We start from the raw sequence: 72089 nt of genomic DNA, 5'->3' as shown, positions 1-72089 counted from the left end.
AAAACAATAAAGTGTGATTTTCTTAATAAGCTTGCACACACGCATTAGGATCACACTATGATTCTTTTCTCAAGGGTGTCTGTCTCTCTGAATTCCTGTCCTTAAATTTAGAGTGTATAATAGCATTTACCTCTGCTCAGTACATTTACTGTTTTCTCTATTCTAACGCACACTGAAGCCCTTTCCTATGTTTTGCTTTAAGACAGGTCCTCAAGGAGTTGGTGGGTGGTGGGGCTGAAGTTGATCAAAATATATATAATTGTATGAAATTCTCAAAAATTGATAAAGATATTTTTCAAAGGAAGAGTCTCACTAAATTACTGTTTTAGTTAGTGGTCTATTGATATGAAGAGCACCATGCCTACAGCAATTTTTATAAAAGAAAGCTTTCAATTGACTCTTGCTTACAGTTTCCAAGGTTTATTCTAATATCATCATGGTGGGGAACATGGTGGCAGAAAGGCAGGCATGGTGCTAGAGAAGGAGCTGAGAGTTCTACATCTTGACCTATAGACATTAGGAAAAGAAAATGACACTGGGCCTGGTTTGGGCTTTCAAAACTGCAAAGCCCACTCCCAGTGACACACTTCCTCCAACAAGGCCACACCCACTCCAAAAAGGTCATCCTTCTCAAGCAGTGCCACTCGCTAATGACTAAGCCTTCAAATATATGAGTCTATGGAGGTCATTCTTAGTCAAAGTACCACAATGGCCCAGTCTGACCTTCACCTTGCAACCTTGCCTCAGCATTCAGAATAGGTGGGATTACAGGTTTATGTCACCAGACCCAGCCAAGAATCTTGCTTTGCTTGACCAGAAGTCTGAAGTTTGGAGGCCTGAAGGGGCTCTACAGATTACAGGAGTCAGTGTTGGGCTATCTCTCCTCATGGTCACTGCATTCTGATCATCCTATATTTGGGTAGAAGATTAGTAGCCAAAAGAGGCATAAGCCATGGATTGCTGAGAACCATAAACACGTTTCATTTTACTTAAATCTTTCCTTTCCCATGAAGCGTTCAGATCAATCTGAATATTGACACATGAAGTAAAAAAAGTTACAAAACTACATCAAGGGAAGCCATAGTTAGATGCAGTGTAACAAGACATGATTCTAAGACATTAATGTTATACTTTCCACATTCTACTAGTACTTTCCTCGGATCCAAGCAACATTTATCTTTTAAGTAATTTCTCCAAATTTATCAGAACTCCTCAACTCTTTTCCAACCATGTTACAATTGTAAATTGGTCTTCAGATAAAATCAGTCACTTTGCCCAACTGAATTTCTTTTTAACACTTAATTTTAAAAGATTACACAAGAAGTCAATGTACCAACCCTCCCATACCCCAGAATTACAAAATCTCACCCATCTCTGGAAGAGACAGAGCACACGCTTGCCATTCTGATATCCCTTCTTGTCTCCTGGCCATGAGCCAGTATCTACTGCTAAAGTCAGCTCAAGAAGCCTTTTGTTTGTTTGTTTGTTTGTTTGTTTGTTTGTATCTGCTAGAGGCAGGACCAGAGGGCCTCAATATATAAAAGTATCCCACACTCAGAAGGAGGCCCTCAGGCTTTTTTGTGCCCATAGATATATCCAAAGAAGCTTAAATGTCGTGGGAAAAGAACAACTGGAGATCTGAATTTGCCATAAGGCAAGACCTAACACAGATTTTCCTGGTTTGCCAAAGACAGATGGAATAGCAGCTTAGCTAAAGGGTCTTTTGGGCTATTCTCTCCATTGTATGCACACCACTGAGACAGTAAAAACACAAAGAGGTGGTGCTCAGGGAAGAAGTGTCTCCTTAAGAGCCAAGCCCTCGGCTGCTCATTATTCTCATCAAAAAACGGTAGAGTGAGGGGATTGATGTAAAATATTTCTAGGGGTCACACATGCTCTGTGGCTACCAGTCTTCACCCTCTGTGCAAAAACAGGCAGCTGGATAAAGGACAGCCAAGACTTTTTTAAAAGCACCACCTAAAAACACAGCTCTCTCTCTTATCCTTTGGAAAATTGCTGGCAGCAACTCACTGGATATAGCTAAGGCAGAAGCAATGAAAGGACAGAGCTGTGGGAATGGTTTCCGTGTGAATAAATCAGCACCACTGTCTTCTACAGAGCAAGCAGTTTCTGTTACTCCACATGAATGTAAACATGGAGGAGAAAACCATTTTTTTAATACTCTGACTCAGCAAGAAAACGTTTATAATCATTGAATCGTGGCCATGGGTGTGAAAGAGAATGCTCAATGGGCCAGTGCTTGCTGTAAAAGCCCTATAATCTGAGTTTAAATTCCAACCACAATGTAGAGGCTGGACATTGAAGGTGTGTACCTGTAAGGCCAGGGTAGCAGAGATGGGGAGGTCCCAGATGGCTTTTGACCTGCCAACCCAGCTGAAATAGGTTCAATGGGAGATAGAGGAAATCTCTAACCTGCACATAGACATTCAAGGGTGGACACACATGTACACTCATGTGCATGTGCCACACACACATGCATCACACGTGCACACCAAAGTTATAATATTAGAACACATGAATGATGGTAAGCAGAGAAGAGCATTCTCTCAAAATGACTTCCATGCAAGAAATAAGCTGAGTTGTGACTTCACTGCTGTTAGTGGGAGGAGATGAATGCACAGGACCCTACTGCTTTTCCACTCTATTTATAAAATACTCTGGAAACAAACACTTTGGTTATATTTTTTTTTCATTTTCCTTTAAGACACATGGCATTGCTTTAAATGACATATCAACAATGTGAATTTATGCCTTTTATCTAACCTCTGAAATATATCTCAAGGCACGCTGTGTTGGGGGTAGTGCACAGCTCTAATCTGTTGAGGTTGGAGTTGAGGCAGGAGCATGAAGAGGGAGCGGCTGCAGGAAGACAAAGAGAGGGTGGGAAGTGATGGAGGAGCTATGAAGGCAGAAGACAGAAGGAAAACAATCTGATTAAAACAGGAACCTATTCCTACGTGGTTATTGTCATAAACCAGTTCTCGGCATCTAAGGGGTAATGGTCTCTTTCAGGGAAGTTTGCAAAAGAATGTAGGAAGGCTTTGTGTAACAAAATCTTGAGTATTTTTAGAAATATGAATTTGAGTCATGTTTTTTGCTGTGGAAGAACTGAGATTCACTACCTTCCTATTCACTGTTGTCAAAGGCAAACATTCCCAAGAGTCAGCCCCTTCTTTTGGTGGTCCACTGTTGTAAACTGAGAGCAAATGCATTTCAGTCTGTTACTAGCATATGTTTAATTATAAGAAAAACTTCCCACCTTTCCCTGTCGCTTCCAGCCCATGTATATGCACGTACACACTGTAAATGTAACAGGTGATTTTCCCGCCAGTCAGTACCATTCTGGTGAAAGTCATTAATTCTGAAGTCTTTTTCAAGCTAGTTCCATTCATGCCACTCAATTGAAGAAGTTTTCACAATTTAATGATATAAAATACAATACTATCTTTTAATCCAACATCCAAAATAATGTGGCTTTGTAGGCAGTAAATGATACAAAATTCAAAATTAACTCTAAAAGTAAATATTTGGAAAGAAATATATATATTTAAGAGAAATAGCTGCAGTGATTTCACCTTACACATTAAAGTAATAAAGTGAAAAAAAAAACTTTTCAAAATCAGACTGGGGCAATCCTCAGTACAGCAACTCATAGCATAATGAAGAAAGTTGGAGAGATGATACGTCATTAATAGTCCACACTGCTCTGGCAGAGGACTCAGGTTCAATTTCCAGCACCCATGTTAAGAAGCACACAACTGTCTAGCTCCAGGAAATCTTATGTCTCCGATTTCATTGGGCACACACATGTACATATTCACGACACATAATTAAAATAAAGAGTTGGTGGTCCGTGCTTTTAATCCCAGCACTGGGGAGGCAGCAGCAGGTGGATCACTGAATTTAAGACTAGCCCATTCTACAGAGTGAGTTCCAGGACAGCCAGACTACACAGAGAAACTCTGTCTTGAAAAACCAAAAAATAAGGTAAATATAATACCCAATTTTTAAAAAGATGAAAAAAAGGGAGAAAAGGAGAAAAAAAGAAAAAAAGAAAGACAAAAAAGAAAAATAGGAGATTTAATAACACAAAGGGAAGGATTTAGAAATTTAGGAGACAATTTATGTTAATGGAAACAGCATCATAGAAACTGGAAAATCACACCCTCATAGAAGCACAAGGAGGGGGGATGGGATAAGGGGTTCCTGGGTGATGGGGGGAGTGGGATAAGGGGATAAAATCTGAAATGTAAATATTACAACCAATTTTTAAAAGGGGGAAAAAAGAAAAGGTGTTAGAACCAACATCTTTTAAAAAAATGTCAGCCCTCTAAGAAAAAAATTTTTTTTTTTCTTGATACTAAAACTTGTTCTGAGAATTGTATATTGCAGAATACACAGCCTTGGTGTATCTACTCATCAAGCATACTGAGCAGATCTGCCCAAACCTCCGATGTCCTGGAATTCCATCTGGATGCAGTGAAGACACAGCATCAGAGGATTATCAACTTACTCTTCCCCCCACCCCTCTTCTAATATCTCAACGCCCATAATCAGCTTGAAGAAGTTAAAGAAGAGTCAGCGCCCCTATTCCCTGGGCTTGGGGACTAAGGTGGTTAATATTGGTCTGTCTTTCTAGGGAAAAGTAGTGGTTTTGTTGGAACAGGATTAGCTATGACTTATTGCATAGCCATAACCTATTGGAAGAAATCTGTATAATTAATATCAAGATGAAGTTATCATTTCTTAAATGGTACAAAATTTACTTTGATTTCAAATTTAAGGTTTTCATTGGTATGAGCTCTTTATAGATATAAAAGTGAGATGAATATTGATACTCTCATGGGCATTGTGCCTGTATAACACATTTAGGAATACAAGGCCTAGACCCAGTCCTTCTTTAACTTTTTTAACTGATTTGGGACGATTAGCCTATGAGTTAAGGGACTATAGCAAATTCAGGGCTTTGAGTTTATTGTTAGGGTGTTTTCCAGACTTTATTTAGAAATAGCTGAGAGGAGTGAACAGACAACAGTCCAGGTTACCTTACATGGATAGTTGGTTTTCAAAACGTCAGAAGTCCATAGAATTGACGTTACAAATATTTCTATATTAATGTTCATTTTGATTAGAGACCTGTCTGCTCCTGACAGCTTTCTGTTGTGAATTCTAAGAAGAAATTGAGCATCCTTGGAGTTACTCCAGTTGTGCGGTGATAGCCACTAGGCAAGAATTGCCTCTTTCCATCTACAGAAAAATTACTGTCCAGAAAAGGACACACTTGCAGAATAGTCGACTGATTACATCTGCCTAGACAGAGTAATCAGCCCTTAATAATTCTGCATCACTAAGGTCTGTCAGATGATTCTGGGCCAGAAGGCTGAAGATTTGATGCTCCAACGTTCAGTAGTAAAGGGGCTTTCCAGGTGCTCAGCGGTCTCTATAAATTGGCTAAGTTTTAGAAGCTATGCTTAGTGCTTCCCATAATTTCAGTTAACTCAGTCATTCTGGATTTCTGACGGGGTTGAAGACCTATAGTCTCATAGCCAATCCTGGCTATTTACTCTGAGAGAAAAGATCTGAGTGGACGGTTTTCAGCTGACATTCATTCTAAAGCCAAGGAAAAAGCCGGGTTCAAAACTAAGTGTTTTAGTTAGGAGAGATGACAGAGGTTCTGGTTAGTCAACAAAATGATGGACTGGGTATTAGGACTATCTTGTACCTCACTGGTACAATTAGGAATAATTATGCTCTAATTGCATTTTGAGAGAAAAAAAATTTATTTTGACAGGAAGGGTGAAGCTAGGTGATGAGAGAGAGAAAGAGAGAGAAAGAGAGGGGGGCATGGAGGCAGATGTTCACGTGTCTCCACCAGTCAAAGATAGTTTATATATCTAGGTTGGGTATTGGGTTACACTCCTGATTTATCATTACCAAACTTATAAAGCCTTTGATTAACGTTTTTAAAAATGTATAAAAGCAAAAAGAAAAAGGGGGCATGGAATAGGGGTTTTCTAGGGAGGGGAAATGGGGAAAGGGGATGGCATCTGAAATGTAAATAAAATATAAAAATAAATTTAAAAAAAGAAAAATAAATCTTTCACAATTGCAAAAAAAAGAAAAACCAAAAAATAAATAAATAAAATATAAAATAAAATTAAGCAGGCTGGAGAGATGGCTCAGCAATTAAGAGTACTGGCTACTGTTCCAGAGGACTCAGGTTTGATTCCCAACACTGACATGGTGGCTCCCAACAATCTGTAACTCAAGCTCCAATAGATCCCAAGCCCTTTCTAACTTCTACAGGTACCAGACATATACATGATGCACAGATAGTCATGCAGGCAAAGTATTCATATACATACAAAATAAATATTTTTAATTAAAAAACATTCATCTACCCAACTGGCCAATTAAGAAAAAGGCAAAATAAAGCAAGGCTTTCAAAAAACATAATGTATATGAAAGCATATTACATGTATACGTGAAAATGACAAAATGAAATCTATTATTTTTGTACAATTGATATGTGACGGCATTTTTTTGGTTAGGCATGGTAGCACATCCCTACAAACAGAGCACTGAGGAAAGAGAAGGAAGATTTCTAAGCCAGATCCTGTGAGTTGGCCCAGCATGTTCATCCAGCCTCTCCCTTTCTCCAAGGTTTGGTCCTAGTTGTACAGCCTGTGTGTCGACCCAACTCATGAGCTCACCTGCTGTACATTACTCTGTCCCCAGTCCTGTTCTGAGTTGCACTTCGAGGGCATTGGGCCACTCTGGATGGTCTTTGCCAAGTACTGTTGTCACTGCACATCTTCAGTGTTTGCCCAGTCTGACCTTCATCTTCCCTACACCAGTACTAGCCTTGGTTTCATGTCCTGTGATTTGCAATACCAGGTGCAATACTCAGTTGCTATACCTGTGTGGATCCCAACATCCAGACTTGACCCTGGTTGTATATCCTGCATAGACTGCTGGTCCAGTCTAGTGAGTCACCTGGATTCTAGCCCGCCTGCACCATACCCAATAGACAGTAACCCAGCACCTACATCTGGGGGCAGACTCAGCCTGCTGAATTTTTGGACCCTTACTTGCCTGCACCATACCCAACCCTCAGTCCTTGTTTAGGCACCACTGTAACACAAGTTACAGGGGAACCAATGCTTTCTTCTAGGCTTCTCATGTATATACATGGTAAAAAAAAAAATCCATACATATAAAATAATTCATTTTTAAAAAGAAGACTTGTGCAAACAGCTCAATAAACTTAAAAAGAATAGCTATAAATGCCTGAATGTTGACCAAGAAAATATAAATATAAAAAAAAGACAATCCAGAAAAAGATAGAAATATTAAAGAGAACTAACTCAAACTGAAATAAAGAAAGAATTAGATTCAAAACTCATTAGAGAACTCAGGAGAAGCCAGGCAGAGGTGGTGCATACCCTTAATCCCAGCACTCAGCGGGACAGAGGCCGGTGGATCTCTAGAAGCTGGAGGCCAGCCTGGTCTACAGAGAAAGTTCCGGGACAGCAAGGGCTACACAGAAAAACCCTGTCTCAAAAAAAAAAAAAAAAAAAAAAAAAAAAAAAAAAAAAAAAAAAAAAAAAAAAAAAAAAAAAAGAAGCAAAACAAAAAAGAAAGAGAGAAAGAGAAAAAATAAACAAGCAATCAATGAGAAGATTCTTATGAGTAGACTGGGTCAGATAAAAGATAAACTATCAAGAATTAAGTGTAAATTCAAGGAACTAGACCAAACAAGCAACAAATATGAAACATTTTTACCAATGCAAACATAAAGGAAAAACATTTAGAAATTTGGAGACATCATGAAAAGACAGAAGATTCTGTTAGAATAATAGTAGATTTAGCAATAGAAACATCAAAAGCCAGAAGACTCTGGAGCAATGCATGCCACATTTAAAGGACATTACCATGCCTCCTAGCTTGTGTATTAACTTGACATGAGACAAAGGAAAAGGGAAATCCAGTTGAGAACATATCCTCTCCACAAGACTGGCATATGGTACGTTCTCTTGATTGATGCTTACTGTGGGAAAGTTCAGCTCATCCCTGCGCTCATGGTCCTGAGAGATATAAGAAAGCAGGCTGAGTCGTGAAGATCAATCTAATAAGCTGCATTCTTCCATGGCCTCTCCAAAAACTCCTGCCTCCAGGTTTCTGTTTGAGTCCCTGCTCTGATTTCCCTCAGTGGTAAACCATGCTGTAGAACTGTACTGATATAAAGTCTTTTCTCCCCAAGTTGATTTTGGTCATTGTGTTTTCTCACAGTGGTAGAAAACCCCAAGAGAGATGCCAACCTATATTATTGTGCCCAGCAAAACTGTCTGCTATGTTTGAATGAGAAGGAAAAACTTTCCACGGTACACAGGACCAAAGAATTCACATTCATTAAATTATCCCTGTTGAGAATACTAGAAGCAATACTTCAAACTGAAGGGGGAATAAACATAGACAAGAGACTCTACATAGAAAACAAAAGAAGTTCTAATCACTGAAACACAAAATAAGACTGAGTATACAAATAGCAAAAAAAAATCATAAAAATGATTAAAAATAACACACTTTCAATAACTTTAAGTATTAATCGGTTTAACTGCCAAATTAAAAGACACAGACTAGGAAAATGGATTAAAAAACAAAATCCATCTATCTGTTTACTACAAGAAATCCATCTTAACTTTGAAGTTAAGCACCACCCTAAAGTGGAAGGATGGAAATACGCTATTCTAAGCAAATGAGACCAGGAAGCAAACAGATACTACTATCCTAATAGCAGCAAATAGACTAACAAAATAGACTTCAGACTAAAGCTAATAAGAAGAAACAAAGAAGGACATTTCATTCCAGTCAAAGAAAGAATTAACCAAGAAGACATTATAATCCTAAACAAATATGCAGCAAACTCTGAAGCCCCTAATTTCATAAAAAAGCATACTACTAGAATTTAAGACACATATTAAATCCAAATCAATAATAATAGGTAATTTTAATACCTACATTCACTAATACACAGGTCATTAAACAAAAACTTAAGAAAGATCATAATAAAATGTCATCATACGACTTGATGTGCCAGGGTAGGAGGATACCCGGTGTGGGGGGGGGGGGGGAAGCTCCACTCTCTCAGAGGAGGGCGGGGATGGAGGCATTGTTATTGTTTGCCATACTGAGCTTTTTTATTTTTACACCTGAACTTGAACATAATGATTTATCATGCCACTTCCCCATGAAGACATCTGGTCTTGGCAAGTAGTTTACTCAAACACAACTAACTGCATTCTGGTAAATGTGGTCCTCGATCACCACCATTGAGGATGAAGCAGGATGCATGATAGGAAGCTAACCCAAGGGCACTAGTCCGTGTGCTAGAAATAGTCTGACTCAGCCTTTCAACTAAAGTTATTTGGAGGCACAAAATTGTGCCAAAAGATGGGAGAGCGAAAGCCAAAGTTCTCTGTTGTCTGGAGTGAATAGATCTGGTATAATTGGTAGGTGAGTCTTGATAAATGAAACTAAGGCCAAAGCAAAAGAGCAAATCGAAGTGCTGGCTTACTGTCATTAAGACAGCAGATTCTTAAAGATTAACCATTAAAGCTCAGCTTTACTGCTCTTTAAAGAAATAGTTCAGCTGCAGAGATGGCTCAGCAGTTAAGAGCACTGACTGCTCTGCCAGTGGTCCTGAGTTCAATCCCTTACAACCACATGGTGGCTCACAACATTCTGTAATGGGATCCTATGCCCTCTTCTGGGGTCCTAAGACAGCTACAGTGTACTCATATAAATAAAATAAATAAACCTTTAAAAGAAAAAATAGTCTAGCCAGGCAATGGTGGCATATATCTTTAGTTCTAGCACTCTGGAGACAGAGCAAGTGGATCTCTGAGTTGAGGCCTGCATGGTGTGTGCAGTGTGCAGAGAGAGTTCCAGGACAGCCAGAGCAACTCAGAGAGAGAGAGAGAGAGAGAGAGAGAGAGAGAGAGAGAGAGAGAGAGACACAGACGCTAAGCTGAAGTAGGTGTAGTTAGATTACTAGTCTTTGTTATCCAGTTGGAGATGTCCCTGAAACAAATGACCTCTGAGTCAAAAAAATAAATAAATAAACAGTAAAAAATACTGGTACTCTACCTTCCTCTTGGTAAGTACTTTTGAGTTAAGAACAGTGATTAACTATGTTTAATTGTTTGGTCACAACTTGACCACAGAAACATTTTGCACGTGATCTCCATCCTGGTCCATCTGGACTTGTCTAACAAAGTGCATAGACCATTTGGCTTATGATCAATAGGGATACTTCTCACAGGACTGAAGGATGAGAGGTTAAAAGTGTCCAGTCAGCCGGTTCTGAAGACCCTTTCCATCCTGCAGACTGTAGACTTCTCACTTCATCTCATGTTGTTGGGAAGAGGATGGAGAAGCCCTCAAAGATCCCTTGTAAAATTAGAGCTCCCCAGGCCATGATGGATCCCACCTTTAACCTCAGCACTTGGGTAGCAAAAGCAAATGAATTTCTGTGAGTCTGAGGCCAGTCCCATCTACAGTGTGTGTCTGAGGACCACATAGTGAAACCCTGTCTTAAGAAAGAAAAACAAAAACCTACCCCTCTTTTTCCTAAATTAGTTCCCCAAACTCCTTTCTAAATGCTGGAAGTCAGGATTTCAGCATATGGATTCGGAAGTAATACAAACATCAAGTTTACTCCAGCATCTTTTAAACATCTCACGAAATCATGGACAATTTGAGCTAATTCAATTTCTATCCCTCTGGCAAATTACATAGGCTTCTCATGTCACCCAAAGTAAGTGTGTAAAGCACAGTTCAAGCAAGGCACTATGTACTGTGTGTTTGGGGCCAGGAAAAGATTACAAGTTTAAAGGAGCTGCAGAGATGGCTTAGTGGTTAAGAGCACTGACTGTTCTTCCAAAGATCCTGAGTTCAATTCCCGACAACCACATGGTGGCTCAAAGCCATCTGTAATGGGATCCGGTGCACTCTTCTGGTGTGTGTCTGAAAACAGCTACAATGTACTCATATAAATAATAATAATTTTTTAAAAAAAGATCATGAGTTTACCTCAAAACTTATGTACTTGACTTACATACTCACAGAAATTAACTTAGCTACTGGTCAGGCCAATGACAATTCCATGTCCAAGTCAGAGAAGTAGAGGCAATCTAGAATCTACATGTGATACAAAAGAACTAGAAATACCTGATACCTCCATTGACTCTTCTTTCACAAAGGACTCCAGTAATCCAAGGGAAACTTCCAAGTCTAAAGGATCAGTGGTTTCTAGAGGACATGGAAATGTATAAGGTTCTTGTTATCAAGCTATAGTTAAGGACTGAATTACATGCCTGCAAGAGAAACCATACCACACGTTTGAAAACCTGACCGAACTCCAAATAGAAAAGAACTTCACCTAAGAAGCAATACTGGTACTTAAATGTATCTAGGACACCAAGTTTATGGAAAGATAAGCAAAAGCTGACTCTGTAACAACGATGTTCAGCAAAATAGCTGCTGTGTCCAAATCCAGAAAAAGTAGCCTTATTCTAATGTGCACAGGTTTGCATAGCATCCTTCTCTCCTCACGAGTGGACTCAGGTGGTGAAGAGTCACCATAACAGTGAGTGGCATCAGTGGCTCTAACTATGGCCACATTAAATGCAGAAAGACAACAAAATATCTACTAACATTTTGAAATTGCTACTTATTTCTTACAAAGAAATGGGGGAGGGGCTGTTGTTACGCCTCAGTAATTCTTTTGAAAGATTCATAGCTATTCTTCCCTTCTTTCTAAGCCTTGTTAACTCAGTCTCTTCTGTCCCATTCAGCTCTCGGAAGACAATGGAGGGCTGTGGAAATAGCCCAGTAGAAAAAGTAACTACTACTCAAGCATGAGGAACTGAGTTCAGATCTCCTGCACCTTGTAAAAAGCCAAGCATAGGATGCATTCCTATAAACAATCCTGAGGAGGCCAAGGGTTCACTGCAAGATCCTTGGGAAGGGAGGCTCCCTGAAGCTCACTAGCCATCTAGGCTTTCCAAATCAGTGAACTCCATGTTCAATGAGAGATCCTATCACCTTGTGGTGACCTTGCCAAGGAAGTGGGAGGGGCTCTTGCAACAGCACCTCTCCCTGAGGGTTTGTACAATTAACACTCAATAATGGAGGGAGAGATATTTTCTTTAGTGCCACACTGGTAAGGGACCCAAGTTCCTGTAAGTAAAGTTTTACCCACACTTAAGTAAACAACTCTAGTGAAACTCATTTAGTTGCAGAAGGAAGAGAAAGAAAACCTAAAGGTAGAAATGGGACTAGTTGGGAAGAAGACAATAGGAGTAAGAGAAGAGAGAGAAGGTAAAGTGGGTGTCACCGAACATATTATGTACTTGTATCAAAATAGCATAGTAAAAGTTATTACATACAATTAATATATGCTGACAAATCATTTCAAATTAAATAAGTAATGCAGAATACTATAAAGAAAGACACTAATATCAACCTCTGGTTTCTATGCACAGGCACCCATAGACACATGCATATAAATGTACATCACTAACATTTTGGGATTGAGAGAGGGAAACGGGATAGAGGGAGGAAGAGAGGGAAGGAAAGAGGAAGAGAGATATGGAGAGAGATAGAGAGAGAATGCAAAATAGAACAGAAGCATGAAACTCACCAGCATTTTTTATACAAGGGAATAGACCAATGTAAAAGCATCTGGCATATATTCACCTGGCTGAAAACCCTGCTCTGTGGAATCACTGACATGTAACACTGTTCAAGTCACCTCTATCCATTGTCCTTCTGTTTATTAATCACCTATAGCCTGCTCGATACAGGCAAATATCAAAACATTAACATTGCGAGGGTTGATATAAAAAGACTAAAGCAACTGTATGGTCTAGAAAACTTAGAGTGTAATTTAGATAGGCAAGAAGTTACAGAATACACTGAGTAATAAACAATCTAATCATCACTAACTCCAAAAGGTGAAGAGGTTCTTCTTGAAAAGTAAATACAGAAACCATGAAAATTACAATAGAGAGCTCTCTTGGATCACCCCTTCACAGTGTAAGCTTGGCGTGTGAGTCGGATGTAGACCAGGCCTACCCTGCTCTGTACTACTAGTTGGTTTTCCTGTCAAGATGCCTAAGGAAGTGCACCCTGGAGAGGGAGAGGAGTTCACATCTTCTGCACCTTGTAAAAAGCCAAGCATAGGATGCATCCTATGCAGTCCTGAGGAGGCCAAGGGTTCACTGGAAGATCCCTGGAGCTCACTAGCTCACCTTTGCCTTTCAGACAGAAATTTATCAGCTCATGTCCCTCATCATCAATTCTTTCTATTCAAACAATAAAAAATTTCCTTTGGGAGTTGGTCTCTAATGCTTCTGATGCCTTGGACAAGATTCGCTACAAGAGCAGAAGCACACACTGACTTTGGTGGACATGGGCATTGCCATGACCAAGACCAATCTCATATATAAGTTGGGAGCCACTGCTAAATCTGGCATGATGGCATTCACGGAGGCTTTCCAGGCTGGCACAGGCATCTCCATGACTGGCAGTTTGGTGTTGGATTCTATTCAGTCTATCTAGTGTCAGAGAGAGTGTTGATGAGCACAAAGCACAATAATGAATGAGCAGTATGCCTGAGAGTCATCTGCTGATGTATCCTTCGCCATCTGTGCAGCCATGATGAGCACACTGGCTGAGGTACCAAAGTGATCAATCCCTCACCTCAGAGAAGACCAGGCAGACTACTTAGAGGAGAGGAGGGCCAAGGTTGTCCTGAAGAAACACTCACAGTTTGTAGACTATCCATCCCATCACCCTCTACTTGGAGAATGAAGGAAAGAAGATCAGTGATGATGAAGAGAATATCATCCTGAGTGAGGTAACCCAATCATAAAAGAACATACATGGCATACAATCACTGATAAGTGGATATTAGCCCAAAAGCTCACAATACCTAAGACACAATGCATAGACCACATGAAACTCAAGAGGAGGAAGGAAGACCAAAGTGTGAGTGGTTTTTGTTTTGGTTTTTTTTGTTTTTTGGGTTTTTTTGGAGGGACTCATGGCTCCACTTGTATAGGTAACTGAGGGTGGCCTCATTAGGCAACAGTGGAAGTGGAGGGCCATGATCCCCGAAAGATTGGATCCATAGTGTTGGGGAATGCAAGAGCAGGGAGGCGGGATTGGGAGGATGGTGGAAGCACACCTTCATAAAAATTGGAAGAGGGGGTAAGATAAGGGGTTTGGGGGGAGAAAGGAAGTAGAGATAACAGTGAAAGGTAAATATGTAAAATATCAAAAAAAAAAAAAAACCTGATAATGGGTCTGGGGAAAAAAAAGATAGTTTACTTATTTCAAACAATTTTCAAAGGTTTCCAGGAGATGCTTATTGGCTAAGATCTTATTCTAAGCTCTTCACAAAAGAATTTATGTCTCTGTTTAATATTCTCAAGAGAGATGCAAATCCTAATTTCTCTCAACAATTAATTGACAAAAGAGGAGTAATTTTACAAAAAGTAGAAGAAGCTCTCATTAATTATATATTATATAGATTGATATAGATTGATTAATTGTTGGCTGTTTTATAATAGTCCTTTGATAAAAGAAATTATTAATAAAGAATTATATTTCTTTAAATAGTGTTTTCATGACTCTCTGAGGGTGGAAGGGGCATGCCTTGTTTACTCTTAACTTTCTAAAACTGAAAGCTCATGGCAAATCTGCCGCTGATTGCCTCTGGCATCACTGAGACCAATAAAAACTAAGCCACAACTATGTGAAAGGACCCTTTTACTCTTAAATGGAATGGCCAGGACCCAGTTCCTACATGGGGCCAAGGATTGATATGCGTGTTTGATACCACAGAAGGCACAGCTAAATGGCCACCAAAAAGATTAATGAACTAAATAGATACCCCCACAAAACCAGTCCCAATTATAAATAAGATGAATAACAATTGACATCCAGGGAAGAGAAATTTCCCTGAGAATTCCCTTCTTTTTTCCTTTCCAGATAAAAAATTAATCATTGGTGATGTCTGCTGTTAGGAGTTCTAATCCTGATGCTGGCTTCTGGACTTATACTACTCAGACCTCCAATGGACCTTTGACAAGGACATCAAACAGCTATAGACTGACATCACTAATCTGAAGAAATCCCTCATTTCGCTGTCTGATGTGATTCCCCAAAATTGCAAAGGACTTTATTGGACTTGATTTTCTCTTTTACAATAGAAAAGACTGTGTACAGCTCTAGACTGTGTATAGCCCTTAAAGAAGAATGCTGCTTTTACATAGACAAAACAGGGATGATTAAAGAGAGCATGAAAAAGGCCAGAGAAGGTCTTGAGAAAAGACAGAGAGAGAAAGAGAAAAATGAGAGCTTGTACAAGAATTGGTCTCCAACCTCTCCATGACTTTTAACCCTACTTCCTTCCATCTTGGGACCATTAATTAGGTTATTTTTGTTTATTTCCTTTGGTCCCTGGGCCTTAAATAGGCTGACTAACTTTGTGAAACAACAGATAGATAATCTGATAGTAAAATCTATTCAGATACATTATCATAAGTTAGCTATGGAGGACCACAAGACTCTAGATGAGGATGTTACTCTATCCAGGGTGCTCCCAAATCCCATCTCCACCCAACCTAAAAGAGGGGACTTCTGCCCCTAGACCAAGCAGAGAGGGGCCACCCAGAACCCCCTCAGTCTGGCGATCTGAATTCTTGCTTAGGCTGTGAGGCTAAGCACTGCAAGGGAATATAAATAAAAAGTTAAAAATATGTTTCTGGGTTCCCTGAAGGCCTAAAATCAGCCATAAGCCTAAAATCAGCAATAGGCCTGACATACATGCCTGCTAACACAAAGTCTTGGGTCTCTATGGAAAAACACTGAAACAGATGTCTATAAACTATTGTAAACAGGCAGCTTTTGTGGAAATCTACCAGCTTGAGTAGTTACAGACCTTGTAAATAGGCAACCTTGGCGGATAGTACCAACTTAGATAAGGAGAAGTGAAGCATAGGCAGAGTCATAGTGACCTGACCCCTGAACCTTCGCCCAGCTGATACCCTGTTCTGAAAGATATCTGTACTCCCCCTGAACACCTATGCTCCTGTGTCATCCCTTTCCCCACATCCTGCATTTTCGTGTTTATAACCCCTGTGTTAAAAAGTAAAAGTTATGATTTGATAATAATTTAAAAAAGAAGAAAAAAAGAAAAAAAGGAAATGAAAAGAAAAGAAATGACACACAGTGTCCCCCTGGCTCTGCTGACTTAGCTTCTGACAATCCATTTTCTTGTTCTCAGAAATACTTTGAATTATAAAATGTTATTGTGGTTTTTGTTAGTATGCTGGGTAAAATAATGTTTATTGATTTCATTTTAAATTTCAAAGTTTGTAGTGAGTTAAAATGTCCTTCAACATAATTATAGGTCATATTTATTTTCATATTGTAAAATGCTAGTTAATCTGTTGAGCATTTTTTTAAAAATGGATTCCTTTTTGAGAATTTCATATATGAGCACTGTATTTACATAATTTTTTTCTTTCTCTCCTTCCTCCAACTCTTCCCAACACCCAATACTTTTCAAATATATCTTATTTAATTATTGTTCATATATGTATGTATATATGTATACATGTATAAGTATGTGTGTATATACAAATACTGATAAAGTGTTTTGGGGGAAAAAAACAAAAAAACAAAAAAAAAAGAAAAAAGAAAGACAATAATTTTCTATTCTCCTTCAACCTTTTTCTTAAATTTTGTTATTGTTTTTCTGGCAGACATTTTATAAACATGTAATGACTGTGAGTTCTATGAATGTGTCATAATTTTCTTTTCATTTTCTGCATCTAACCTAAAGTTAAATAAATAGAAAATCCTCAATAAAGTTTTATTGACCATGATAAAAAAAAAAAGAAAAAGAAAAAAAGAAAAGGTGACACTCTATTCTAGGCTTGTCTTTACCTTGCTGCACTGTGACAAGCACATATAGCAGGACATCCAACATGAAACAGACCTGAAGGCCCAGGTACTATGAGACACCTTTACAATGGGCTACATGATGTCCACAGAGCACCTAGAGATCAAACCTGACCACTGCATTGTGGAGACCCTGAAGCAGAAGGCTGCGGCAGACAAATATGACAAAGCTGTTGTTTGACCTGGTGGTGCTGCTACCTGAGACAGTTCTGCTCTCCTCTGGTTTCTCACTTGAGGATTCCCAAACCCACTCTGACTGCATCTACCACATGATCAAACTATGCCTAGGCATTGCTGAAGATGAGGTGACAGCAGAGGAGCCCAGAGTTGCTGTTCCTGATGAGATCGCCTGACTTCCTGACTTCGGGATGATGAGGATGCTTCTTGCATGGAAGAAGTAGATTAGAGACCTCCTGGGAAGCTGGTGCCCTCTGCGTTCCCTGTGGCTTCCCCAGCAGCTTTGACTGGCCCTGACACAGAGGACCCTGCCCTCTGTTCATGTCTAGAGGATCTTGTCTATCCTGTCCTTGTGCCTTGAGGCAAGAAAACAGTCTCCCACAGAATAGCAGGGCTGGGCATTGTGTATGGGGTTCTTGTTTGCTTTATTTTGTTCTAAAATTAAAAGAATACAAAATAAAAAAGATGCAGTTTTACACAAACAAAAATTATAATAGAAAGGCATTTATCTCCTGCTGGGATAGCTGGTCTTATTAAAACATTGCTGTGTTCACATATTCCGTAACTCAAGTGAAAAATGAGAGGGGGAAAGAAGGTGAGAAAAAAACCAGCTGCCTCCCTCCGCCTGACAATGAGCAAAGAAACACTTCGTTGGTGGTGGTTTTCTTGTATCAGTCGGGGCAGAGCAGACAGCAGTCCTTTGTTCATCCTAGCTTGATGGCCAAAGCTATTTTATACTTAGGACTCACAAAAATAAAATCAAATTGAGGTAGTGCAGGAGGAGGAAGATAAACAAAGGCCTGTGTTCTACTATGCCATGTGGTGCTGGTGGGAAAAGACACCCACAGACCTTTCCTCCACCTCACAGAACACGGCAGGCTGTAAGCTCACATTTGCTGTTCCATCACACAGCATGAATGGAGGATGTCACCCAGCCATGTGGCCAGCCTACAGCAGGAGCAAGCACAATATGCAAAAATGTGGTGGACAAATGGGAGAGAGAGAGAAGCATAGCAGCTTGAGCGGTATTAAGAGATGGAACTGGAGTCTCAAGGGTGGAGAGAAGTAGCCTGTCGAGAGTGGCCAGCCCTGCCACCTGGGGCTACTGTGAGGTCCCAGCCCAAGCTGCCGCTGAAGGCCATGTCTAGGTCTGTGGCTATACAGCAGCAGGTGTCAGTGTTTGATGTCTGTGGCACCTATCACCAGTAGAGAACACGGGGATATTCCTAGCCATGGCAGCCATGGGGACCACATGGATGTCCAGGGACTCTGCAGAACTAGTCCTGCCTCTCACTGGCTGTGGCACTCTGGAAAGCTGACCACCTATCACCAGCTGCAGCACTCAGGCCCTGCACCTCACATGAGCTGGCCCTGGTGGCGAGGTGTGGGTGAGCTGGTCCTGAGAGTGTGAGAGTTGGGAAAGCTGACTCCAGCAGTCCAGAAAGCTGCCCAGAGTGTCCTAAACTTGGGAGAGCTGGCTGTGCCCCTCATCAGCTGCAGCACTCAAGAGAGCAGAGCCTGCACTTCACCTGGACAGCATAGCAGAGCTGACCCTTGTGGAGGGGTTCCAGGTGAGCTGGCCCCAAGGGTGTGAGCAAGAGAGAGCTGGCCCTGCCACTCCTCTGCCACAAAATGGCCTGAGGGAGGGAGGTGCACTCCACCCCATTGCCACTGGAGGCAGTCAGAAGAACTGACCCCAGGGGTCTTGAGAGTGGGTAAGCTGGCCCTGTCCCCTTACTGGAGAGCAGGACCCTACACCTTACCTGCACAACATAGTAGAGCTGGCCCTGATGGCACCGGTGAGCCAACCCTGGGGTATGAGAGTGGGAGAGCTGGCCCAGCCCCTCATAGGCTGCAGCACTTGGGAGAGTGATCCCCACACCTTTATTAGGCAGCACAGTGGAGCTGGCTCTGGAAGCATGAATGTGGGTGAGCTGGCCCTGAGGGCATGAGAGGAGGAGAGCTCCCTGCCTCCTGCTGATGGCGGTACTGGGCAGCCTAGCAGGAACAGTGAGCTAGAACCCTGGTGGTACAGATCAGGGAGATCCAGCACACTGAGCAGCTCAGATACCACCCAGGCCAGATCTGGGGCTCTGACTTAGCCCGCCGAAAATCTATATCATCAGTGAATGGTTGGGACGTGTAAAAGGGTCAGTCCTGCTCTTCCAAATCTGGACAATCCCCATGACACAGGACAACAACAGGGAAACCAGGAGGAATCCCAGTGAGGATCCAATATTGATGGTGTTACAGAAGCCAGAGATCTCAAGCCAGACCAATGACTCATAGCAATGAACATTTGCGAGTGAAGATGTGTGGACAGGGGGCTATACTGTGGGGTACACTGTGACACAGCACAGCTTCCAGGATGCGATGGCTTTCTATGCTTTGGTGGTGGTGGTGGTGGTGGGGTGGTGATGGTGGTGGTGGTAGTGGTGGTGCTGATGTGTGTGTGTGTGTGTGTGTGTGTGTGTGTGTTCATTTGGCAGGGGGAGGTTGCAAGAGCAAAAGGTGGATATGAGGGAATGAGGAGTGGATCTAGGATGCACAATGTGAAACTCACAAGAAATTAATAAAAAGCTTTAAAAAAAAACTGGTTTAATGTGGAACAATTGGAAAGGGTTTCCTGAAAGACTGAGTGTGAGTTAAGTCTGCACAGGACATTGTAAAGTGAGGGTCTGAAAGCCAAGTCTGTGTGCTGGGCACAGAGCAGATACTGTGTGGTGTTCTAAAGGCAGCTATGAAGAAAGCAATGGAGGAACCAAACAGGGAACAATTCATGAAGAAGAGGGAGCCATAAGGTGAGAGGCTGCAAAACTAAGTCCTTAAACACCAACTCCAAAAGTGTTGAACTAGAAATTCCAATTATTATTAAAAAAAAAAAAAAAAAAAACAACCTTCAGACATCATCTAAGATAATTTCCAATCAAGAAAACACAACACTCATGTGTTTTAGGCTAAGCCCTAGAGCCTTATCGACTCAAAGTATCCTGCTTGTAAAGACATCACTGTTCTGTTATTAACCCCGGAGATGTTTAAAGAAATTAAGATGTCAGCCCTCCTCCAGGCCAGGCTGTAAGGGCCCAGGATAGACTGATATTTGTGTCACTGATATTCAGAAAAGATGGCACTCATTGGTTCCAAGGTTACCATCACCTTAATCCAACAGATCCCTAAAAAATGGAGTCTGTTCATACAAGCACTTTACGTTGGTGACAATGTCTGCATGAGTCTCTCCAAGTTGCTGTCAATAGGACTGGAATTGATGTCAAGGTTTGACATTAGTGTCACATCCAGAAGGGATCCTAGCCTTACCAGGTGAAACACTCAAGCAGAATTTAGCCAAAATGTATAATCGTGGATTTTTGTCATTTCCCTGGTAAAAATTTGTTCATAACTCAACCATGTCAGTGTTTAGCATACTTCTTAAATTTAAAAAAATTGAAGTTTCAAAGATAGTTATAAGGATGGGGTTTTTATTATTCTTTATTGTTTGTTCATAAGAAGTCCCCATAGCAGGACATAGAAAAATCCATCTTCTTGGCAGATAGTTCCAAGATTCCCACAAAACAAATCACTCCCTGGATTGTTGTATAATAGTGACTATTGGGAGAAGGATCAAATAGGCACTGTATTGTCAATCGAGAGAATTCCATACTGTGAAGGACCTCCCTGCTGGCGACAGGCTGTTTAGCAGAATCCTGACCTCTAGTTACTAAAGGCCAGTAGCATCTTCCCTTCCCAGTTATCCAAACAAAATCAACACCAGATGTTGCTGAACAGTGCCCCTCTTCCAGGGAGTGAAATTTTTCTCTACTTGAAAACCAGATTTAAAAAAAAAAAAAAAACAAAACTTAGATTCTAAACTCCTCTGGGCTCAGCATTCCAAGCATCTTTTTAAAGTGATGGCCGCTGTCCTGGCTTCTGTCCATGTGAAATCTGCTGTTTGTTACGATCTCTTCAGAGGAAAGTGTGAATGCCCTGTTTCTTGACAAATGACTTTAATTATTAGATTGTACCACAATGTGTATCAAAGTACAAGGGCAAAGCCTTAGCGCTGCTGTCAAGACAACCGATGCCTCTCCAAGCAAAGGAAAAATCAAAGACTTGCAGGATGCCAGTTGAGTAGAATCTGAAGCCAAAGGAGAGTGCCGTGGCCACAGCTGAGCACCTGGTACTTTGTGGACGAGCTGAATACTCAAGAAAATTGAGACTTCAAATGAGCTTCCACCTAACAAGCTGCAATTTTGTTTCACTGGGGAGAGAGGAGAGGACAAGTTGGAGAAGAAACCAGGGGAGAATTCAACTGACAGTCCATTTGCTAATTCAGTGAGGAGTTCAAGACAATCTTCAGAATGCCGCAAGACAAAAGTGTCATTATCTGTAATTACTGCTTACCAGTAGCTCGGATTGATAACAAGCTTCCTCACCAATCTTACCCCGCCATTATGAGAAGAGGCGATTAAACTAATTAACAAATCAACTTTTCTGTGGAACGTTGGACTCAATAGCAGAAAATAATGAAAAAAAAAAAAGGCTAGCTTATTTGGAGAGACGAGATGAAATAGAAATCTGAAGCAAACAGTGCTATGGACGGAAAGCTAAAATAACCAGCAAATGTATACATTGTAACAAAATCAAATGAGCCTCAGGAATTCTGAGGCCATACCATCAAAACCACACTTAAACTGAAGGTGTTTTCTCACATTGATTGTGCACTCTTGCACATGTACAAAAACAAAATATAAAAATAATAGTTCATTTACAGAGAAGTTAGACTTTCAACAGCTTCACATATCTTGGAAACTAACAAACAACCACAAAAATCATACTTTTTGCTATGAAGTTGTTTTATAAGAAGAGGAAAACACACTCCCCTCAGTGGCCCCATTCTTCAGTGGAAAATGCCTAGACAGCCCCTGGTAATCACCATGCTACCCAGAGCTATCTTTAGTCTGAGGCCCTTCATAGACATGTTCCATAAGTGTGCTTGATAGTTTTATGTCAATTTTATACAACCTAAAGTCATCTGAAAGCAGTAAACCTTAGTTAAGAAAATACCTCCATAAGATTTGACTGTGGACAAGCCTGTAGGGTATTTTCTTATTAATGATTGAGGAGCAGCGGGAGCCCACTGTGGACGGTGTCATCCTTGGGCTGGTGGTCCTGAATTCCATAAGGAAGGCATGATCAGCAAGCCAGTAAGCATCACCCCTCCATGGCTTCTGCATCAGCTCCTGCCTCCAGGTTCCTGCCCTGTTTGACTTTCTGTCCTGCGTTCTCTTGCTGATAAGCAGTGATACAGAAATGTAAGACAAATAAATCCCTTCTTCTCCAAGTTGTTTTTTTTTTGATTATGGTGTTTCCTCACAGCAATAGAAAACCTAACTAGGACGACAAGGATCTATGGTAGTTCTGTCCAGTAAAGTTTCCATAGCCATCTACGTGGCTACCAACCACTTGAAACATGGTCAGTGAGATATGGAGCTGCATTTTTAATTTAACTTCAATCAACTTCAACTTAAAAACTGATACTCATTTCAATTAGTGGAAAACTTAAATATGTATGGAATAACTACTATTTATTCAGCTATAAATTTTACAAAATCCAAATGGGGGAAGAAAATCTTAAAAAAGAAACCTTTAGTGTTTAACTTTTAATTAAATTAAATATCTAAATATCTACTAGTTAAAGTAAAAAATATATCAGATCTCAAAGACTTGGTATCAAGCAATATAAGATATATTCACATCATATATTCACTACATATTTAATATATTTCATAATTTTGAATTAAATACAATGTATTATTAAATATAAATACCTTTTTCTTTTTTTTTTTTTTTTTGCTTGTTTGTTTTTCAAGACAGGGTTTCTCTATATAGCCCTGGCTGTCCTGGAACTCACTCTGTAGACCAGGCTGACCTCAAACTCAGAAATCTGCCTGCCTCTGCCTCCCAAGTGCTGGGATTAAAGGCGTGTGCCACCACTGCCTGGCTACCTTTTTCTTTTTAATTAATTGTTTTATTTGCATTCCAAATGTTGCCTCCCTTCCTGGTCATCCCTCCAAGAGTTCTTCATGCCATCCCCCTCTCCTTTGCCTCTCAGAGGGTACTCCCCACCCCCTACTCCCAACACCCAACTACCCACTCTCCCACCTCCCACCTCCCACCTCATCCCCCCTGCATCCCCTTTCTCTGGGGCAACAAGTCTCTGAAGAATTAGGTACATCTTCTCCCACTGAGACCAGACAAGGCAGTCCTCTGCTCCATATGTACAGGGAGCCTCAAGCCAGCCCATATGTGCTTTTTGGTTGGTGGCTTAGTCTCTGGGAGCTCCCTGGAGTCTGGGTGAGTTGATACTATTGGTCTTCCTATGGTGTTGCAATTCCCTTCAGCTCTTTTAATCATGTCCCTTACTCTTCCATGGGAGTCCCTGACCTCAATCCAATGGTTGGCAATAAGTACCTGCATCTGTAGGTCAGCTGCTGGTAGAGCCTCTCAGAGAACAGCCATACTAGGCTCCTGTCTGCACGCACAACATACCATCAGTAATAGTGTCCAGATTTGATGCCTGCACATGGGATGGAACCCAAATTGGGCCAGTCTCTGGATGGCCTTTCCTTCCATCTCTGCTCCATTTTTCTCCCTGTATTTCTTTTAGACAGAAACAAGTCTGTGTCAAATTGAAGGTGGGATGGTGACTCCATTCCTCCACCGGGGGACATGTCTATCTACTGGAGATGGTCTTTTCAGGCTCCATCTCCTCACTGTTGGGCATTTTGACTAAGGTCACCCCCATTGAATTCTGAGAGTCTCTCACCTCCTGGGTCTTTGGAACTTTCTAAAGATTTCCCCTCCACCCCACTCCTACACCTGTATATTTTCATTTATTCTCCTGACCCCACTGGGCTTCTCTCCTGTCTTCCCCATACTTGATCCTGACCTCCCACCCAGGTCCCTCCCTCCCTCCCTCTGTCTCCCATGATTATTTTGTTCCTTCTTCTAAGTAAGATTGAAGTATCACACTTGGGCTTGTTCTCCTTCCTACAACAAGTTGTGAATTGTATTATGGGTATTCTGTATGTTTTGACTAATACCTACTAATCAATGAATACATACCATGTATACCCTTTCAGGTCTGGGGCACCTCATTCAGGATGATATTTCCTGGTTCCATCCGTTTGCCTGCAAAATACATGATGTCCTCATTTTTAATACCTGAATAGTATTCCATTGTTTAAATGAACCATGTTTTCTGTATCCATCCTTCAATTGACAAAAAGATCCTGGACAGTGATGGTGCACACCTTTGACCCCAGCACTTGGGAAGCAAAAGCAACCAGATATCTGAGTTTGAGGCCAGCCTGATCTACAGAGTGAGTTCCGGGACTGCCAGGGCTACACAAAGAAACCCTTTCTTGGGGGAAAAAAAAATGACAAGAAGAAACTGATAACAATCAGAAATGACATCAATAAGGAAACAAGAAAGAAAACCAACAAAATACAATCATCTATTAGTACATATAAACCATGGATACTTATTCCTATTTCAGGGGTACCTGAGTATCTGTTGTTATCTGTTTTTAACTCCGTAAGTATGTATTTATCATGTACCACAAGCTAAAAATATATGTGCATTCTGGGATGGCTAAATTAATCTAATTATAATATGCATTACCTCATGTACTCATCAACTTTTGTGATGAGCTAGTAGATTTAAAATCTACTCTCCATTTTAGTTATTCTCGTAAGTACAGCACATTCTTATTAACAATAACTTTCACGGTTTGAATCTAGATAAGTCCTCCAGACTCATGTGTTAAAAAACTTGCTTCCCAGTTAGAGGCATCGTTTTGGAGACAGAAGGAGGAGATGGAATGTAGCTGAAGAAAATGCATCACAAAGAGAAGTATGCTTGAAAATGTTTCCCTCTTCCCCACTCTTTTCTCCTTTCTCTGCTCCCATTTGCATATAAACAGCCTCTGTGGCATGCCCCTGCCTCTGTGAGTGAGCCCTTTGCTCAGAATCAGAGTCAAGAGCTATAAAATGAAAGCTCTGAAATTATGAGCCAAAATTTTTCTTCCTCTCCTGAAGTTATCTCTAAAAGATATTGCGATGTTGAAAAAAACTAATAGAGATTTGTTACTGTCGGTATGACCATTGTTAGGATTAAACCTGACCATTGGTCATTAAGCCTTTGGAACATATTTGTGGAGGGAACTGGGCGTTGGATGGAGAAGTGAGGTAGCAAAAGCCTAAAATGGAGCTATGAGTGGAGCTGAATGGGTGATTCAGGTGGGAGCTTTAGCAGACCAGAATGTCAATTTGAAGGCTGGCAGCAAAGACTGTGACCATGAAGTTCTACAACACTAGGTCTTGTAGCTCTAGGTCTGGAGTCTGACCTCTTTGTGGGCTAGCTGTAGTTATCATCTGTGTGCTCTCAGTGAATGGTTCATTTTTTTAATACCCTAGGGTCTCTACGTTACCATATAGACTTACTTCATCCTCACATCTTCACACATTGTACCTTTATGGACTGGAAACAAGAACTCCAGTGGAATTGGACTGGAGGAGATCCCTCTTACATTCTGCCAAAGAACTTGTCTACACTTTACCTATGTCCTGAGACTTGGTACTGATGCTGAGTGAAAGGTGATTGTCTAACTGATCTGGCAGAGCCAAGCTCAATGCAATTCAGGATTCAGGATATGACATGATTATCACTACCTGCTTTTAGCCAGGTGTATTTGTTGACAACTTGACACAACCTAGAATCAACCCCTATTGCTATAAAAGTCCAGTGAGGCTTGGGAGGAGAAAAAAAAAAAAGTAGAACAGAAAAACGTGCAATTTGATCAGGAAATTTAATGTGAACTTGAAGCTAAGGAAATCATGTTTGAAGAGATTAGACATTAAAAAGAAGCCCAAAAACCTGGCAGTGGTGGAGTACGCCTTTAATCCCTGCACTCAAGAGGCATAGGCAGGAAAATCTTTGTGAGTTCAAAGACAGCTGGGTCTACAGAGTGAGTTCCAGGACATCCAAATCTACACAGAAAAACCCTGTCTCAGAAAAGAAAAGGAGGAGGAGGAAGAGGAGGAGGAGGGAGAGGAGAAGGAGAAGGAGGAGGAGAAAAAGGAAGAGGAGGGGGAAGAGGAGGGGGGGAGGGGGAGGGAGAGGCAGCCCAAAATACTTTGCATTGGCACAACAGAAAGGGTTCCTCAAAGGCATTTTAGGAAATGGCAAGACTCCACACATTACAAACTGAAGGGGAATAAGAGCGTAAACTCATTTGAAAGGGTCTTCTTTGAGAAAAGAGCATGTCTGAGTAACCTCTCAGGCTTATCACGCTTACACAGGACCACCTAGGAACTTGCTTCTCCAAGATTCATTTTACCATGAATGAAAGGTAAAATGAATGGTTACCTTGCAGCAACCCACATACAAGGCCATTATCCAAGAGTTCCAAATACCATGCAGATTTGCAGTAGTCTCTGGCACTGTCCATGGAATGATAGTTTTGTAGGCAATCAGAATTCAATAATAAAGGAGTAATGGAGACCACCCAGATTTTAAAGAGAGTCTGTGAGACCAGGGAACATGTGACAGTGTCAGAGACCCTGCACGCAGTCCATAAAGGTACAATGTGTGAAGATGTGAGGATGAAGTAAGTCTATATGGTAACGTAGAGACCCTAGGGTATTAAAAAAAAAATGAACCATTCACTGAGAGCACACAGATGATAACTACAGCTAGCCCACAAAGAGGTCAGACTCCAGACCTAGAGCTACAAGACCTAGTGTTGGATCTATGGGGTCTCAGACTTTCTCTGGTAGAATCCCTTCTTCCTATTCTCCTATTGAGTGAGACTATTCATTCTTAGGAATTGTGATATGTAAATTTCTTTTGATTTTTTTCAGGAGGGTGCATCTAAAAGGTTAGTTTGGGTATGAAAAGAAACTTTAAACTTGGACTTCTGAAAATTATTAAAACTACTAAAGATTGGGACTGAAGAAATAGTTGCTGGTGCAGAGGGCCTGAATTCAGTTCCCAGCTCTCACATGGTAAGTCACAGCCATTCTAACTCCAGTTTCAGGGAATTCCATGCCCTCTACTGACCTCAGTGGGCACTAGGCATGCATGCAGTACACATACAGACATAAAAATAAAATAAATATTGAAAAACTCACTAATACTTTTGGAAAGTCTTGCATTTTTATGAGATGGCCATGAGCCAGAAAGTGCCTTTTGAATTTGAAGTGTTCCATTGGCTCATGTTAAATTTTTTTTATCCACAGCTTGTATGGATCTCATTTGGGAGGAAATTTAGTAAATAGGACCTAACTGACACTGGGGAATATTGTTGAAAGTTAGCCGGTTTTCTTAATCTGTTCTACTTTAATCTGTTCTAGTTTAATCTGTTCTATTGCTGATAGAAGAAGAAGAAAAAGAAAAAGAAAAAGAAGAAGAAGAAGAAGAAGAAGAAGAAGAGGAGGAGGAGGAGGAGGAGGAGGAGGAGGAGGAGGAGGAGGAGGAGGAGGAGGAGGAGGAGGAACAAGAAGAACAAGAAGAAAAAAACTGTTACCAAAACAATTTAAGAAGCAAAGAGTTTATTTAGCTTTTACTTCCTAGTAATAATCCATTATTGAGGGAAATTAGAGCAGAAACATATTTTTTAAATTTTCTTTGAAACAGGTGTTTCTCCACATAGCCCTGGCTGTCCTGGAGCTTGCTCTGTAGACCAGGCCTGGCCTCGAACTCATAGAGATATGCCTGCCTCTGTCTCCTGAGTGTACTACCACCACCCAACATCAGAACAGAAACTTAAAGAGGATTTAATGCAAAAGCCACAGGAAAAAAAAAATGGCCCATGCTCATCCAGCCTTCTTATTTATTTATTTATTTTATTTTATTTATATTCCAAGTTTCCCCACTTCCTAGTCCCCCTTCTCCAAGTTCTTCGCCCCCTAACCTCCACCCCCCTGAGAGGGTGCTCCACCCACACCTACCTCACCTCCACCAGCATCCATCCCTCTTCCCTGGGGCATCAAGTTTCCACAGGATTAAGCACATCCTCTCCCACTGAGGCCACACAAGGCAGTCCTCTGCTACATGTGTTCCTGCCCGGGGCCACGAACCAGCCCAGGTATGCGCCTTGGTTTTTGGCTTAGTCTCTGGGAACTCTGAAGGGTCCAGGTTAGTTGACAACAGTTGTTCTTCCTATGGGGTTGTAAGCCCCTTCAGCTCCTTCAGTCCTTTCTCTAACTCTTCAATATTCAATCCAATGGTTGGCTTTAAGTATCTACGTTTGTTTTAGTCAGTTGCTGGCAGAACCTCTCAGAGGGCAGCCACACCAGACTCCTGTCTGCAAGCACAATATGGACTCAGTAATAGTGTCAGGATTTGTTGTACCCACATGGGATGGATCCCAGGTCAGGCTAGTCACTGGGTGGCCTTTCTTTCTGTCTCTGCTCCATCTTTGTGCCTACATTTCCTTTACACAGGAACAATTCTGGGTTAAAAGTTTCAAAGATGGGTAAATGGTCCCCTGCTTCAACTGGGGGCCATGTCTGTCTACTCGTGGTGGTCTCTCCTGGCTCCATCTCCCCACTGTTGGGCATTTCAGCTAATAGCATCCTTACTGAGTCCTGGTAGCCTCTCACATCCCAGGTCTCTGGGACTTTCCAGCCTTCTTATACATCCCAGGACGACCTGCCTAGAAGTGGTCCTGACAACAATGGACTGGACCTTTTAACATCAATCATTGATGAAGACAATGTCCCACAGACATGCCTACAGGTCAATCTGATCCAGGCATTTTTTCTTCTGAGGTTCTCTCTGCCCAGATAACTCTAGTTTGTATCCAGTTGACAATAAAAATTAACCAGATCATACACAATCCCTTTCCTTCTCTGCCTCTTGTTCACCATGTGGTGAGTAGCCTCTGGCAAAGATACTATTGCCATGGTATTTCACTTCACTGTAGATCCAAAACCAATGGGAGTCAGGAACCACAAACCAAAACATCTATAGCTATGAGCCAAGTTGACTCTTCTCCTGAAGTTGTTTCAAGTATTTTGCCACAGCAAACAAACAAACAAACAAGCAAGCAAAAATCTAATACAATATGGTGATTTGAATGAGATGTGCCCCGTATCTTGGGCATTTCAATACTTCCTCAATTGGTGGCCTGCTGGTGTGTAGTGAAACTGTGTGTGCAGTGGCACACACCTTTAGTCCTATTTATTACTCAGAAGACAGAAGTGGGTGAATCTTTTTTAATTGGGACCAACATAGTGAGTTCCAGGCCAACCAAAAACTCATAGTAAGACCTTGTCTCAAAATAAATAAACAAATACATATACAAAGAAAGAAAGAAAGAAAGAAAACTAGAAGACAATTAAAATGCATGCATGCATACAAACATACATACATATATACATACATATATACATACATATATACATAAATACATACATACATTCTACATGTGTATGTGAATACATGTATATATTCATTACAATTCAAACCCAATGAAGACATGCTGGTATATCTAGTCAGTTTTTTTAACATTATATGATAATTTCAATGTATCTAATTATTTTTTCATATGTCACAACTCAATTAATTTCTATAATGACTTTATGGAATAAAAATTATCTCTGACATGCGCAGAGACCGCTGTCAATCGCAGGATGCCAGGAATAGAAAGCTCCTCCCAGAGATTTTAAAATGGCCACAAACAAAAGTGTTGGCATATTCAGCTCTGCATCCCTGGCTGTGAAATATACGGATTCACTCCCGCCTGAGAATCCTTTGCAGGAACCCTTTAAGAATACTGGGGTCTACATGTTGAATAACTATACAAAGTTCCAAATCACAACCTGGGGGGTCCCTGATAGTTCGTAAAACCATCTATTTCTTGTTCTCTTTACCTGGATTTCTCTTCCAGTTTATACCTTACATGAGAACGCACAAGATTCAACAGGATAAACCAGAAATTTTCAAAGGCCAGTGGAAGTGTTTGAAAGGAATTCTATTTAATCATTTTTTGATCCAATTGCTTCTGATTTGTGGAATGTACTATTTTACCGAGTTTTTCAATATTCCTTATGATTGGGAAAGAATGACAAGATGGTATTTAACTTTGGCAAGGTGTCTGGGCTCTGCTGTCATTGAGGATACCTGGCACTATTTCCCGCACAGACTCCTTCACCATAAGAGGACTTATAAATACATTCATAAAATCCAGCACGAGTTTCAGACTCCATTTGGAATTGAGGTAGAATAAGCATACCCTGTAGAAACCCTAATTCTTGGGGCTGGATTTTTTTTCATTAGAACTGTGCTTTTGTGTGACCACATAATTCTTCTCTGGGCACGGGTGACCGTGCATTTGCTAGAAACCGTTGATGTGCACAGCAGTTACGATATTCCTCTCAACCCACTGAACTTCATCCCTCTTGATACGGATGCTCGGCACCACGGTTTCCACCACATGAACTTCATGGGGAATTACATCTCCACCTTCACACGGTGTGACAGAATCTTGGGGACAGATGCCCACTATCATGCCTACATTGAAAAGATGAAGAAGCTTAGGGAAAAGTCTGAGTGAATACCCAGCTCTTCAACTGCAGCTGGGGAGCAGAAATAAGCACGTGACTTGGCTGCTAAGTGATAAGAACGGTAACAACCTTTATCTTCCAGACAAGAACTTTTCTACTTTACATTCAAGATCTGTATATGTGGGAACAGATGAACATGTGTGTGTGTGTGTGTGTGTGTGTGTGTGTGTAACTTTCATGAGGAGGTTTTAAAGGCCACTGGAAGAAGTATTAACATACACCTCACCACTTCATGCCACCCGAGGTTGAAGCTGACGCTGCCTTCTAAGCCTTTTGCATACACTGGTCAGTTCAGGAAATTCTCAGCAATGATGTTTACCTTCTAGTTTAAGACAGTGTTTTTAGTATTTACCTGAAATGAAAATATCACAAAGTGAATATATCAGCTGGTGAGCAAGTGACTAAAACCACGCTCTGGTCTGGAATTGACCAGTTCAGGACTATTCTGTAAATCTGTGTTTGAGTGTTGTAATTTTATTGGCATCTTGTATATTGGCTCATTTCCTACGTGATGTGCGTAGAATATTACAGCCTAAAGATTTTTAAGTTACTTGCGGTGTTTTTTAAATTAAGGAGCCCCACTTCCACTGTCCACTCCTTTGTCTTTGTGTGTCAGGTGGTCATTGAAGTCGTACCTTGAGCTTTGTGAATTCACTTCTCTATCTGCACCTGGAGCTGGTGAAATAAATGTAATTTTCGTATGGTCCCCTGGTTTTCAGCATTGAAGATTAGCTGTCTTGTTTTATTATTATAAGGAAAGGCACAGAAATCATTAAAGTAAGTTTTACAATTAAAAAAAAGAATTATCTTTGACTTTCCTATTTTAAATGTAAGGAAACTAAGGCAGTTAAGTAGCCAATCAAGCCTACTTACATTTACTCTAGAGTCCTAATAACCCTATCAAAATTATTTTCTAATATCTGCATATGTGTGCAGTTAAATATATGTTTCTTTCCTTCTATTTGAATGTTATTCTATTCCATGAAACCTGTAATATAGAGTCATTTGGCTGTGTCAGTCCTGGATATAAAGGTTCTACCAAGTATCATAAACAAACTTCCTTTGTATTCTGAAACTTCACTAAGTGAAGTCTTCCAGATGATGAGTGCACATAGGAACTAGTTAACAGTTCCTGGTTCCTGGATGAGACCTGTTACAATTTCTAAAAATCTTTATGGTTCGTCCACATGGTATATAATGTTCTCTTAGGAACATGACATGTGGAGGAGGAGGAGAAGGAGGAGGAGGAGGAGGAGGAGGAGGAGGAGGAAGAAGAAGAAGAAGAAAAGAAGAAAAAGAAAAAGAAAAAGAAGAAGAAGAAGAAGAAGAAGAAGAAGAAGAAGAAGAAGAAGAAGAAGAAGAAGAAGAAGAAGAAGAAGAAGAAGAAGAAGAAGAAGAAGAAGAAGGGGAAGGGGAAGGGGAGGGGGAAGGGGAAGGGGAAGGGGAAGGGGAAGGGGAAGGGGAAGGGGAAGGGGAAGGGGAAGGGGAAGGGGAAGGGGAAGGGGAAGGGGAAGGGGAAGGGGAAGGGGAAGGGGAAGGGGAGGGGGAGGGGGAGGGGGAGGGGAAGGGGAAGGGGAAGGGGAAGGGGAAGGGGAAGGGGAAGGGGAAGGGGAAGGGGAAGGGGAAGGGGAAGGGGAAGGGGAAGGGGAAGGGGAAGGGGAAGGGGAAGGGGAAGGGGAAGGGGAAGGGGAAGGGGAAGGGGAAGGGGAAGGGGAAGGGGAAGGGGAAGGGGAAGGGGAAGGGGAAGGGGAAGGGGAAGGGGAAGGGGAAGGGGAAGGGGAAGGGGAAGGAAGAAGGGGAAGAAGGGGAAGAAGGGGAAGAAGGGGAAGAAGGGGAAGAAGGGGAAGAAGGGGAAGAAGGGGAAGAAGGGGAAGAAGGGGAAGAAGGGGAAGAAGGGGAAGAAGGGGAAGAAGGGGAAGAAGGGGAAGAAGGGGAAGAAGGGGAAGAAGGGGAAGAAGGGGAAGAAGGGGAAGAAGGGGAAGAAGGGGAAGAAGGGGAAGAAGGGGAAGAAGGGGAAGGGGAAGAGGAGGAAGAAGAAGAAGAAGAAGAAGAAGAAGAAGAAGAAGAAGAAGAAGAAGAAGAAGAAGAAGAAGAAGAAGAAGAAGAAGAAGAAGAAGAAGAAGAAGAAACACTGTTATGTTTTAGAAAGACAGGCATCATCTCTCATTTCTGTAGCTTCATTCCGCGTAGAAAAGTTTCACCAATAGAAGACAAGAATGATTAAGGTAAGACAAAGTGCCTGAGATAGGGAATGGTTGGAAACAGAGAAATGGGAAGATTAAAGAGTCAATAACTAGGCAAATGGTCTGGAAAGAATCGAGGAGTTAAACAGAAAAAGATACTACAGGGAGCCTAAGGAACATGAACCTGAACGGCTTTGATGGGAAATTTGTTTAAAGTGGAATCTCAGGGACACTTTAAGGTACAAGCAATAAGTAACATAATTTAATGACAGTATCTAAGATGCTTCGTATTGAGCTGTTTAGCTTCTATTTATTACCCCACCTTTTTACTCTTTGATGAGGTATATATATTAAACAAAAAAATTAGGGGGAACTGGAGGGATAGCTCCACAGTTGAGAGCGCATGCTGTTCTTACAGACCTTCAATTCCCAGCACCCACATGGTGGTTCACAGTCATCCAAAACTCTAGTTCCAGGGTATCCAATGCCCTTTTCTGACCTACCTGGACACTAAGCATGGACATGGTACATATACATTCGAGCAAACAAAACACTCGTTTATACATATAAAATAAACCTTTTAATCTAAAAATAAATTTTAATTAGTAGAATCAGAGTCCAGGCACTATAATTTTAAGACGGGGAAAGTTAAGCATGTGAAATTATGATCCATTGGTTTCAGAAAAGAAAAGCTGAGTCACCTCTTACTCAGACATCATCCGTGTCTAACTTATTTGCTACCGTGAGGGTGCAAAGTGGTTATGAAAAGGCCTGGGACTGAAGGCTAACCAGCATCCTACAGATGAGAAGAATGTTTGGACTTTCTCTGTGAGTATCTGAGGAAACAACAACCTATGTACATTGACTTTTCTTCTGGTAGCTTCAGGATAACTTTTCCAGGATGGAGCTTTGTTGGGTGGAATCAAAGAATCAAATATTTTGTCAGCCTCGGTGAGCCTCCAAGAGCAGACTAGCCTTCGTGCAGGCTCTCCCATGCCTGTAATTTCTGTGTTTTCTCAAATGCAAGATGCAGATGAAAGAAACCCTGGTGATAGGCTCTGAGTGGATGTTCTGACTGAAGGCCAGGCTGTCCTCAAGAGGATTTACCCAGCAGGATCTCTTTTGCAGTGTGCCTAGCCTGAGGTTTAGTTTGGAGATTTTAACCAGATCACTGGGGAAGAAATGACCTAACAGCTGTGCGATCCCTGAAGCCTGGTGTGGACTTTATTATGACCCACAGCCCATGCTGCTACCAAACCACTTGGTGGCAAAGGCTACACTCAAGAAACAATTACTTTATAGAAATTTTAATGTGGAAATTTTAATGTAAATAAAAGCTAAACCTTTTTAGTTTGCTTATCTTGAAATATCTTTCTTAAAAAAGAAATATCTTTCTTGATTTTTTATTATTATCATAAAACAATTTATATATAGATTAGATAGATAGATAGATAGATAGATAGATGATAGATAGATAGGCAGATTAAATCAGTTGGAAAGCAATCTTTTTTTTTTTTTTAATTCTGTTGTGTGGTTACTAAAGTTCACTCTTTTTTATTGGATATTTTATTTATTTACATTTCAGACACCATCCGCTTTTCCCATTTCCCCTCCCTAGAACCCCCTATCCCATCCCCCCTCCTTTTTCCTTTTATATCATTTGAATTACATGTAAGTATTCAAGTCAGTTCTAGGTTGAGAAATGCAATGTATATCTTTAACATTAATTTTTTATCAAATCTGTTACATTTAAATCCTAACAAGTTATTGAAGAATAGCAGAGACTATAATTCCAAGCAACTCTAACAAAAATAATTCACACACAATTTATATTTTAGTGCTTATAAATGTTCTAACTCCTTTTCGTCTTTGTTTCTTGCAGATAGATTTTTGGACCTTCAAGAAGAATGTACTTTTTTGCATTCTTTTCAACATCTTTTCTGGTTTAGAACTTGTCTCAAGAGAAAACCTTGAAAGAAAATGAAAACTTCTTTCTTAAAGCCCACAGTGGTTTATTAATATTTTAAAGCTTTTCAATGCAGTTGCATTCACAAATTGGATTTGCACTGTTTGATATAAAACAATTGTTTTATTCCCACTTCAAGTGTGCCACTGTTTTCAAGCTTGTTAATTAAATGTTTTATTTTTTAAAATACTGTACAAGTTTCTCAAAACTTCATCTGCACCTGCTCCATTAATGAAAAGATGTCCTTGGAACAACTCCAGTTTATTAAGTGGAAAGCCATTTATTTCACGTCAGAATTCAGTCTTTTACCTGTAGGCTTTAAAATGAGTTCGTGAGCATTGTATGCCCTCACCTTTTATCGGCTGTCAATTAACACGAGCATTTTAAGTATGCAGAGAGAGAAAAACACACTGTTTGGAATGTGACTTTCATTGCCTGATGCTCTGACACATGTGACAAACTGACATCTCTGTAAAGCTATTTGGTGCTTTTCTCCTTTAGTCTGGCCCTTGTGGTCTTACACTGTCATCCACTGCCCCTGTGAGACTATGTGGAACAATCTGATGAAATACAGGATTAGAGTCGAGCAGCCAAACAGCTCTGCTTCCCAGAATTACCGTCATAGAACCAAATTCACAAACTACCTTCTAGGGTCACTGGGCATCTTATAGAACCTTGAGGATTCTTGAGAAAGCTGTTCAAGGGTTAAGAATCACTAAAAATGAGCTTTAAGTGGAAAAATTTGAGACACAGAGCAATGTAAGGTCCCTGACTATCACAATCATGGCTACTCTGAAAAGACAGTTCATAGATGCTGGAAAAAAAAAAAAAAAAAAAAAAAACCCTGCTAGGCCTGAAAATTATAACATATTGTTAACTTGTTAAGATCAGATTATAACGCTTTCCCACTAGTGTCTCATTTATATAAAAAACAATACATCTACATACACAGTGGTAGACAGACAACCTTACAGGTTATAACCCTGTTACAGGTTATAGACACTGTTTTTACAGGTTTGTAATGTCCTGGCTTCAGTATCCCATAGAGTAAGAAAAGAAGAAATAGAAAGAGTGAGCGAGAGGAGGAGGAGAGGGAGAAAAGGACAAAAGGAGGGAAACAGGAAGGGAGGGAGGGAGGGAGGGAGGGAGGGAGGGAGGGAGGGAGGGAGGGAGGGAGGGAAAGAAGAAAAGAAAATGATCCCTAGTTTGGACTTTGCTTGCTTTTTTCTGTTCTTTTAGTTTTCTAATCTATGTTTTCTGGACAAAACTGGGCTTTTTAACACGTTTTTCTCTTACTACCTTTATAAAATCTCAAGAAAATTGAACCTTGATTTTTTTTTAATGTTTTATCTCAAAAACAGAATAATATTGTTCAGTTAATAAGAGGGAGAGCCCTAAAATTAAAATTAAAACCTCAAAGCAGAGGCTGGAAAGATGGCTCAGTGATTAAGATCACTGGCTACTTTGCCAGAGGACCCAGGTTCAATTCCTAACACCCACATGACAGCTGACAACCACTCTAGTTCCAGGGGATCTGGTACCCTTTTCTGGCCTCTACGGGCACTAAGCATGTATGCAGTACACGGGTATACCTGAAGGTAAAGCACACGTTCATATAAATAAAAGTAGTGAAAAAATGTGTTAAACCCTCGAGATTTAGTGCAAGGTGAATCCCTACGCGAAAAATGCTCTCTCCGGGGACAAAGTTTGACATATCGGTTTTATGACACCCGTCCTTAGCTGGAGCATACAGCAGCTGCAGCTGATACTTTCCCCCACTGTCCCGTTAGGAGCAGGAAGGTAGCATGCACCCTGTTTTGTTAACTAGCATATATTCATTGTGCAACAATCAGAGCACAGTTTTTTTTTTTTTTTAATTACCAGCTGTCACTTTTGACAAGGCTAGAAGAAATGAAGACCCATCCCTGAGAGTTGATTTTTTTTAGCCTCAAATCCAGCACAATGCCTGCTGACTCTTACCCTGCAGACATCATGAGGGTAGGTGTATGTGTTGGGGAGTGGGGGATGGGATGGGAAAAGCTCGTCTAAAAAAAACTTCTCTTTCAACCCCAGGGATAGAAGCATTTAGCTTACGCAACTAGCATTGATTTGCCTAAATAGTAAAGTATATTTGCTTCTCTATTTGTCATCCATAACAATCCATTCTCATGACTTCTGAGATGTCAAATAAGGTATATTATGCTACACAGACTTGCTTATTCTCAGTAGCCAGACTTTATGCTGTCTGCAAGCTCCCAAACCAGAAGGGAACACTATTTTTCTCCTCTTCCTCCAATATAAAATCCGTTTACAAGTGCTTAAGATCCTATCTCAAAACTTAGGTCTCCCTCTACTTGCAGTCCAATCTTTACTGCTCACCTACTGCCCATCTATCTCACTGTCGTTTATCCCTCGAAATGCCACAATACTGTTCCACACCACCTTTCTGGTTCATTCAGGGCTTCACACAATTCTTTCCTTATTCGGGAGTCAATAGGATCTTACATTTTCCCTTCCCTGACTAAAGCTTTCTAATGGCTTCCCACTACACTCAGAAGTCATCAGTATCCTTGCGACTTCCAGAGCTCTGGCTTCCCTCCCTTTTACCAACCTCAGGTGCCTAGACACATCCCATTTTGTCCCTCGTCATGATAGGCTTTCTCTTTTGGAAGTACCAGATTTATAGCTGCCAAAGGCATTCATTCACATCAGCCGTGTCCTTCGCATTAATGAATGTCCCTTGGATACACAGTGCCTGGTTCCTCTGGTCGTTCAGTCCCCATCTTAAATGCCACTTCCCCAGAAATAGCCCTTTGACAGAATGATTTACACACATTCCCTATCCCTTCTGCCACACTGATGAATTTTTGCCTGCATGTGTTGGCTCCAGTATTTTGCCCCCTGCACCTTCCTCCATCCCGTGTTTATTTGTTCTGGTTATCTTCTATTACTAAACTGTCAGGTACTTAAGAGAAGGGATTGCCACAGTTACTCACACTGAAAGGATATCTGGCACAAAGTAGACACTGATGAATTTGTTGGATGAATGTACACGTGGATAGGGAAGGGGTTGTAGCTTATTGGTTTTCCTTATCTGTTAAGTAGTGAACGTGGATTCCTAGGGTTTCGACAATAATCAAAACAGTCAATGTATATAAAAACCACAGAGATACTTTCTGGTGTGCAATTTACCTGTTAAGCAAAATAAATAAGTTAATAGTTTAAGGGTCCATCCAGGCATAATGGCACACACCTGTAACCACAGCTCTCTCGGGAGGTGGGGGACAAGAGAATTAAAAAAAAAAAATGGAATCTTCCCATTCTGGTGTCAGCTACATAGTGAGTTCAAAGCCAGCCTGAGCTACACGTGACCCTGTCTCAAAGAACAAACACGAAAATAGTTTCAAGGTCAGTATCCAATATGAAAAAAATCAGAACTACTATGTATTTGATTTTGTTATTTTCTGTTTCCTGCCTTGTTTTCAAAAACTGATTCCTGGCAGGCAGCGTTGGCACACACCTTTAATCCCAGCACTTGGGAAGCAGAAACAGGTGGATCTCTGTGAGTTTGAAGCCAGTCTGGTCTATAGAATGAGTTCCAGGACAGCCAGGGTTGCCCAGAAAAACCCTGTCCCCAAAAACAAACAAACAAACTAAAAACAACAACAAAAAAGATGGTTCCTAAGGATGAAGTAACCAATAAATCCAAAGTTCAAGAAAAAAACAACAGTGTGTTTATATAGCATTTGTTATTATCTACCAGTCAGAGGTGTGGCAGTTCATTAGAAACTGTGGCTTAAAGAAGCCATGTTTTCCCATAAGACCTGTCACTCCTAGCCTGAGGAAGGCCAGGGAGATGTGTCATAAACACTGCCTCTATCCCTCCAAGTCAGCCACAAATAAGCTGAGCAGAACAAAGCCTCAAATGAAAAAAGAAAAAAAAAGATACAAAACTAAAGCCTCGACTTTTCATGCAAGGACAAAAGGCGATTATTAGGCATACCAGGAAGGTTCTTTCATAGATGGTAATTACATATAAATTGGGGACATATAATAAGAAAAATCATTTTCCTCTTCACTTACTTAAAAATGTGATTTCTTGCAGTCATTATATAATTGCTGGTATTTTTTCAGTAACATTATTAGGGATAAATGGGTGACTATTTCTAGAATTACCATAAAGATAAAAATAGTGGATCCTCTTTATTAAAAACTACTTGCTGGGTAGGTGGAAAGGGAAGATGGTCCCTGTCGGCAATAGCAATCTGAACATTCTTCTGTGCCAAACGGGATCAATCTGTCCTTCTGCTTTCCACAAGAGTGACCCTTCCCATTTTCCACATATCTTTACAACTCTCCACTGTAAGTGCCTTCTTAAAACTTTTTGTGCTCTGTGATAAAAAGCTCTGCTAGGAACTGGAACATCACTCTTTCACTCACCGGGGCCAGCAGACTAGTGAAGGAAAATCAAAACGAAACATACTCTTGTTCTTCTTCTCGGTGCTAGTTTCATGGCTTGTACAGAGTTATTGTATTAGAAGTTACAACATTACTATAATGAAATTCTTGAGGCAATCTGCTTACCAAGAAAAGAGAATTCAGCACTGAGAAGATGGTTAAGAGGTAGAGCACTTGCTCAGCAAGCATGAGGAGCTGAGTTGGATCCTTAGCACCATGTAAAAATCCAGAAGTAGCCACGCTCACCTATAAACACCTCAGCGCTGAGGGGAGAGCAGACAGGACTGCTGGAGCTTGGGGGCCACCAACCAAGATCCAGGTTCCGTGAGAGACCCTGTCCCAAGGGAATAAGGATGATAGAGCAAGACAGCTAGCTGACAGCCTCCTCTGACCTTCAGGTGCACACTCATGCATGTACACTTACAAATGCCACACGTACATACACACACACACATACACACACACACACACCATGTATACATTCACACGCATCTGGTAAAGACAACTTAACACAATGTCAGGGTGTTAATGTGACATGTCAAACTACTTAAACTTCACAAACCAGGAAATAAAGGAGCTGGATAAGGTCCACAATTCCTTTCTGTGGAACATTCCCAATGGCCTAAAAACTTTCCATAAGGCCCCTCCTCTTAAAGGCACCGCCCAGTAGTGCTACCCTGGTGATCAAGCCTTTAAGACTGAAACCTTTAGGGAACAAATGCATAAAATAGGTAACTTGATTTCCCACATCTTTCAGTATTTCCTTCCTCTGACTTCTGCTTTCTCCTATTCAGTCCTGAAGATTGCCACATAAATGCCTGAACCACAATCCCAGGAAGCACATCCTCTTTGCTAGTTGCAACCACTTCCTATCTTACAAAGAACCCATCCCATGTTCATTTTCAAAAACACATTCACAGAGGGCAGTGATCAGACAACAAAATTCATGAATTGTTGCTAATATAATCATGCTTGGTTTTCTCCTCTCGGCTCTCAATATTTCACTAATGCCATACCTTCCTTCAGCTGATTACATTTCTGAGGCCCTCAAAGGAGATAACGTGTTGGGCATTGCCAGACACTACAGCTAGAGAAGAGGAAAGTATGTTTACAGGTTCACCTTTCAGTAATTCTCAGCTCAGACCACATAGACATCAGAAAGCTGGCACTGTCCATGATGTTGTTAGTCCACACTTTGGAGTAGATGAGGCGAGAAAGCTCCCACTGAAACCCTGGTTCCAAGGCCATTGTTCAAAGAAGAGTTAGAATTAAAGCAGCCAGAGCCGGGACTTTGACCAGAACACACTCCCAGGGAAAGGAAGAGCAAAGTGGGTCATGCAGATAATACAGATACCTGCATGCTGGAGGCATCAAAAAGAAATAACAAATGCACAAAGAAAAGTAGAACCAGGAAGCTACACTTTTGCACCCAAAATAAAGAATGGATCTAAGCAAGTTTCTACAAGAAATGCCAAAAACATCAGTTTGTAAGTGAGTATGGAGACTGTCCCCAGAGGGATGTATTAGTGGTTAAGATCATTCTTACTCTTGTCTCTTCTGTAGGACTTGAGTTGTGATTCCCACCACACCCATACCAGGTGGGTCTCAACCAATTGAAACTAACTCCAGGAGATCTGACGCCTTCATTAGTACCTTCCCACGTGTGTAAACACCCATGAGACAAACACACATAAATAAAGATGATGTGTTTCTACAATATGAAATTTTGTGAGTCAATTTTTTTTTGCTTTTTTATTCTTTTTTTTCAGTTTTGTTTTGTTTTTATTGGTTATTTTATTTATTTACATTTTAAATGTTATCCCTCTTCCCAATTTCCTCTCCACAAACCCCCTGCTCCCTCCTCCTCCCCCTACCTCTATGAGGGTGCTCCCCCACCCACACACCCACTCCTGCCTCAGTGCCCTAGCATTCCCCTACCCTGGGTCATCGAGCCTCCACAAGTCCAAGGGGTTCCCCTCCCAGTGATGCCTTATAAGGCAATCCTCTGCTACATATACAGCTGGAGCCTGGGTCTTCTAATGTGTACTCTTTGGTTGATGGTATAATCCCTGGGAGCTTTGGGGGTCTGGTTGGTTGATATTGTTGTTCTTCCTATGGGGTTGCAAACCCCTTCAGCTCCTACAGTCCTTACCCTAACTCCTCCACTGGGGCCCCCACTCTCAGTCCAATGGCTGGCTGTGTACATCCGCATCTGTATTGGTCAGACTCTGGCAGAGCCTCTCAGGGGACAGCTATACCAGGCTCCTGTCACCAAGCACTTCTTTGCATCAGCAATAGTGTCTGGGTTTGGTGTCTGCAGATAGGATGGATTCCCCAGGTGGGGCAGTCTCTGGATGGCCTTTCCTTCAGTCTCTGCTCCACTCTTTGTCCCTGCATTTCCTTTTGATAGGAAGAATTCTGGATTAATATTTTTGAGGTGGGTGAGTACCACCATACCTCAACCAGGGGCCATGTTTATCCACTGGCTATGGTCTCTCTCTCCCCTTTATTGAGTATTATTGCTAATGTCCTCCCTGTTGGGTTCTGGGAATCTTTTGGGTCCCTGGCATCTGGGACTTTCTAGTGGCTACCCCCAGCTCCCCCTCTCCTACTGCTATGTACCTCCTTTCAAATTCCTGACCCTCTGTACTTCTCTCCCATCTCCTCTCATATCTGAATTGTCTCTCCTTTTTCCCTTCCCCCTCCTCTCTCCCTCCCAGATCCCTCTCTCCCTCTACTTCCCGGAGATTATTTTCTTCTCCCTTCTGAGTAGGACTGTAGCATCCATACTTGGGTATGATCTTCTTTCTTCTTGGGCTTCATATGGTCTGTGCATTGTATCATGGGGATTCCGAGCTTCTTTTTTCCTAATATTCACTTATCAGTGAGTGCATACCATGTGTGTTCTTTTGTGATTGGGTTACCTCACACAGGGTGATATTTTCTAGTTCCATCCATTTACCTAAGAATTTCTTGAATTCATTATTTTTAATAGCTGAGTAGTACTCCATTGTGTAAATGTACCACATTTTCTGTATCCATTCCTCTGTTGAAGGGCATTTGGGTTCTTTCCAGCTTCTGGCTATTATAAATAAGTCTGCTATGAACATAGTGGAACATGTGTCCTTGTTATATGTTGGTGCATCTTTTGGGTATATGCCAGGAGTGATACAGCTGGGTCCTCAGGTAATATTATTTCCAATTTTCTGAGAAACCACAAGACTGATTTGAGAGTGGTTGTACCGGCTTGCAATCCCACCAGCAATGGAGGAGTATTTCTCTTTCTCCATATCCTCGCCAGCATCTACTGTTACAGTCCAGTTGTTATCCCTGTCCTAGTCCACTCTCTGACTGTTCTTCATCCCATACCTCCTTCCTCATCTCCAAAAAAGATGTCCCCACACCCACACCCTCCCCACTCCCTGGGGTCCTCAAGAGTTAGGTGCTTCTTCTCTCACTGGAGCCAGACCAGGCAGTCCTCTGCTATGTATGTGTCAGGGGCTTCATATCAGCTGGTGTATGCTGCCCGGTTGGTGGCTCGGTGTCTGAAAAATCTCAGGAAGGTCCAGGTTAGGTGAGACTTCTGTTCATTTTTTGAGGTCACCCTCCTCCTCAGCTTCTTCTAGCTTTTCCCTAATTCCACCACAGGATTGCTTTCTTCTTCCTCCCAAGTGGGATTGAGGCATCTTCACTTGGCCCCTTCAGCTTGTTAACCTTATTGAGTTCTGAGGATTGATTCTGGGTATTCTGTAATTTTTGGTTAATATCCACTTATTAGTGAGTACATTCCATGCATGTCCTTTTGTGTCTGAATAACCTCACTTAGGATAATATTTTCTAGTTCCATCTATTTGCCTGCAAAACTCATGATGTCCTCATTCTTAATAGCTGAGTAGTATTCCATTGTATAAATGAACTACAATTTCTGTATCCATTCTTTTGTTGTGGGACATCTGGGTTATTTCCAGCTTCTGGCTATAACAAACAAGGCAGCAGTGAACATAGGGAATATGTGCCCCTGTGGCATGGTGGGGCATCTTTTGGATATATGCCCAAAGTGGTATAGCCAGGTCTTCAGGTAGATCTATTTCCAATCTTCTGAAGAACCTCCAGAATTATTTCCAGAGTAGTTGTACAAGTTTGCAATCTCACCAGCAATGGAGGAGTGCTCCTCTTTCTCCAGGTCCTGGCTAACCTGAGCTGTCTCCAGAGTTTTTCATCTTAGCCATTCTGATTGGTGTGAGTTGGAATCTCAGGGTCGTTTTGATTTGTGTTTCTCTGATCACTCAAGATTTTGAACATTTCTTTAAGTGCTTCTCGGCTATTCGAGATTCCTCTGTTGTGAATTCTCTGTTTAGTTCTATAATAGTTCTATAACTGCTCGTCAATCTACCTTTAGGACCTCAAAAACATTTAGACAGACAGGATGGAATTAGAGCAGCAACCTTGACCAGGAAGCCTGAATTCCTACTCCAACTAATTCTTAGAAATTGTGGGAGGTCACTGATAATAAAGAATCCAGTTTGGAGGTATGAATGTAATAATGCAATTTACATTCTGTTTTGTATTTTAGTTATATTGTTATCTCTGCATTAAAAAAAAATAACAAAACTATATTTCTGAAGAAAAAAAAGAAGACGCTCACAGAGATGGCTCGGGGATAAAGTTAGTTCTTGCTGTTTGGCATGTGTTTGAATACCCGTAAACCACATGAGCCTTGGTGATGTATATCTGTAATCCAGTAATGGCTCAGAGAGGTAGGAGATGAACACAGGATATTTTCTGTATGTTCTCAAATCAGATTGTCTCACACATTCAGCAGTGAACAAGAGACCCTGTCTCAAAAAGAGTGACGTGTGAGGGCCAACAGGGTTGTCCTGACCTCATGTACACACACACACATACACATGCATGCACACAGACCTGCATGCACACACATGTGCACACACGTGTGCACACACACACATACACACACAACTGCTGGGCTGGAAATGTAGCTGTCTGTAGTCACACCTAACATGTTTGAGAACATGAGTTTTATTATCCAACAGTCCAAACAAAGGGAGCATCAACTCTTGAATTTAAAAATTAATTATCTCTAAAATTGGTGCATAGGTTTCTTCCTCCCTCCCAGGGTGAAATAGGAACCTCTCAGCCTCACTCATATTTTCTTGTTCCCCAAATGAAACATTAATCTAAATGATGCTCCAGCTGTAACTGCCTAGCTATAGAAAGTGCAGCAGGCTGAAGAATGTGCTGAACAATGGTGAAGAACAAAACTTAAAGAAATGCAATGAGTAGACGTCACTTAAATACCTAACTCAACTGTAAAAAGTTTACCATGACTGCAAAAACTTCATTGTGGACTGGGGATGAGAGATGCTAAGGAGTATCTGTCAGGTCAGCCAGGTCTAAAGCATCAACAGGTGAACTGACAAAAAGCTTGAACCTTAAAATACTTCAACAGAATTAAAACAAGATTAGTACGGCATCAATGGAGAAGACTTTTTACCTTTGGCTCTGCTTTGTAGTATCCAAGGAAATTCATATGAAAATATGTTTCTTTGTCATCGATGATTCGCTTTCATCAGGTTTGCTTTGCCTTTTTTTTTTTCATAAAGGCTACAGGGTATTCTTGACAATTTAATTAAGTAATCACATCTTTCCATGCAGATCTTTGTTGTTGTTGTTGTTGTTAAAGGCTTGACTTAATTCAAAGGGTCCAGCTAATTAAGAGAGACAGTGCTTTACACAAACCACAGAGAAAATGAGTCAACAGCTCAGGGAGATGGTTAGGAGCTGTCACCAAGCAAGTAGGGAGCCCTGTGAGAAAACACAGGACCTGAACAACTGGCTTGACAAAGAGAATGTGGCAAAGTTCCTCACCCCAAGCACAAACCTACTGGCTGCTTTCCTGCTGCATGCTGCCAGCTGGCGCCAAGGTCTAAGAGCCTGAACCCTTCCTTCCCATGTCTCTGAGCCAGCTGCCCTCCTCCCTGATCCTCCATACCAAGAGGCCCAGGGGCCTGATGGACAAATCCTACCATGCCAGCAGCCTGGTGGCTCCGGGGTCCTCCATGTAGCAGTAAACAATCCCACTGAGCTGGGCAGTTTTATCAAGTTATTTCATTTTTGGAAAGAAAATGCGAAATTTATCTGTGGCCTGTGTGTTAGATGCTGCAAAGAAATTAAGTGTGTTTAGTGGTGTACTGTGCACACTAAAATACTAAAGATTAACTTGCCATAAAAAACAACAGTGTACTTTGAAATCTGTTAGCAGTTACTAAATAAAAGCAACTAAACCAGACTTGCTGATGGAAAATCAGAAGGCAGCAAGAATAGTGAGAAGTAATATGCCCAGCACAAACACTGCCGGTGTTTCACGTGTGATTTTCCAGTCTTTTCCTTTCTAACAAATATCCTTACGCAATTATAATAATAATAGGCAATCTTTGTGGGGAAAGTTGCACGGTTGTGCAAATGTTCGCCGTTGTATCCATTCATCCATGGGAGTGCATATACTCATTTGTGAGTAATTGTGTGACAGCCTTAGCGTATTTTTAGAGACGAGGTTTCTCACTGAACTGAGTTCACTAATTCAATTAGGCTGGCTAACCGTGGAGCTCTAGGGATCCACCTGTGTCTGCCTCCCAAGCATTGGGATTTCAACAGCTGGCTTTTGACATCAGTGCCTAGGGTCCAGACTCAGGTCCTTGCACTTCCACAGCAAGCGTATTACCCACTGAGCCATCTCTTAGCCCACAAGACAGTCTTCTTTAGTCATAGTTTCTCATTGAATGTTGTCCTACTATTTTAAACGTTGTTAACATCAGGTCACACTACACTACAATTGGTTTTAATACTGAAGCTGCCTCTCACTCTTTCCTTTATTCTTTTTCATTCTTTTGTTTTTTTTTTCTTTTGCTTTATGATTCCAGCTTGCCCTCCTCAAGATGCCATATCTTACCACACTGATGCTCAAGTGTAAGCAAGGCTCCTTAATGCCTCACCTACTTATACAGTTACAAAGTTGCATCCTAAAGATGAGACTGTATTCCTTCCAGTTCTGATTACCACTGTCTCTGCCCTGAGAACTGCAGAATACAGCTGCCTCCCAACTCATCTCCCTACCTCCAAAACCATCCTCTTGCTGTGTGAATCTGTCCACACCAGTTTAAATCTCTCAGAAGCCCCTTTTTTATGGACTCTGCATAATTACTCAGATTCTCTGAACCAATTGGCCAAAATGATTTTAAACACTTTGCAAAAATTAATTTGAGGCTTCTAAACGAGGTCATCATTGTGTCCGTTTTGAAGAAGAGAAAAGTAAGGCATATAAATTTTCTATTATTTTGCCAGGTTCTCCCAACTTGGAAGTTGTGCAACCAGAATGTAGACTTGCTTTTGTCCTAATCCAAAGCACACAGCCACTACAGGACAGTTTCTCACAGTAAATACCTCATCTGTGAACAGTCTGCCTGCCTGTCTGCCCTTGCCTGCAAACCACACTGCAATGCCTGCACTTCCTAACATTCCTTCATATCGATTCCCCACTCAATCCCTTGCTTATGATGTCTCTAAATATCCTTCCGTATCCCTTCATCTTTGACCTAGATAACTTGCCCATCTTTTAAGACTCAGATTGGGATGTAGTGATGTCTGTAAAAGTTTTTTTTTATCTGTGACTCCTGCCCTGACCCCCTTCCCTCTGAGTCAGGAGAACCCCTTCTCAGTGTGTGGCTCCACCACTACACTCACCACGGAGTAGTGTCAGCTCACATTCCGGGTTTTGCCTCCTGGATTAGAACAGGAGCAGCTTGCAACAGGCTTAACCACACTAGCTCTGGGGAAACTGGTCAGGTGCCGGTGCTTCATCAATGTTCAGCAAAAGGGAAACTTTCAGGAGGATCAGCTAATTCTCAAATATTTGTGGAATACCCAGCGCGTTGAGGAACTTTTGTCTTTGTGTGTATGCACACATATCCATGTGTATGCCTGCCTGTGGAGGCCAAAGGTCAACCTGGCATGTCTTCCTCTTATTTGACAAGGGCTGTGTCACTAAAGCTTGAGCTCAGGGTGTTTTCTGTACATACATCAGGCAACTCCCCACGGACCTCCTCCATAGTAGGTGGCCTTTTACACCTACATTATTAATAAATAATTAATAATCAGCCACAGAATTTTGTCAAGTACATGTATTGGGCATAGACTGGCATTTACATACTAAATACCTGAAGGGTTAGCATTCTTCAGGAGAATGAGGAGGAATCCAGGGGGATTTAAAACTGGTTTTGAAAGATGAATACGGCTCAAGACTCAGAAAGCAAAGTTCCATGTCATTCATTTCAGTGTCTGAACAAATTTGTAAGGTAGGACCACGGTTAGCAATAAATGGCCAAGCTAAGGAGTTGGTCTCCTCCTCTTCACCCCGACTCTATAAGAATGGATCTCCCCTAATCTGAGACCAAGATGCCAGGTTTAAGTTTTATTCCGGGGATGTCCAAAGAGAAACTTCCAATTGTATCTCTCAGGTCATCTCCTAGAATAGAAAAATCATGAGACATTGTCTATATATATGGAAAAACCTAGAGACTGTTTTGTCGTGACAGACAGGGATGGTGATCAAACTGTAGGAAACATGTAACATATTCAATTACTATCCTAAGGTCATGGAGGTCTCCCTAGAAAACTCGTGTCATTCTGTTTACATCAAACACCGAAAACTCATTTACAAGTGAATGTCATTTTCATCTCTATTCCATGGCCAAGTACATCTCATTTGCATTCGTTTGTTTCTCTACTGGAGTGCTATTCTACAGCTGGTGGGGGCTCTGCTCAGTACCTGCTACTTACCACAGCCCATACTGCAGTCATCCGGTTACAGGTTTGCGTAGTAATTCCAGAGGTGTCTTTTGACGTGTAAGTTCCAATGGTTACATCAAAGGAAAATAACTCAATAATAGTATTCATGGGAAAGAATTTACTTGAAAAGTTTAAATGCATATTCATGCAAACAACATTCCTTCTCCATATTAGACTAGCATTGAAATTCTCACGTTGGCCAGATGAGGTGTCATAAAACTGAAATCCCAGAATTTGGGATTACAAGCAGAGGCAGGAGGATCCGGATTTCAAGGCTATCCTCAGTCACATAGTGAGTTTGGGGCCAGCCTGTGCTATAGAAACCCTGCATAAACAAATAATACATACATGCATACATAGTAAATAAATTTTTTAAAGTTGCCTGATCTGGTGAGGTCCAATTTTATAGTCAAGAATTCCCATAATTTCTTGGCAAATCCTAAAAGGAAAAGAAAAAAGAAATGGAGGGGCGTCTCTACTGCCCACTGGTGTTCTCGTGTACTAAAGAGACTGTATCTTCCAAGCGAAACAACTATCCCAGAATCTTCCATGAGAGGTTCATCCACTTCTGACACTGTCCCGATCAGCAGTGTTCTCAGTGAATCTACCTACTGTAATGCTGGCAATCATACTTTCTAAAACATACCTGCAACCTTTCTACAAAATTACTTAGCATTAAGTATCCATGGAAACACTCCAACAACCTGAATGTCCAGCAATAGGAGAACGAACGAGCTGAATAATCACCTACACAATAGGGAGCTGTGCAACAGCAAAAGAGAGAAAGGAAAGAGGGGGTTCTCTTTATAACAAGGAGGAAAATCAGAATATATGGTGTTGGTTGTTTGTACTTCGAAAACAAAGAGTAGGACAGGTACGACGGTCCAGTGAATAAAAGCACTCGCCGTGCAAAGCCTGACAACCCAAGCTCACTCCCTAAGACCTGCTATGGAAGGAAAGAATCAACTACTGAAATATGAATCTAACCTCCATATGTTTACAAGTACATGCCAACACTTACACACATCATACACAACATACACATAGGCGGATGGTGGTGATGGTGGTGAGGATGAAGCAAAATGAAAGCCTAGCGTACATAAAAAATAATAATAAGGTCCAGAGAGATGGCTCAGTCACAATGTACTCGCTGGGCAGCCAAGATGAGTAAGTAGGTAATGATCCATCCCAATAAAGCCTGGCAACCTGAGTTCAACCCCCAGGACCTACCTACGCAGTGGAAGTAGACAACTGATTCCTTCATGTTGCCTTCTGACCAACACACACATGCAGTGACATACATGTGCCTACACTCATACAGACACACACGAAAAATAAGTAAAATGTAATAAAATAAAATTTAGAAAAAAAAATATTAAGTATTGCGGCTGGAGAAATTGTTCGGTGTCTAATGCTCTCACGGAGGACCTGAGTTCACTCCCCAGCACCCACACAGTGGCTGACAACTGTCTGCAACTCTAGTTCCAGGGGATCTGATACCCTGTTCTGACCTCCCCCAGCACCAAGCACACACAATGTACACATATGCAGACAAAATGTTCATCCAAATGATAAATCTTTTAAAAACAGAGATTAAAAAAAAGATGTTGCTATGACTCTGAACTAAGGTGCCTCCTCCTGACCCCAGAAGAACTGACACCATGTCTGCTCCTGGGCCCAAGAAGCTGCTGCTGATACCCGATGATGACTGCTATACACCAGCCAGGGCCAGTACTGCCACCTTGGGCAACTTGGCCAAGGCCATCTTTGATGCTATCTCCAAGACATACAGCTAATTACCTGAACCTCAATCGCCAGAAGGAGACTGTGTTCAACAAATCTCTATCAAGAATTTACTATCTTGTGAAAATCCACACCACAGTCTTCATTTACAGGACCCCGGCTCCAGTTGTGGCTACCACATAGGATTGTTTTTAATCACAAAAACAAAGTAAATTAAGTCTTATTGACAGATAGATAGATAGATAGATAGATAGATAGATAGATAGATAGATAAAAGGCTTGTTTTGCAAGCATAATGACACCTGCCTTCCATTCCCCAGTGTAAACCCGTGAGTACAACAGCCTGTACCAGCATCAGAAAGGCAGAGACACGGCATCAGGATGCTTAGGACTTGCTACACAGGCAGTAAAATTCAGTTGGGAGATCCAGGATGATTAAGAAATCTTGCTTCAAAAACTAAGATGGAAAGCATTTAAAAAGAAAAAAAAAACATGACTTCAACCTCTGGCTTCAATGCCCATGCACACACATGCATACATACACAGGAACATGAACATGCAGACATACACAAACAACTAATAAGTTATTTCAAAGTAGATGTCCACATGGTATTAGTTCTGAAGCTCATAGAATTTGGGATTCCACTTTTAAAAAGTGAACACAGCATAATGTACAAGCCTTCTAAAATCTTTTGACAGCAAGGTTCACAACATGTGTAATTAGCTGTTGTAGTAAAGCATGGACTGACAGAAAAACAGAAATTACGTGGAATTAACACTCCTGTATGTATACTTACTCACAGCTTGGCCTTCAAAATATGAAGCAGATTAAAAACAAAATTAACTTTTATATAAATCTTTGGGCTGGAAAGATGGCTCAATGGCCAACAGCTACTCCTGCAGAAGGCCCAGGTTCAGATTCCAGAATTCACATTGAGATTCAAACTGCCTGTGCCCCAAGTTCTAGAGAATCTAATACCCTCTTCTGTCTCCCAAAGGAGGTTTCTGAATGCATATAAGCAAATACACACACATGTTTTTTTTAAATAATAATTATTTTGGTTCCAGCGTATAAGATCTCTCTCTCTCTCTCTCTCTCTCTCTCTCTCTCTCTCTCTCTCTCTCTCTCTCTGTCATTTCTACCACAGAACAGTCTTCTGGTTCCAATGTGACCCCACTGTTATCTACAAAGATGCTGCCTGCTGGGCTCCATCTCGATGACTATGGGTCTAGTGTTCTACTTTTAGTTTGCCCCTAAGTTCTCTCCCTAAGGCCACTGTCAGCTTCGCCATTAGCAAGACTACTTCAGACCAACAAGCCCCACGAAGACACCTGCCTGGAATTTGGCTGCTACCTAAAGCATTTCGTCATTAAACTGCTTCACAGGCAAGCCCCAATCACAGAAGAGAAGATGGGCAGCTTCTTTCTGTCCTGAAAATATTCGAAGTAGAAAGGAGCTAGCATACATACATTTGCCAATCTCGATCCAAACCGGTTTATCTATCTCTGTGTTCAACAAGATCAAACGAGGCTACATGGGACTGAAGAGAACGTTATAAGGATATGGCAGAACTCAAATCCCAGGCCAAAGCTGGTCTCTAATTGAAAGTCTGCGTTCAGCTGTAAAGCCTGGGACCCACTCATCTGTGAGTGAACTTCCTCAATGTTCTTTGGGACACTTACTGAGTCTAGGCAAACAGAATTTCTGGTCACCTCCCATATCAGCTAAGAAAGTTTTTTTGGCATTTTATGTTTTTATTATTTTTAATTAACATACCAAAAAGTTTGTTTCATTGTGACATTTTCAACACAGATACCAATATTTTTTTTGTTCTGAAATAGCTCCTCTTCCACTCTTCTCCATGCACCAACCCTCTTTCGATGGCCCTTTCCCTCCCCCAAAGAAGTCCTCTCTCATGCTTCCATGTCATGAGTATTCAGTTACTCTCTTTTTCCTCCCTGTCACCCCACTTAAGATTGGTTCCTTATCTTCCTTGGTTTGTCTGTCTATTTTCATGACCTAGATATCTGCATGTGTGTCTACATCCACATATAAATTTGAAGGAATTTCAAATTTATTTCTTTATATTATATATATATTATTCAAATATATTTCTATATTCCCTATATGAGAGAAAGCATGCAGTCTTTGTCATTGAGTCTAGTTTATTTCACTCAATGTAATGGTGTTCGATTACATACATTTTTCTGCAACTGTCACGTCTTTCTCATTACTGAATAAAAATTTATTCTGTATATGTACCACATTTTCTTTAATCATCTGTCGATGAGTATGTAGGCTGGCTCCAATGTTTAGTTATTATGTATAACAGATTAATAAACAAAGATATGTAAACATATTCCTGATATGTTAACTTAAGAGTTTTTTGGGTTATATACCCAGAAGTGATATACCTGGGTCAAACGCTGGCTTTGTTTTTAGTTTTTGAGGAACCTTCACACTGACTTGCATAATAATTGCACTAGCTTTCATCCCATCAGCACTGTGAAAGATTCCCCCACAGTCTCACCAATATTTGTTGTCGTTCATTCTCTTGATAAGAGTTTTTCCTCACTCCAGTGAGATGAAACCTCAAAGAAGTTTTAATTTATAGTTCTCTGAGAGCTAAAAATGTTGAATACTTTTTTTTTCCAAATATTTCTTGGCCATTCGTACAGGAAATAATGTTCTAAAAACCATATGTAGTATATTAAGGGTAAGTCTGTGGTTTCAGTAAAAAAATGAATGAATCTTGGAAAAATATGTCACTGGTTATAAAACATATGATTCATTTCTCTTATTCGAGAAATAAAGTATTAACTGAGATAATAAAGATTTAATTAAATGAATGCTTTCAATGCAAAGTTAACTCTCTCATTTGTATAAAAACATTGACCAAAATAAAAATTATGGAGCCCCAAAACACCAATCCAAGCCTTTAGTACACAAATTGATTTTCCAAACATGGGGAACAATATGTATACAAATACCTATAGATGCCAAAGCCATCACCTTAGGACCAGATTTCAGCGTGCTAGCCTTAAATAATCTGGAAAAGCTATCCTATCAGCTCTCTGTGTATTTTCTTCTCTCTACATCATCTTGATTGCTAAGACATTTCTTTCTCCTGCTTTCTCAAAATCACAAATAAGCTTATAAAATGCGACAGCTCACATTGACTCACTTCTCATTGGAATGACTGTTAGCATACCTGAAAGCATTTTATTGCTCACAGATGTGTTTTTGCTGTGGCCCCATGCCCTCAAGTTAATTTGTATCTGACCTGGTCATGTCTCTATTTTCCTTACGGTAATAATACAGGAATGAACTTCTCAGTGTCAAATATAGATTCTTATCTGCTTCCTTTTCAGTGAATAAAAAAAAAATTTAAAGCAACCTTTGACCTTCACTGTCTTATGTAAAGCCATCTGCATTTGCATCTCTTCTCCATGTGTCTTCTGTCACATAAGTCATCTCCACCCACAGCTTTCTAGTCTATATCTGAGTGCCTTCCATTTGGATGCAACTTGTCACAGAACCTTGGAATTTAAAGAAGCCACTACTGAGGGTAACTTCAGGAACATTATTACCGTGTCCATATTAAAAATAGGAAGTGTGCATTTTCATTCATGTCCTGTAATATCAAACTATGAAAAATTGTACACGAATAGCGAAAAGGCAAAGACATGATATTTAGATAGCGAATATATTTCATTTTAAACGAAATTTAAGTTCAAGTTTATTTACACTAGGTGAAAACGCTGGTCTTTATCTATTTAACTCAAGTAACCAGTTCTCCCTTTGATGATATGACTTTTACATTTTTTCAATAAACTTGTCTTCTAAGTTTTTATCTATTTACATAAAATGTTTAAATGTAAATAACATATTGTACTAAAAATGGAATCTTTAAAGGGGCTAACCACCCAGCCTTGGTCCCTTTTGTAAGACCCTTGGTTTCCAAGTCAAAGGCATTAACAAGTTGTCTGTCGCAGGTTTTCCCCTAATTTGAATTAAACCATAGTTGCAGATGGCAGAAGCTCTCTTTTCATCTTTTATAAGAAGGTCGCCCAGCTCCTAACGAGCTAGCCAAGAGCTCCTTCTGGAACTGAACACGTGGGCTGCGCCAGCTTTTGAATCCTCCCTGTGCTGCTCACACCTGGGTGGCCAAGGGTCACATATGACCTCGACGGTGCGGGTGCCTCTGCCTCCTTCCCTTTGGGGAGGCGGCAGATGGCGAGGGCGCAGGGCGCTGGTGCGCAGCTCCCCCGCTGCAGCCAGGCGGAGCACGGACCAGGAACAAGCCAAGCTGTGACCCCTCAGCCTGCTGCGTGTCTCTGAGGTTTTTTCGAGCACATTTGCTCCTGGGGCTCCAGGACTGTGCTCCCAAAGGTGGTGAAATTCCCATTCCATGACCCAATTCAGAAACTTTAGCCAAGCTGGGTCTCTAAAGCGCGCAGGTTAACAACCGCTAGCACCCAAGACCCAGGCTGCCGCAGGCTAGTCTCCAGCACACTTTGGGTCCGCCACCAATAGCAGCCCTGGCTGCAAGGGATGAGCCAATGGGGGCTCTAGGAATAATGACAATGACCATCTCTTTCGGCTCTGGCCACAGCGCTAACCATTCACTTGCACTGAGCTTAGAATAACTAAAGGCACTTTCCCCATCACTGCCAGATCTATGGCACTTCTTGAAGTCTTGGCTCTCCTCTAGACTAAGGAAAAGAGGTGTGCCCTTTCTCACCTCTTCCCTGTGCCACTATTTAAGCTCAATCCTCACAGTCCAGCAAGCTTTTCGAAACTTAGTAACTGGAAACGAAAACAGGATTCTCTCAGCGCCATGAGCCTCTCTGGAACTGGCTCCTGGATTTACAATGGAAACCGAACAAGAGGTCTGAAGAAGTTTCTCCAAGTGGAAAAAGCCACTATTTACTGAACTTGATGTGACTTCAGGGGTGGGGATGTGCTGGGAGAACAAAGCAGGTGTCCTGTACAGGCTGCCAATGCTTTTAAACCCCTGCATCAGCCCTCCTCCTTACAGTGGAGTCTTTTAAATGAAAGTAGATTTCTACTAGAGTAGAAGTGAGAGCTTTCTGTGCACCAGGCATAATGCTAAGCCATCGTTTACAAGTATCACCTCATAATGTTCAAAACCACCCTATTGCTTATTTGACCCTGTGCTACAAAAGCAGACACTGTGGCAACAGCGGGTCTGACCCAGAATGTAACAATTGTAACTATCAGAGACAAAACTAAAATCCAGCTGCATCTGATTTCTTTAAATTAGCAAAACTTTTCAACATCCAAAATCACTGACGCCAAGCACTCTGAAGGCTTTCCGCGCTTCTAGAAGGCACGAATCGTCCCCCTTGTCGATTAAGATTGCTATTCTGTTAAATTCTTGGAACTATTCAGTGCCCTTGCTCTCAGAATGAGCTACTGGTCTCCTAGATAAGAGCTGTTGGGTAAACAGGAGTAAGAAGAAAGGGAGACTGAGGCAGGAGGATTCTCCCGAGTTCAATACATAACAAAACATAGCAAAATCCTGTTTCAAAAACTTAGAGAGAGACAGAGAGAGAGCGCCTCATTTAGCGGATTGTGTTTTACTGATTTGATTATGACATAGAGATAAATAATGGCGTTAATTATCTATGTAGTTAGAATTAGAGCATGAACAAATAGGGGAATTGTCTTAGTCAACCTATAGAGAACTACAAACAAGCTGCAATTAACAGCTTTGTAAATCTATGTTTAATTATTTTATTTTTAATGTTGCAATCTAGTCTAATAGGAAGAAACAGGTGGCTGTGGTTTTTTGTTTTATTAAATCATTTCAATTCTCCATGTATTTCATTTAACAAACAATTTTTATCTTGGTTGTTTATTGACTATTTTCCCACAAAACAAGAATTACTACAATTAAAACTGAACTAGGAAAATAAGGTGCAGGAAATATAGCTAATAGAATATTCCCCATGTTTCAAATCTGGACTTACAAGATCTAATTTCAGAAGAAAAAAAAAATCTTTTCAACCTTCTATCCAAGGATGAATCTGCTTTTAAGTGACAATTGTTACAAAAGACAAGACTACAAAGTACACCAATGTGATCAATAAACTGGTGGTGAAAACTGAATTATGGAAACCTAAGTTTAGCAAGGAAATGCTAAATCATGGGTATCAAGATCATCTTGAACCTGTTTTATAGAGAGGAAAGAAATGCAAGCAGCCTATAATTCTGGCCCAGAATAGTTCTTCAACAAATGTATATTCACCATTATGTCCACAAGAGTAGTCTCTGTCTGTGTGTCTGTGTGTGTGTGTGTGTCTGTCTGTCTGTCTGTCTGTCTGTCTCCACACACCCCTTTATGTTTTCTCTTACACAAGAAAACAATGTCTAGCAGCATACACTAAAAGCCTATATTTTCTAGCACACATCTTCTCGTAGAAGGAATCTTTTTGAAGATCACTATTAATAGAAATCATTTGTTCTTGGTTGTGATATGCCAAAGAAAGAAAGAAAGAAAGAAAGAAAGAAAGAAAGAAAGAAAGAGAAAAGAAAAGAAAAGAAGGGAAGGAAGAAAGAAAGAAAGAAAGGAAGGAAGGAAGGAAGGAAAGGAAGGAAGGAAGGAAGAAAGAAAGAAAGGGAAAGGAAAGAAAAGAAAAGAAAGGAAGAAAGAAAGAAAGAAAGAAAGAAAGAAAGAAAGAAAGAAAGGGAAAGGAAAGAAAAGAAAGGAAGAAAGAAAGAAAGAAAGAAAAGAAAAGAAAGAAAGAAAGGAAAAGAAGGGAAGGAAGAAAGAAAGGAAGAAAGAAAGGAAGAAAGAAAGAAAGAAAGAAAGAAAGAAAGAAAAGAAAGGAAGGAAGGAAGGAAGGAAGGAAAGAAAGAAAGAAAGAAAGAAAGAAAGAAAGGAAGAAAGGAAGGAGAGGAAGGAAGGAAGGAAGGAAGAAAGAAAGAAAGAAAGAAAGAAAGAAAGAAAGAGGAGGAAGGGAGGGAGGGAGGGAGGGAGGGAGGGAAGGAAGGAAGGAAGGAAGGAAGGAAGGAAGGAAGGAAGGAAGGAAGCGTTCCTGGCAACCACCTAGTGACCAAGGCAGTGTTTCCAATCAGGGACAGCAGTGGGGACTTGCAAAGCAGTCAGGACTCAGGACTCAAAGGACATGATTAGATAAATATGGCCATCAGAATCGTATCCACGGCTTATAGCGAGCTAACAAATTCTTTAAATCTAACTCTGAGAAAATTGCTGCACACCTCGGCCTTCAGTATACTTGCCTTCAACTAACTAAGAGCCTAATTCTCTACTTCTAATAGGAGAGGGGAAACATACCTAGAATGTATATCTAACCCCACTTCTTAAACAGCGAATACAGTCACTGCTAACAATTTTGTTATTCTGATTATTATCCGTACACTGTGATCAAATGACATTTTTTCTTCTGTAAAATGGGACAAAAACTGACAGCACAAAGTTGTTGGAAGTACAAATGAGGGGGCACTTAAGCACCTCCACTAAAATGGGTCCTCCTTTAGTATTTGCTGAGTGAACACTAAAGTGTATGACTCATAATAAGTTTTGAGCAAATTTCCTCTCACATCTCCATGGTAAAAACCTGTCAAAATGGTAAACAAGAAAATACTGATTCTCGTTTCCTGATTCTTTGTGACAAGGAAATATATATATATAAAGGGTGTGTGTGTGTGTGTGTGTGTGTGTGTGTGTGTGTGTCTTGTAAGCTTTTTCTGGAAGGTCCTTGAAATGAACATAAAAACACTTAGCATGATTAACAATGGTTTCAGAAACCAATGGGTTTTGCCTGTTCTTCATACAACCCTGACTAACATTAATTGTGTGAACAATATAAATCTTCTGTGACTTATCTTGTTGTCTTGTCTCCTCAGAGGTTGTTTTCCAGTTAAACTATTTCTTTAAAGGGTCCTCTAAAGTAGCCAAGTAATAGAACGCTCGTTTGTATCTTTATTATTCTTTAAGATTGCACAAAATGGAAGGAAGGGCAAAGTACTATATCCACTGTACATCATTATAAAACAACATAAACATTTGAACTCTACCAAATAGGATATTTTTTAATTTATATATTGCATGCTCTTATATTCATGCGTTATTTTACATTTATCATTATTCTCTCATAAATAATTGCAACTTGACCAATTTATACATCCACTCCCACAGTATACTCAATGTGGCAAGGAGTGCTCTTTGACAGGAGAACAGATAAAAAAAAAAAAAAAACGGAAACAGGTGTGTGGGTGTCACATCTACTGTTGCTTGCTATGCAGTGAAATACTCAAAATTCACGTGGAACATCTTTTCAAAAGGCACGATTTCCTCTACAGAAAAGAACGTTTTAAAAATGCGTGGCAGTAAAAATCATCACCTTTGAGGGCACTGAGATACTTATATTGACGTGATCCTGAACCTCAACACCAGAATGCTTTCAGAATGAGAGGCTATGCCAGAGTCTAGGGGCCTGAAGGATGGAGACCCACAACCTATGGTGCTGTTCATTGGCTGTGTTTCTTTAACCCATCGTTAAAACTTTGCTCCACTAGAGAACTGGAGCCGCTCACTGTCCCTAATCCGACACCATCCCCAGAATTACAACAAGTCCTTGTGACAACTTCACTCTACTCTGCCCATGTCCCTGCTCCTTCCCAGGAAGGTGCCTTAGGAGACGTGCTCGCCACGGCCCCCAGCCTCAGGGTCGCTCTGGTCGTCAGTGAAGCAGACATCCACATCACTGTCCTCGCTCTTGGGATCCCCGGGCTCCAGAGCATAGCCGGGCTCCGCGTCCTGGCCGTCGCCCGCCTTGGCGATCAGGCTCTGGCCTGGGTGGCGGGACTTGACGTGACGCTCCAGGTCTCGGCGGCGCACCAGCACCTTGCCGCAGAACTCGCAGCGGTAGGGCGTATTGCCCTCCGCGTGGAGTCGGATGTGCTTGTTGAGATTGCTGGGGTCCCCGAAGGGCCGCAGGCACACTTTGCACTTGAGCGGCTTGTAGCCCGTGTGCGTCCGCATGTGGATCTTGAGCCCGTACTTGCGCGAGTACAGCTTGCCACAGTAGAGGCACAAGTGGCCCGTTTTGGCCTTGCCTGCCGCGCCCCCGACCCCGCCGCCACTGCCGCCACCCCCGGGGCCTGCCGCCGTCACTATGGCTGAAGGCAGCGTCCCCGAGTCCAGGCGGGCGCGACCCTTCCCGGCTGCCATCTCCGACAGCTGCTGGGTGTGCATGGCGATCTCGCGGTCGATACCGGCCAGGGAGCCCAGCTCGGCCGGGCCGATCGCCGCCGCCGCCGCCGCCGCTGCCGCCGCGGCCGCAGCCGCCGCGGGGCCGCTCAGATAGGAGATGGAGTCGGGGTATTTGAGCAGCCCGCCCAAGTGCAGCTTGAGAGGGTAATAGGCGGCCGGCGGGCCGTAGAGCAGGTCTCCGCTGTACACCGTGAAAGCCGGCATGACGGCGGGCAGCGGGCTGCACTCGCCGCCCGGGTACGCCTTGAGGCCGCCGGCGTCGAGGGGCGGCAGCGCGCAGCGCTCCACGGGGAGCCCAGGCGCGGGGAGAGCGGCGTAGCGGGCGGCGGGCAGCGAGGTGGCGGCGGTGGCGGCGGCGGCGGCGGCGGCGGGCGGGGCCCGCTCCACGTGCTTAAAGGCCGACGCCTCTTCCGGGTGGCCGGCGAGCAGGGGGAAGGCCCGCAGGGCCCCGGGACACGGCAGGCCGGCCGGCGGCGGCGGCTCCCCCGCCAGCAGGCACTTGGGGTGATGGTGGTGGTGGTGGTGGTGAGCGTGGTGGTGATGGTGGTGGTGGCCCGCCGGGTTCTCCCCACAGCCCGGGCGCCCGCCGGCCCGGCCCCCGCCCAGCAGCCGGCCTAGCGCCAGCCCGGGCCCCTTGCCGCCGCCCTCTTCCCGGTAGGGGTCGCTCTGCGCAGCCGCCCGGGCCAGGCCGGCCGGCTTGAAAGCGGAGCGCACGCCGGGGTAGAACGGCAGGCCTCCGCTGCCGGCCGAGGAGCCGCCCACGATCCCCAGGAAGTGACTGTGCGCCCGGTCCGGCTGCTCCTTGCCCTTCTTGGCCGTTCCCCACTTGCCCGGAGGCGGGGAGGAGGTGGCCAGGGGCGCCAGGGAAACCTCCCGCTTGATGCTCTCCCGCGCCCCGCACGCCGGAGCGAGCTGAGCGGCCTGAGCTTGGGGCCTCAAAGCGGCTGCCTGGACGGGCGTCGTCAAGTCTGGGGCAGTGGGTTTCGGAGGGAGGCCCAGGCCTTCGGCCACCGGGGAGGCTCCGGGCCGGGCCGCGTGCTCCTGGGGCAGGAAGGCGCGGGCCCCGCCACCGCTGAGCGCGCAGTGGAAACGCAGGTGTGCCTTGAGGCTGTTAGGATAGCGAAAGGTCCTCCAGCAGTACCAGCAGATGTAGCGCTCCTCCCCTGGGCAAGAAAGGGGAGAGGGGAACAAGTGAGAAGAGGCAAGGGAGCCAGAAGGAAAGCGCCAGCACGGCGGGCACAGCCCCGGGTTCGACCAGCGATGTGACAGAAGCAAGGGTGAGGGATGAAGGTCTTAGGGCCAAGAGATAAAGTTCAGTAATCCGATCAAGAACCTCCCAAAGCGTGTAAATGGCCAGCCCTTGTCACCTCCATCCTCAAAGGTCTACTTAAAGAACAGGTGACCTGGACCTTCCCAGTGACGACTTCCACCAAGCCCTCCTAGTAAATCTCCCTCGGAAGACCCCTCTGCTTTAGGAAGGCTAGCCGGGAAGAGCAGAGAGCAGCTGTTGCCTTAAATCAAGTGTTGAGGCTGTCCTGTGCCTGTGCCCATCTGTTGGCGTTTACGGAATAGGTGGCGTATGTCAACGAGTTTGGATAAACTGAACAAAGGCCAATCTAATAGTCGTGAGCGCCTCATTACCAGGCGAGACAATATCCTGTATGTATGGGCCATATGTAATCATTCCTTTTCATATAACAATGTCTTTTGTGTCCTCTCTCCACCCCTTTACCCCCCCTCCCAGACTTAAACACTTGCTTGAGGTTTTCCTGGAGCGTGACCAAATGAATCCCCACATCCGGATGATGGTTTGCTAGTCTTCCAAATTATTTGCACCCTTATTTTCTATTTTAACTTTATCTGATTGGCTCGGAGGGGGGAAAGCTACTACTTCCTGGTGTTCTGTAATAAATGCTGATATTCTGAGGATGGTGTAACATTGACTTATCTGTTGCTTTACCCGCTGGTTAATTGACTCCTAGATAGTTGCACAGATGCAAGCTTAGGCAAGCACTTGAGCAAGATATGTTTCATTTAATATATAAAAAATGAGAACGGTCCTCAGCTTTTTAAAGTGCAGATTTCTCTACCACAAGTGCAGTGCATGTGTGCACTTGCAGCTGTCAGTTCTGTGTATCTCTTACATTATAAATGTTTTTGACTTGCTAGGATCTGTGAACACAATCCAGAGACCGGTAGGTGAGATAGCTACTAACTGGGTGCTAGAAACTAATTTCTACCTACTAGTGTGCATACAATGCAGTTTCCTTTTAAAGTGATTGGTACTGCTAAAGATGACTGTGAGCAAAGTTGACTGGACCACGAGGAAATTCCAAAGTGCATTGTAGATCTCTTAAGATTTACTGTAAACGTTACATTCTCCCTCTTTAGGTGCACTCTGCTCACACTTCTAAAACATTGCTACAGAACCTGTCATGGTGACACATGCCTTTAAGTCTAGCACTTGGGAAGCTAAGGCAGGCAGATCTTTGTGAATCCCGGAGTTCGAGGCCAGCTTGATCTATATAGTGAGTTCCAGACCAGCCAGGGTTACACATCAAGACATCTTAAAGGAGGGGAGGAGTTTATTCCACAAGGGGTTCAAAGGAGATCTGGGAGAAGTGGGAGACAAGGATTTACCTATCATAGTCTATCCCAGTGGTCTATGGAAGACTTGGGCAAGACCATCTCAATATTCCTGCTGCCTATGGAAAGCAGGACTTTACCTAGAAAAGATGTTTTACTAAGATGTTTTGGACAGAGAAGTGAGCCCTTAGTTTTCTTTGGGTGTCTGAAGTTCAGAGGCTCGTTTGCAGCAGTTCTTCAAAAGAGTTTTCAGTTTGTTCCAGAATGACTCTGCTGATGCAAAGCTAAGTAAGCTTTGTTCTTAAAAATGACAGGGCAGTAGCTTAATCTTTCTATGAAGTGGAAACTAACTTAAGTTAGCCAGTGTTGTTAAAAGAGATGATAGTCCTAATTATTTCTTCCTCTTCTCAAAATGTAACAAAAATGTGTCCATACGTGCCTCTGTGTGTGTGTGTTTGTGTGTGATTGTGTGTGTGTGTGTCTGTGTGTGTGATTGTGTGTGTGTGTGCCTGTGTGTGTACCTGTGTGTGTGCCTGTGTGTGTCTGTGTGTGTGTGCCTGTGTGTGTCTGTGTGTGTGTGCCTGTGTGTGTCTCTGTGTGTGTGCCTGTGTGTGTGTCTCTGTGTGTGTGCCTGTGTGTGTGCCTGTGTGTGCCTGTGTGTGTGTCTGTGTGTGTGCCTGTGTGTGTGCCTGTGTGTCTGTGTGTGTGCCTGTGTGTGTCTGTGTGTGTGTACCTGTGTGTGTGCCTGTGTGTGTGTGTCTGTGTGTGTGCCTGTGTGTGTGCCTGTGTGTGTCTCTGTGTGTGTGCCTGTGTGTGTGTCTGTGTGTGTGTCTGTGTGTGTGTACCTGTGTGTGTGCCTGTGTGTGTGTCTCTGTGTGTGTGCCTGTGTGTGTGTCTGTGTGTGTGTGTGTTATTCCGCACATTACTTTTCCAACTTCATCAACAGGTTTTGCAGACCCTAAGGTTCCACTCTTGCCAAGTGAGCCGAGCACTCTTCATAAATGACTTTGCTCCTCCCTGTCGTGTAACTTTAAAGATTTCAGGCATGCCCAAACTAGAAATGCGAGGTTCAAAATAGGCTATACCTTCCCTAACAGGAAAACAATAGGTTTTTTTTTTTAATTATCATTTGGCTTATGGCATTTATAAAACCATTTGGATGAAATAGAACACATGGTTAATCATGTTGCTTTTCTGTTTTACATCATTCCTACGTAAAAGTGTTCTATGCTGGCACAATTTGTTGTGGAGTTTCAAGTCCGAGAGTTCCCCTATGAGGCCTCAGTACCTATTATTGACAAGAGAATCTGATAATGTGGTTCAAGGAACAAACTATATCGTATAATTCTTATAACTATTAGACATACCGGTCTATTTTAAAACCAAATAGAATTGATTTGCAGAGGACAGTGACACTTTGATGTGAAATGACTCATTGCTCTGAATAACATGTCCCACTCATGAGGTGTTCGCTAATTACCACACTTTTTATCAATATATACCTGTTTCTAAATGGGTGTTGTGGCCCAGCAGTTCCGGAGGAGATTGTATTAAAATACTTTGGAACATTTTTTTTGGTTGTCTATAAATAAATAGCTTCTTTGGAGAAATTATGAACAAGCCAAACACTTGCCAAGGGGTTGGGGATGAGGGCCAGGGAACACCTTGTGAAAGTTTCAAGACCTTAAGACTTTTAGCCCTACCCAGCCTTCTTCCCACAGGAAATGTCCTTCAGTGCTGTGTCTGGGGGAGGGGGTGTTGAAAATGGTTTTCCGTTTAGTTGCTGCACCTTAATTTGCATGGACTGGCTCTTAGCTGGAAAGAAATCAAATAAATCTAAGAAGACACTGGGAGACATCCCAGATTCCGTTTAAGTTGACTTAGTAGGGGGAATTGAATAAAGTCCATTTCAAGTACCTGCCAAGGGACCAGCTGTAAGCACCATAATGCTTCTACATACCATCAAATGCACTGCTCGCCCAAAAAACTTACAGAGAAAGAGCACCCTTGTGCCTTTTTTAAAAAGCATTCTATGTTTAAACTTTGGTCTCTAGAACTCAAAATTTAATCATAGTAACACATTAACTCTCCTTTATTGTTTCTTAACCAAGTCGTTGGGAATGAAATGGGAAAGGAAGGACTCATAAAGTCCATAAGGAGTCCTCCTCTGGCTGAGGACCAGATTGTTATTCACTTTTAGTATCACTCCCTCATGGCCTTAGATTAGCAATTCCTTCTCTCCCTCATCAAGAGCATGAATTCACTTTCCACAGAGCTGAACAGAAAGGTTCTTCCGGCCTGGAATCCCCTTCCATAACCCAGGAGAAAGCTGGACTCTACCCTAGCTCACCCTCCTGTTGGGGATTCCTTCTCAGAGGCAGTACCTTTCTCATCATGAGTCGGGGTCGCAGTTGTAGGGATATCAAACCACTGAGCCAAGGAGTTAGAATACCACACAGTCAGCTCTTCCCCTGGCTGGACGTCTCGCAATGCCCTGTAGAAGATCTAGGGGAGAGAGAGAGAGAGAGAGAGAGAGAGAGAGAGAGAGAGAGAGAGAGAGAGAGAGAGAGAGATTTTCTGAGTTATTTCCTGGATGGTTGAGAATTAAGATTCAAAGGCTGTCACTGTGGTCCTGGAGAAGCTAGTGGATAGCTTGGAATCTCATCCGTCTTTTAAACGACAAAACCGAAGTATCTTTCTTACAGGGTCATTGGGATGTTTGTAGAGAAAATTCTTGCCTTTCAAAGTTCTTTGCTCATGGAATGCTAGGCTGCCTTGGGGACCCTTAGTAGATGGAACTGGAATTGATAAAAGTGAGGGGCTCTGACAGTACCTGTCCTCCCGGTAAGTCTGCAATAGCTTCCAGAGTCTGTTCCTGGGGACTCCTGGCTGCCCGGATTAACCCTATCCACTCCAGAGGAGAGCCCCCTGACTCGTCCACCAGCTCCCCTCTCACCATGCGCACCTGCAATACAAGCAGTAGTCATTACCCAGCGTGCCACAGCCAGGCTCACAACCCAGAGGAAAGTTTATCCTATAGCCCACCGAACTCAGGAAAGCAGTTCTGTTCTCTTTGACCCAACCTCTAGGAGCTGCAGAGAGCAGGGAATGATTCCTCAGGGCCTCAGCTTAGAGGGTATAAAAATAAAAGAGTCTGGGTAATAGACAGTATCAAAACACACACACACACACACACCTCAGAGCTCCTGGATACATCTTATTGCAAAACTCACCACCTCTTCCCCAAGTAAGGTCCTGGGATCCTTAACACTGAGATGGAAGTGGTTTCTAAGTTCAAGCACATCCAAAAGCCTGGTGCAGTCTTCCTACCCTGTTTCTCAGCCTCCCAATTCTCTAGTACGGCACTAGGCACAAGTGAACTCAGCAGTGAGATGTTCAGAACAAAGCGAGCACGGAGAAATTTTGCCTGCAGCTAGCAAGCCATTTAAAGGCAATTAAATTGCGTTTAAAGAGAGAGGCGTGGTGAGCTTCAAAACCCAGTGTTGCCTGGGATGAGAGACAAGGGGCTTTCTAGCACCAGGAGAAAAAAAAAATGCTTGCCCTGCTCCTCCTACTGGAAAGATACTTTTTACAAGAAAGCTCTAGGAGGTTACTAAAACCAACGTCTTTCATTTTTAAACAAGCTTTCCACTGCATTCCCTCGTTGCTGTCTGCCTGTCCTTAGCTGCTAAGGCGCCCTCCCCACCCCCCTCGGGTTCCTCTCTGGTCAGGGATCCTAACTGTGTGTGTCAGAGTGGGAGAGTTGTACCTGAGACCTCTCGGCTGGGATCTTGGACTTTAAGAGCCAGCTGCAAGGTTTAACTGGGTGTCCCCTCGAGGGTGGGCTCCCTTACCTCTCACCAGGCATCAAAATTAATCACCTGGCTCATCCTCTCTCCATTTCCTACCCAAACCTACAAGCAAAAGGGGTTGGGGATGGAGATATGCTCCAAGAACTATCTCTTCGGTGAAATGGAATTAAATTGTTTAAAACAAAAATGTAAGGCTCACAGAAGGGGAGGAAAAAGTGCTCTCCACCCGATGACTCCAGCGAAAAGGGTGTGTTTACAAGGGAAGCAAGGACTAAGGTGGGAGTTAGTTAGGTCTTCATCACCTCGCTGAGGACACCCAGAGCACAGGGGAAACTACCGGTTCCCAGAGGCCCCCATACCTACAGACCCTGGCGCACTAAGGTCTGTTCCGGCTCAGCTCTACCCTCCCTTCAGCCCGCCCCAGGTCCAGCTCAGATATCAGACATGCTAAGGATAATCGGATAATTCTGTTCTGCAGATTTAGCAGGTATCCCTTTTATCCGCTGCTCCTCTCTACCCCTTTTCTGGATCAGGGCAATAGGAGGTGAGAGGCAAGGGGCGGAGATCCAGAATGGCCCAGTACCTTTTTCTTGGGCCCTGGTTCCCTGCGATCTGACAGGTACTTGCCCAGCTTGAAGGTGCCAGGCACCGGCCCAAGGCGCAAGCCAGCCGGGATGCAGCAGTCAGCGTTCACGCTGGTGGCCGAAGTGCGGGAAGTTCCGTGCATTGTTGCCACCGCCGCCAGGCAGACGCTGGGACTCGCGGGGTCCTCCACGGGGTGCAAGTGACAGAACCAGGAGCAGCCGCATGCGAGGAGGGATCCGCACCCCGACGTGCGTCTTCTGTCCGCGGAGTGACGCGGGCGGGCATGCACTGCGCCTTTTCAATCCGGGCGGGCGCCTTTTGGCACGGCAAGCGCAAGGGCGCGGAGTTTGGTGAGAGAGTTGCGCTGTGAAGCAGCTGCAGAGTCCCACCCGAGAGGGTCACATGGAGTGGTTCCCTCAGCCCCCTGCATAATCGAGGCCTCTGAATGGCTAGCACACAATGGTCCAGGCGACCTTCCCATTCCTAAAAATCCAATTTGTCAAGGGCGAAGAAAAGGCACTGGTGAATCAAAGGTCCGGCGGGACCATTAATCCTCAGCATGGGGTATTGTCCCTGAGACAGTTACGATATTTTAAGTGACAAATCCACTGTATAATTTCTCCATAAATTTTACTTCCTTTTATTGTTCACCGACAAACCAGTTTTGGGAAATAAGTGACTACTTTAAGTCTACTTGGCTGACTCCTTTGAGCCTTGGTCTACTTCAAAGATTCTTAATTCTCTCCCCTTGGCTTTATTGTAAAGGAGATTAAACAAAGGGACGGGGACTGTTTGGAGGACTTGTTAACTTCTATTGATTTCTGGCGTGTGCCATACAGAAATTAGGCAGGTACTTGATGGGAAAACACCAGAAAATACCTACACTTTTTAAATAACGACCACAGTACCATTTCAGGGATTGGGTTCAGGCCAGTCCACAGTTTAGAACCGCTTTATTTCTTTCCTAGACCTCGACCTGCCCACGAATATGAAGCCACCAGAACTTTGAGAGGGCGAAAGCCAACTGAGCATCACGTCTCCCTGTGGCACTCAGGGTCCACACTTTCCTCTGAGAGTAGAAAGCGACCTCAAAGCCAAGAGCTTCGTAGGAGAGCTGCTCTGCCGAGGGAGCCGCGGCGTTGAAGACGGGGACGTTCTCCTGCGGATTATTAATCACGTCTTCCCACCGGCAACCCATCAATTCAAATCTTGTTTTGCTCTTAAGTTGAAAAACGGGGAGAAAGTCCTGACACTAACTTCTCCAGAACCAAAAGGATGGATTTTTTTTTTTTTACTTATTTTAAAAGCAAACAACCAACAACAAAAACATCTCAGTCTCTCAGCGGGAGGCGGGGGGGGGGGAGAGTACCATAGAGGGTATTTGGGTCAACCCTGAGCACCTTTCCCCAAATCCCACGCTGCCATTTCTGGAGCCACCAAGAAACTCCTGCAGAGGCTCCAGTGCCATTGTGTCCTTGCTCCCACCTCGTTCCCACCCCCCCCCCCCCCCCGCCTTATCCTGTGCCCACAGAAAGTAGAACCGAAGACCCTGAGCAGAGCGCTCACTGCTTCCTCCCTGTGGCCTTGACCAAGAAGATGCAGTTATCCCTCCAGAATCTGGAGGGGTTCTGGCTAACAGATGTGGGGAAGCAAAGTACCAACTCTGTCGCAGGTTCAAAGAGGGTCCTTAAAGTAGCTTATTAAGCTGCCCTCTGTTAGAAACTTAGGCTCACATCCTTAGGCCCGACCAGAAAACGAACTCACGAACTCAAGACCCAAGACACCTTTCATGAATTGCTTGGAGCCTCATTCTCCAGAGCTGTAAAGTGGGACTGGTGGATACAAATGGTTCCTCGCCTCCCTTTCTGCTATCCACTCCAGTTTGCTGGGAAAGTGCAAGTAGCCTTCTGAAAGTCACAAAATTCGTTGTTTACAGCAGTGGGAAAGCCAGGCCAGGTCAAGGTTCTTAAGTCTAAGCAAATCAAGACAAGACTTTGCTGGGACACAAAGAAGACAGACTCAGTGTCCGCTTCACAGTCTATGTAGATAGATATACCTGCGTGGGACAGAAGAGAATCTCTTGGTGGGCCTTGAATTGCCATGCTTTTGTGACTACACAGAGCCTTGCCTAGTTTCTAAGAGAGCAGCCTTTAAGTTTCACTCTCAACCTTCCAATTGCTTCTCTGAGAGTAAAGAAGGCTATCCCTCAGAGATAGAGAAGAGCCTTTGATCCCGGGGACTATGAATGGCAAAACCGGGGGAGAGGAGTAGGAGGGGGGCTGAGGAAGCCTTTCCGATGAGTCCAGGGCAATAAATTTAAGCCATGAACATGTCCCTCTAACCTCTGGCCCGGCGACTCCGGATGACACCTAGTTTAACTATCCAGAGCTGAGAACGAGAAAGGGGCAAGCGCAGTGCCTGGATTCGGGCGCCTCCCTAGCCCTTCTTAACCAGTGAAAAAGCGTGAACGACACGCGAACAATTTTATCAATAGGACCATGTAAAGGCCGACTGTGAGGAAAGTTATTTATTAATATAGCCAATTGTGACTGGTTCCCAGCTCCGAGAGAAGAAAGAGACTGCGCCAGAGGCATTCACACCAGCTCGCCGAGTTTTATTCTGTCCTGTGGCTCAGAGTTGCAGTTCCCCAAGTGAAATAAATTGTCCACAAAGGAGAAAAGGAACACATTTTCTTTTATTTTTCCTCCCCTAAAAAGCAAGGGTGAAACCAATCTAATGTGCCCAGTGGAGCAAGATGGGCCGTGAAAGGCTGGGTGTTAAAAGTAAAAGCGGGCTGCGCAGCAAATGGGATGGAAAATTAAATGAAATTAAATAGCTTGAACGGCCGTATTGTCCCTTATTAAAAAGACACATTAATTACATGGTCTCAGCCTTATTCAAAGACAATGTTGAGACTCAATCAAAACATTCCACTCGGCTTTTTTATCGACTTAAAATGGGCGTCCAGAGGCCCTGTTAAAGCGAAATCCCTCCTACACGGGAGGTGCAAGAAGAACGTGGTTTGGGGCGGGCCCGCAGCCTGCCCAGCGCGGACGGCACTCGGCTCCCGCGGCGGTAACAGGTTGCCCCGGGAGGCTCCAGCTCAGAGAGCAGCGACGGGAGGGGAAGGCGAGCCACGGGGGCCGGGGCCCGCACGGTCCTCGGAGCCTCGGCCTGGCCCACAGCCCCCGCCCAGCCCCGGGCGCGTCCAGCTCCGGTGGCGGCGCGCGCGACCTGCGGGGCTCCGCCGGGGAAGAACGAGTCGACCTAGGCCTTCCGGGCCCAGCGCAGCGCTCCGTCTCGGGCCGCGCTTTCTTAGGGTGACCAGTCTGGGCCGGGCCAAGGCCTCGGTCCTCGGGGTCCCCTAGGAGGGCCGAGCCCGCTGCCCGGAGTGGGTCCGGGAGTCAACCCACCAGGCGAACAACGGCCAGGTCGCCGCTCCGGCGCCGCCCAGTCCCCACCCGAGACGGAGAGGCCGGGGACTGGAGGCTGGGTACCGCCGCTACCTCCGGGCCGGCGCTAGCCCAGGAAGCGCCCCCTGCGGGTGTCGGCGGCACCCGGGTCAGAGCCGACCAGCTGCTCTGCCCCCGAGGCGCGGGTGGGACATTAAGGCCGGCTCTGAATAGAAAGGCTGAGCCGGGGCTCTGGGAACGCCACCAGATGACGCGCCCGCGCCGAGGCCTTTTCCCCCTTAATTGCGTGGACGGTGGGTGCGCGGCGGCCGGGAGTCTTCAAACTTGTAGCCAAGGACGCAGCCCCGGACGCCGCTGGTGGGTTTTGTGGTGCCTTTTGTTTTGTTTTGTTTTGTTGGTTTGCTTTGGTCTTTTTTTTTTTTTTTTTTTTTTTTTAAGTCTAGCATTGGAAACGACTCAATAAAAGTATTCAGAGTTGCCTTTTAACCGGAGTTCCCCCAACTTATTTCTTGGTTCTTTCGGTTGACATGGTGCAAAGAAAAAGTCAGCGAGCGTGCTGCTGAATTGCAATGTCTCGGGGCACCTCCACATTCACGCTTCTCTGCCGGCCTCTGCCCGAGGAGCCCGCGCTCAATTCGATTTTCCTTGCTATTGGGCACATTTAGGAGCGCCTCTATTTGTGAAGTTCATTTCTAGGCAAATGTATTCAAGAGCTGATGGGAATGAATAGGACCGTGTGTCAGCCGCCCCTAATTGGGATTAAAGCACTTAGGAGCATATGCAGAGACTGACAGAAATTCTCAGGTTGCATTGTCTTCAGACTTCCACCCGCTCGGACGCTCCTCCTCCAAGGGAGATTTATAAAGATTGCGGGGAGAAACTGAGGAAAGAAAGAGGAAAGGCAAAGAGCCAGGCTAATAGCTCAGGATGGGGCTGCAGTTCAGCCAGTGAAGGTGGCGGCTTCCCAGAAAAGACGCTTCAGATAATTGAGCGCGGGCGGGGGGAGCAGGTCCGAACTCTGAAAGGCTGGGAGTTAAAAGGCGAAATAAAGATGTTGTCGAGGCTCCCAAACGCCCCCTTCCTTTTTTTCTTTCCACTGAAGAACCTGCCTTTCTTTTTATCTCTACCGCCATTTCTGCAATCCCAAAGCACATCGCCTCTCTTTACAGAAAAATACACAGGTTGATACGTGAAACGGAGAGCAAGGAGTCACACAGGAAACAAAATTAAGTTTCGTGTGTTGAAAAGGCCGTGATCAAAAAAATCCTGAAAAAGTTTCCCGATGAGCGTGTTAAACATATGTATGCACAGTGTGTCAAATCGCAGGCACAGTGAGCACTCGTGTGCATACAAATCACAGCTTTGAATATATCGTCCACCTGTAAATCTCAATCCAGAATGGCGCACTGAGTTTTGGGGCTGAAGTGACAGAACGTTTTAAAGGCTGGGAACTGACATGGGAATGGAGGCTGAGAGTTTTCTAAACAGAAGGCAACAGCAGCCTCCTTAAGCCTAAAGAATTTTAGAGGACTCTCAGACCCTGGGGGCTCTGAGAAGGTGCCATAGTCGGAGCAGTACAAACCACATCCTTTTGGGTGCAAGGAGGCAAGAAAAGCAAGGCTAGGTGAGGCTGTGGAGAGAACAGTAACCAACAGTTTCTGTGATAAATTCCTATTCAAAATTCCTATTCAACCTGATTCCAGGGACCTCATTAACCACACAAAAATCCAGAATCCCCCAGCCCTGGGGTGGCTGTAGGAGAAAGCTGTGTTCTCCAGCTATGATGGCGATTCTGGATGAGAAATGACCGTGAGACACAAGAACAAGCTCCTAGGAGTGAGTGGACATTTGTCCTTTTTCGGGTCCTGAGCAGAACTAAAAACTTCCTTTCTCCCCAGGATAACCCACCTCATGATTACATAGCACAAGGTTGTGTCCTGTAAAAAGTGAATCTTTCTTAAATCAGGTCTTCTGTTTTGTTTATTGTTGTAGTTGTTACCCCTTATTCCTTTAAAAAGTTATTATACTTTATTTATGTTTGGAGCATGTGTGTGTGTGTGTGACCATGGCACATGTGCATAGATCAGAGGAAAACGTATGGGGTGAGTTCTCTCCTAACGTGAGTTCCCAGGATCAAACTTAGGCCGTCAGGCTCAAGCCATCTCCCAAGTCCCCTTTACAGCTTTTGAATGTTATGTATTAATTGTACCAAGTAATGAATTTCATTGTGGATTTTTAGGTATTCTTGGCTTACTTTGATCGTGTTTGTCCTACGTATCACCTGTTATCCTCTAACTTCTAACACAATGGGGGGAAGCTGGCTGTGCGGACATATTTACAGGAGCTGAGAC

The 72089-nt window shown here is 42.9% G+C and overlaps 1 protein-coding gene and 3 pseudogenes across 1 annotated transcript; 3 read left to right on the top strand and 1 right to left on the bottom strand.

The window, feature by feature from the left end:
* The first annotated feature begins 13196 nt into the window (after positions 1-13196).
* On the top strand, positions 13197-17464 carry LOC143438333 (heat shock protein HSP 90-beta-like; annotated as a pseudogene).
* Positions 17465-17855: 391 nt separating this feature from the next.
* Positions 17856-17986, top strand: LOC143438693 (small nucleolar RNA SNORA48; annotated as a pseudogene).
* Positions 17987-29968: 11982 nt separating this feature from the next.
* Positions 29969-30854, top strand: LOC143438380 (methylsterol monooxygenase 1 pseudogene; annotated as a pseudogene).
* A 27172-nt stretch (positions 30855-58026) lies between these two features.
* On the bottom strand, positions 58027-66797 carry Prdm13 (PR/SET domain 13). Its single transcript, XM_076924093.1, is given in 5 exon segments — positions 58027-60505; positions 64313-64433; positions 64762-64893; positions 66324-66553; positions 66556-66797. Coding segments are annotated over 5 exon segments (2283 nt in total). The 5' UTR covers positions 66611-66797; the 3' UTR covers positions 58027-58760.
* Between the last annotated feature and the right edge of the window lie 5292 nt (positions 66798-72089).

This window comes from Arvicanthis niloticus, chromosome 25, assembly GCF_011762505.2.
Source record: "Arvicanthis niloticus isolate mArvNil1 chromosome 25, mArvNil1.pat.X, whole genome shotgun sequence".
Taxonomy (NCBI): Eukaryota; Metazoa; Chordata; class Mammalia; order Rodentia; family Muridae; genus Arvicanthis; species Arvicanthis niloticus.
This window is presented reverse-complemented; position numbering and strand designations above follow the sequence as displayed.